The sequence below is a fragment of the Setaria viridis genome, chromosome 3, assembly GCF_005286985.2.
Source record: "Setaria viridis chromosome 3, Setaria_viridis_v4.0, whole genome shotgun sequence".
In the NCBI taxonomy this organism is placed as follows: Eukaryota; Viridiplantae; Streptophyta; class Magnoliopsida; order Poales; family Poaceae; genus Setaria; species Setaria viridis.
The window spans coordinates 43,234,994-43,304,499 of record NC_048265.2 but is presented as its reverse complement, the minus strand read 5'-3'; the positions used below and the strand labels follow the sequence as shown (position 1 = coordinate 43,304,499).

At 42.3% G+C, this 69,506-nt stretch overlaps 6 protein-coding genes and 1 pseudogene across 11 annotated transcripts in view; 5 read left to right on the top strand and 2 right to left on the bottom strand.

Annotated features, from left to right (window-relative positions):
- Positions 1-19,766: 19,766 nt before the first annotated feature.
- Positions 19,767-26,133, top strand: LOC117848942 (kinesin-like protein KIN-14Q). The gene is made up of 19 exons (XM_072292865.1): positions 19,767-20,113; positions 20,922-21,088; positions 21,188-21,331; positions 21,488-21,745; positions 21,815-21,886; positions 21,980-22,045; positions 22,199-22,294; positions 22,428-22,559; positions 22,645-22,726; positions 22,823-22,918; positions 23,001-23,177; positions 23,277-23,383; positions 23,464-23,641; positions 23,761-23,920; positions 24,001-24,254; positions 24,338-24,501; positions 24,595-24,753; positions 25,112-25,527; positions 25,618-26,133. The coding sequence occupies exons 1-19, from the start codon at positions 20,017-20,019 to the stop codon at positions 25,751-25,753; spliced, it is 2,961 nt and encodes a 986-aa protein (XP_072148966.1). The 5' UTR covers positions 19,767-20,016; the 3' UTR covers positions 25,754-26,133.
- Positions 26,134-26,252: 119 nt separating this feature from the next.
- Positions 26,253-29,920, bottom strand: LOC117848943 (calmodulin-binding protein 60 C). Its single transcript, XM_034730534.2, has 11 exons — positions 29,763-29,920; positions 29,555-29,675; positions 29,112-29,173; positions 28,449-28,933; positions 28,181-28,341; positions 27,873-28,070; positions 27,634-27,793; positions 27,457-27,554; positions 27,081-27,368; positions 26,850-26,928; positions 26,253-26,767 (listed from the first exon to the last, which is right to left on the bottom strand). The coding sequence occupies exons 1-11, from the start codon at positions 29,873-29,875 to the stop codon at positions 26,460-26,462; spliced, it is 2,073 nt and encodes a 690-aa protein (XP_034586425.1). The 5' UTR covers positions 29,876-29,920; the 3' UTR covers positions 26,253-26,459.
- Positions 29,921-31,825: 1,905 nt separating this feature from the next.
- LOC140222283 (uncharacterized) lies at positions 31,826-33,003 on the top strand. The gene is made up of 3 exons (XM_072292447.1): positions 31,826-32,001; positions 32,247-32,313; positions 32,386-33,003. Exons 1-3 carry the CDS (start codon positions 31,826-31,828, stop codon positions 33,001-33,003), a joined length of 861 nt encoding a protein of 286 aa, XP_072148548.1.
- Positions 33,004-39,145: 6,142 nt separating this feature from the next.
- On the top strand, positions 39,146-43,201 carry LOC117849319 (uncharacterized). Its single transcript, XM_072292864.1, has 12 exons — positions 39,146-39,373; positions 39,449-39,523; positions 40,586-40,726; positions 41,166-41,214; positions 41,297-41,438; positions 41,646-41,764; positions 41,889-41,980; positions 42,078-42,186; positions 42,267-42,315; positions 42,679-42,797; positions 42,890-42,960; positions 43,062-43,201. Exons 1-11 carry the CDS (start codon positions 39,239-39,241, stop codon positions 42,958-42,960), a joined length of 1,101 nt encoding a protein of 366 aa, XP_072148965.1. The 5' UTR covers positions 39,146-39,238; the 3' UTR covers positions 43,062-43,201.
- LOC140220139 (uncharacterized) lies at positions 42,972-47,707 on the top strand (annotated as a pseudogene).
- An 8,412-nt stretch (positions 47,708-56,119) lies between these two features.
- Positions 56,120-64,431, top strand: LOC117850285 (uncharacterized). Of its 6 annotated transcripts, XM_034732111.2 has the most exons (27): positions 56,482-56,594; positions 57,002-57,035; positions 57,162-57,329; positions 57,509-57,625; positions 57,716-57,850; positions 58,008-58,183; positions 58,446-58,561; positions 58,707-58,798; positions 59,060-59,150; positions 59,236-59,281; positions 59,748-59,896; positions 59,988-60,058; positions 60,148-60,312; positions 60,508-60,576; positions 60,734-60,838; positions 60,940-61,029; positions 61,933-62,008; positions 62,097-62,187; positions 62,280-62,349; positions 62,423-62,602; positions 62,703-62,825; positions 62,923-63,006; positions 63,095-63,279; positions 63,356-63,494; positions 63,570-63,629; positions 63,727-63,831; positions 63,954-64,431. In XM_034732111.2, exons 4-27 carry the CDS (start codon positions 57,608-57,610, stop codon positions 64,065-64,067), a joined length of 2,550 nt encoding a protein of 849 aa, XP_034588002.1. In that variant the 5' UTR covers positions 56,482-56,594; positions 57,002-57,035; positions 57,162-57,329; positions 57,509-57,607; the 3' UTR covers positions 64,068-64,431. The 6 variants fall into 6 exon arrangements, with proteins under 6 accessions (XP_034587998.1, XP_034587999.1, XP_034588001.1 ...); XM_034732107.2 differs by lacking the exons at positions 57,002-57,035; positions 57,162-57,329 and adding an exon at positions 56,120-56,358 and having other exon boundaries at positions 56,451-56,594; XM_034732108.2 differs by lacking the exons at positions 57,002-57,035; positions 57,162-57,329 and adding an exon at positions 56,121-56,358 and having other exon boundaries at positions 56,451-56,594; positions 59,063-59,150.
- A 3,153-nt stretch (positions 64,432-67,584) lies between these two features.
- Positions 67,585-69,506, bottom strand: part of LOC117849895 (condensin-2 complex subunit CAP-D3) — a 5,983-nt gene continuing 4,061 nt past the window's right edge. Inside the window, exons 4-8 of the mRNA XM_034731630.2 lie at positions 69,376-69,463; positions 69,190-69,304; positions 68,992-69,121; positions 68,741-68,915; positions 67,585-68,496 (exon numbers count right to left, since the gene is read on the bottom strand). Of these exons, the coding sequence (XP_034587521.1) occupies positions 67,852-68,496; positions 68,741-68,915; positions 68,992-69,121; positions 69,190-69,304; positions 69,376-69,463 (1,153 nt within the window). The 3' untranslated portion in view covers positions 67,585-67,851. The remainder of the gene's footprint in view (positions 68,497-68,740; positions 68,916-68,991; positions 69,122-69,189; positions 69,305-69,375; positions 69,464-69,506) is intronic.

Sequence of the window (69,506 nt, the reverse complement as noted above, 5' to 3'; positions counted from 1 at the left end):
CAAATACCTTTCTCTCATTAACATGTACATTATGTCGTATATCAGATGCATAACCATCAGGAAACTTCACCCCTTTTAGTACTTGACAAAATATTTTCTTCTCATCAGGACTCATTGTGTATGGTGCAGGTGGTAAATAAAGTTGGTCTTCAACTTCAACGGGTGAAGATCACTTCTAATCCCTAGAGATTGAATGTCCAATCGAGAATTCAAATTATCCTTGGATTTACTAGCTGTGCCCATGAATGTGTTAACTAAGCTTTCACTCACATTTTTCCCTATGTGCATGAAGTCAAAATTATGCCGCAGCATTAAATCTTTCCAATATGGAAGCTTGAACCAAATAGATCTCCTTTTGAAAATGACTAACGGCTGTCCTACTTTGCGTCTCTTGCTTGCTGGTTTCTTTCCAGATGGATCCTTACCAAAAACTGTATTAAGGTTCTTGGTGCAGTCCAAAATTTCCTCTCCGGTAAGTGGAGTAGGTGCTGGCCTAAACTCAGTACCACCAAATTTGTTAGCATCAAACCTAAATGGATGGTTTTCATGCAAGAATCTTCGATGACCCATATAGCAAGTCTTGCTACCATTACCAAGTTGAATTGAACATGTATTGGAGTGGCAATCAGGACATGCTACTCCACCAGCAGTGATAGAACCGGAAGCATAACCTAGACCTGGGAAATCAATATTAGTCCACAGTACTACTGCTCGCAGCTGGAAGTATTCACCCTTTGAAGCATCATAAGTTCTAACTCCATTCTCAAACATATCCAACAAACCATCAACTAGGGGCTGATAAAAAACATCCATATCACTACCAGGACTGTATCTACCAGGAATTAGCAAAGAAAGAATGAAATTGGATTGCTTCATGCACATTGAAGGTGGAAAATTATAGGGAATACAAATACCAGGCCAAACACTATAGGTAACATTCATGGATCTAAATGGGTTAAAACCATCAGTAGCGAATCCAGGACGGATATTCCGGCTATCTGTAGCAAACTCTTCATTCTTTTCATCAAAGTCTTTCCATAGTGGTGAATCTGCAGGATGCCTTAGAAGACCATCTTTTTTTCGGCCTTCATCATGCCATCTAGTTAGACTTGCTGTTTTAGAGGATAGAAATAACCTTTGGAGACATTTCTTTATTGGAAAGTAACGAAGAACCTTTCTAGGAACCTTATATGTATGTCTTCCATCTAGACTCTTCCTTATCGATTTCCACAGTGAAACCTTGCATTTTGGGCATGAATTTAAATCTGAATCCTTCTTCCAATACAGAATGCAATCATTTTCACAAGCATGAATACTATTATACCCAATTCGTATTGACTTCACCAATTTCTTAGCTTCATGAAAATTTCTAGGTAGTGCTGAACCCCCAGGGAGTGCATCATTAAGAAGATCTAGTAGCAAGTTGAAAGATCTATCGGTCCACCCTCCAAGGAGTTTGAGGTGTAGTAATCTGACAAGGAAACGCAGTTGTGTATATTTCTTGCAATTAGGATACAACTCTTTGCTATTCTCTTCTACCAATTTTTGAATGACAACCAACTCAGGACAAGGTTCCAGATCAGAACTATTGTCATCAAAATCACATCTATCATCTAAACCATCAGCTAAGTCTCTAAGCAAACCAGATATGTCATCATCCTCATTAGACTCCTCTATAACCTCAACACCTTCAAAGTTGTCATGATTCATGGAGATAGGTTCTCCATGTAAGTTCCATGTTGTGTACCCTTGTAGAAACCCATCGCATATCAAGTGCTCTCGTATATCACTTGCCTCTCTCCAAAATGAGTTAACACACTTTCTACAAGGGCATAATATCTTGTTGCCTACTGCTGAATTCCTAAATGCAAAAGCTAGGAAACTATTCACTCCTTGCAGATATTCCTTGGTGTGCCTACACGTAACTTTTTATGTCAAATCCCATGAACTGATCGACCATTTTAGTGAATGTGAAATAAGTGTGACATACCTAGCATCATTGTTGATCCATGTTTTATCCATTGAGATAAAGTGACTTTCACACTAAATGTTTTCACAGAGAATACAACTACACAACACATCAAAAGCTTAATTCAAAAGTTTAAGAAAGGCACTGACAGTAAAGCATATGAACTAGAGAAACAAATTCATACCTTTATACAAGCTCATTTACTCCAATACTTCCAGCTATTGCCTGATAGTTTCCAAATGCTTGTAATAATATAGCAACTCACTGTTTCAAGAGAATAATAACATCTGCTTTAATAGAAAGAGAGGAAAGCTACATTTTTTTCCTATGTGAAAAGACTAGAAAAGGCACTGAAAGGAACATTTAGGCATGTTTTTTTATTTTATTATACAATGTTTGCAGTTGATGAGATTTCAAGTGACGGGAAAAAGTGCAAAAAAGGAGTTCTTGCCCTTAGCAAATTTCTACTGCAGAAGCAATCCCCCCGAGTGGATAAAAGGATCCCCCACAAGTTAATACAAAAGGATAGCATCCCCTATATAGTCAGATGTGGTGTGTAGGTGGGATGGCAAGGAAGCTACGCGCAAGGCTGGAGGTTGTGGGTTCGAATCCCACACAGCGCGCACGCGCATATTTCGCGTGCAAAATCGCGTGACTTGTGGGGGGCCTCCTGGGAGCTCAGGATTTTAGGAGGGGTTCTGCTTACCTGCTGGTGGAGGGCCGGCGCAGGTCGGCGCAGGAGTCGACGGGTGGAGGGGCGGCGACGGTCGGCGGGTGGAGGGGCGGCGCAGGTCGGAGGCGCGCCGGCGGGTGGAGGGACGGCGCAGGTCGGAGGCGCGCCGGCGGGTGGAGGGGCGGCGACGGTCGGCGGGCACAGGGCCAGTCGGCGCAGGAGGAGGCACACGCGGGAGGCCGATTTGGAAGAAGCGGGTGAAGGATTTTTGCTGGGTGGCGGCGGGCGTGGGAGGAGATTTTGGAGGATTAGGGTTTGCCACTTCTGACCGGTGGGCCTGGGTAAAAATTTTGCGCGGGTTGGGCCGGAAAAACGCAGGAGCGTTAAGTTTAGGCCTACGTGGTACTTAATCCGACGGATGGGTGGATGCCATTCTTGGGCTGTACCGACCGATGACTCAATGGTACATGTAAAAAAAATATAACGACGGATCATGGCTTGTAAAAGCCTTAAGTACCGACCAATCATTCGTCGAGATGCGATACCGACCGATCTTTCATCGTTACTTTTGCACTTATACCGTCGGATGTCCGACGGTAATTTTGGGCTGTGGTATAGTGTATATTCACTTTTTTTGCATGTGACACTACGTACTCAGCATCGATTATAGTACTAGCAGGTGAGAAGTCCATCTTCCTGATTGCACTTCGAAAACTGTTGTAACTAGACGACACTACCCATCACACTGCACGCACATATTTTAATAGGCACCAAGAATATAAGAAGTAAAGCAAAAAAAACTTTTAGAGTATAAGTAGGGGATCTGGGAGGGAGTAGGACTGGCAAGAATCATCATATAAGCTGCTTCCAAATGTCTTTCCCTAGAAAGGACAAAAGTGGAGAGCGGAGCAGGTGAATTTTTGGGGGGGGGGGGGGGGGGGGGGGGGGGGGGGGAGGGGGGGATTCATACGGTTTCTCTTTGTCTCGTAGAATTGGGAGGAATCAGGAATCAAAGGAGCACAAGAACTCTCGAATAACTTATCTTGTTGAGGGAAATTAACAACATATAATCGGCGGTTAGTTGTTGCAGTGAGGGAAATCGACAATATATAATCGGCAGTTAGTTGTTGTAGTGATTCTTCCGCATTGTCAACCCCTTTCAGATCGTTGTTTGCGCAGTCTAAATCTTCTTAATCCGCAGCTCTTTTCCTTAGCTCGTTTCAAAAAGAAAAAGAAATGCACAACATATTGGCGTCTTATGTTTCCTGATAAGCTTACCAAGACCGCCGCTGGTGCGGGCTTTGCATTCAGCGTGAAGGTAGTACTGGAGATCGCGATTATTTAACTTCTGATCTTGTTCCATACTTTGCAACGGGCAGATAATGTCATCAATGTTTTACCCAACACCTGCATGTGCAAAGTATACTATGCATCAATGTCAGTAATATAATAGGACTGGCAAGAATCATATAAGATGCTTCCATAGGGTCGGATGAACCAGGAAACCGTGCCTCAGCCTCATTTTCCATGTCTTTTCAAGTGTCTTTCCCTATAAAGTACAATAGTGGAGCAGGTGAAATTGGCCATAGAGAGATTGAGATTTATATATTTTTCTCCGTAGGATTGGGAAGATGCAGGAAACGAAGGAGCACTTGCGCCATCACCCTCTCATCTTGTCTAGCGAAATAATGGACAACAGTGACATCTTGATCCCTGAGAAGCTTACCAAAAAGACCGCAGCCGCCAGCGTTGAGCTCAGAATGAAGGCTAGCAACCAGTGAAGTAGCTGCTAACACTACTAGAAATATAAACATTCGTCCTTAATGTTATGTAACATTAAGTACCGATTGTTTTTTTTGACCCGGTACTAATGTTTCAAATTTGGGGTTCCCGAAGGCACCTGGTACTAAATTTTTGGTATCAGGTGGTGTTATGATCCGGTATTGAAGGTCCCTCTACAGGTTACTTTAAAAGGAAGGCTTCCACGAGTCTTGAGATCGTGGGTTCGAATCCCACGGACCGCGCATGCGCATATTATGCGTGCAAATCGCGTGACTTGTGATTTGCGACGATGCATGTGCAGGCGCCTCCCGGATGTTCGCTGGATTTTTTTTCTTTATTTTTTAGGTGAAAAACAGTTTAGTACATCAACCGGTACTAATGAGAACCCTTTAGTACCAGTTATTTGACCTGATACTAAAAGATCCCTTAGTATCAATATAGCAATACCGGTTGCACAACCGGTACTAAAGGGGTTGGGACCGGTACTAAAGGTCGTTTTTCCCAGCAGTTGTTCACGGAGAACCTAGATTAGTTTGTTAAACAGTTATTTTGTCTACGGCTTGCAGAGGAAATTATTCTTTCTACGGCTTTGAAGAACCTCGGCGCTATTGCCGGAGAACATTCTGCAGTGCTTCCTTCTGTACAACTGTCCTCGCTGAGACATTAGATGAACCGCATGTTTGCTACCAATAGCTCTGCTATATAATATAGCAAGTTCACGGATTAACATGTCATGTGAATAGGAGTGCCAATTTACTGGTTATCATGCCAATTGGGAAAGACTGAGAAGTGTAGCTCAATATAGCTCGATCCTGAAGTCCTGATGGCCTGATGAATTGTCTTCTAAATTTGATATACCCAGGAAAATGCTATTGACGGATCGATTCTCCAAGCTCTCCTGGCTCATCCCTGATGCGTCTGCCATGCACCAAATGTTGGATCGCTTGCTCACAGCAAGATGATCGCCATAGCTTTTTTTTTTAATTAGCCCTTGGTTCCTTTAAGTTTAGCGCTGGAAGTTTTGCTTCTTCACAGTTAAGCCCCTAAATCTTGAAGTTCTGTTTCTTCGCAATTAAGTTCCTAAATCTTGTTTATCTCATATATTTAGTGTTCTATATCCGTTTTAAGTGATTCTTGTGCCTATGAATTCGTGTTAACACATAGATTAATTTTATAGCACTGTTTTGTTCAGTTGCTACTCTTTGATGTACTATCTTCTTATTTTACTCACTCGTTTGCTTGTATGTACTTATTTGCTTCTAGATCGCAGTTCTAGGCATTCACCTTCATGGAGGTGCCATAGCAAGATGATCACCATAACTGTATTGGTTGCAAATGTTTCTTGGACTGATGGGCTATGTCCAGTGTTGCTAAAACGAGCTGGCCCGCCTAAAAGCCCACATGACTATCTGCAACGAGCCTACCTATCCTGAGCACGCGCGGACCAGAATTGTTGCTGCTGCTGCCGCACGGGCGCCGAATTATTTTTATTTTTATATTTTTTTCTTTTACAATTTTGCAGAAATAAATAGCCGATCCATAAATTTGCTGAAATAGACCCCTACCGCTAAATCAAACGGTGGTATCTTAAAAGAAATAAAAAGGAGTTACCGCCAGCTGAAACGGCGGTAGCCGGGTACCGCTACTCCCTCCGACGATTCGCTAGTGGCTGATGGTGGAGCCAGCTATAGCCGGTTGAAACGGCTATAGCCGTTTCAACCCGCTATAACTTCGAGTAATTTTTATTATTATTTTATTTTCGTGTAATTTTTTCTCTGAGTTAAAAAAATATAAAGTTACATTGGGAGCACTAAATATTCGAATATGTCACTATTGGTTGCAATATGAAACTTCCTAATTTGAGAGAGATGGAGTGATTTGAGGAAATAATTGAAATTGAATTAAATCCTGGTCATTAAATACATAGTTGTTTCCAGTGAAATTACAATATATACAAACAAAATTCGTGCACAACATACGAACACCAACGACTCTAGACTGAACAATTAATTATAGATTGCAGTGGCCTGTGTGGCACGGATGCTATCCTAAACATGTTTCATTGCTAAACCTAACATGCCTTAGGTAATTGAAATAGTCGGGGATAACTGGCTTTGCAAGAACTGGGAGGGTCCAGCCTCATAGTAGCCAGCACCCCAAGAGGAAGGCAGAGACGGTGGGCGATCCTTGTTGTGGTGATAGGGGTACTTGCACCATAGATTGGTACAAATCAAGTCACCAGCGATGTTAACCGCCCAAGGATTTGCATCAACTTCGGATTGAAGATCCTCCATCCTACGCTTGAGGTTAAAGATCTTGCACTTGAGGTACTGGATGTACTCCTAGGTTGGCTCAAGAAGTGAAGGATCAACCCACTTCGCATAGCGACAATTTCCTTCTTCGAGATAAGACTGAACGTGATGTTAGTTTGTAGCATGAAAAGCTTAGCAAGAGTAAGGAAGTAATAATTTAACTCACCAAGCCATACGAGCATCGAAAGAAACGCTGACTTCCTCACCGTAGCCATCAAACAGCTGCATGACGCAAGCCACGCCATGGTGACATATTGGCCACACATCATGACGGTCGTCATAAGGCGCAGTTTGGAGGGGCGTAGTTAGCCCTATCGTATAGAGGGAAGTCGTCGAGGGGTGCCTCATACTCTGTTGGGCCAAAAGAACCTAACCAAGTGATGGTGGGAATAGGAGCATCCCCTCCTCTTCCCCTACTCCCATGACCTCTCCCTCTTCCGAATGCCATTGTTCTTTCTCCTACTTAGTGGTGTGGAAGGATACGAGAGAGGGAGATCCATATAAGGAGTGTTGAGATGGAGATGCATTGTGTTCCCATGTGTTTAGTACCCATCATGTTAAATCATCCTGAGAAAGGTTAGATATAGGCTTTGCATGTGCAGGGATAAAGGGCTCAGTGTCGAGTCCCATCTGCCTGAGAAGGTTCACGTTTAGAGTCCTTGCAGTCTATTGTGTAGGCTTTTCAGTAACAGTTCACATCAATAGTGGAGTAGCACTATTTGGGTACTGTACTGGCAGCAGAGCAGCTTAATGGCAATAGTGTGGAATCTGAGTACTTGAAGCATAGGACGAAATGTTATCACAGAACAGTACAATGGCATCTGAGGCGCCCAACATGACAAACCTAAAGAGCACCTTGCCTAGGATAAAATGCCTTAGGTAATGTAAATTGGCGGATCACAACTAATATTCTACTAGGTGAACTGGGGAAGTTTCCCCATCCTTGCTGTTTTGGAGGAACATTCTCCCTCCTACTTCTTCATCTTCTTCTGTCGTTCTTCTTCCTAGAGGAGTTGCGCCTGACAAGCTTTGAATTCTTTCTCCTGCCGTTTAACTGCTGCCTCTCAAGCACCTAACTTGTCGCGCTGCCTCTGCAGTTCATCCTCCTTGCCCTTCAAACGGATCTGTTGTTGGCGGATGCGTCGCTCTTGCTCGAGCCGAGCAAGACATACCGCGTCTCAAGCCACTTCCAGCCTACCATAGTATTGAGCTTTGGTCTCTAGCACCACTGCCCACCTCCCCTAAAGGCCTAGTGTCGATCCATTCCATAAATGTGCAAGCATGCATGTTGATTTGTGATTAGTTCTAAGCACCAGTACATAAAAAACATATTTAAAATGTATATGAACGGACTGACCTTGAAATCATCGTTAATATCGGGACACTTTAAGTACCTACACCCCTTCTTCCCCTAGGTACTCGGTCTTCCCATACTTGCAACCACGCACGAAAGCCATAGTGGCATTTGGAGCACTCATTCCATGGTGGAATCCCATTTTGCTCATCCCTCCACGACGACATTTCTTGGAGGGAGACGCAACCTCACTACAAGCGTTGCATTTGACTTCTTCTTGCAACTGACGCTAGACCCAATCTTCTGAAACACTTCAACAAATAATACCAGCGGTAAACCGCGCTCAGTACAAGCATTTATATAGACCCTCCAGTTCTGGGTTCCTTCAAGCGGCATCAACTCCTAAAATATTATGTTAGTTCGAAACCTCACTACAGCCCTAACAAACAACTCAACTTGATCTCTATCAAGATTGAAAGCCTTAAATAGCTAGTTGCATATTGATGCCTAAGTCCTCTCTCTTGCTTTTTCGTACTTATTTGCAGAACGACTGAAATTCAGATAAATCTACCCCTTCTAAACCATATCTAAACTCCCCCGGACCATAAAACACTTGGAAAAATAAACTTTCTGACATACCTGGCAATATACATGACATCAACAGATATTATTACTAAATATTATTAATTTAACTAACTCCAACAACACCTACATTTCAACAACTATATAAAGATCTAACTCGTGCATTGCCAATAATAACAATTTTAGAGTTATCTAAATATAACAACAAAATAATTTTACTTTACCCTGTCAACATATTACTAGATTTAACTAACCCTAATCACACCTACATTCTGATAAACTATATAAAGATATACACGACATGAACAGAAATTATTACTAAATGTAATAATTTCAACTAACCCCAAAAACACCTACATTTCTAAATAACTATATAAAATATAACTCGTGCATTGCGGATAATATTAATCTTAAATTTATCTAAATAAATTAATAAACTAATTTTACTATAACCGAAATAACTAAGCTAAATCCACTGTACTGACAAACTAATATTTATCTATGTCTCATGTGAACACCTACATTTCATCTAATACTTAACACTACACCATTTATATAGCATATCAACTACTACATCTACCAACTACGAGTTAAGCTAAAGTGCGACATTTCAAATAATACCTCAAGCGAAGCGAAGATCCGGCAGAGCTTCGCTTCAACCTCCACCCTACTCCCCTCCCTCTCTTCTCCCCTCCTCTCCTCTCCTCTCCTCCCTCCCTTTATTTCTCTTCTCCTCCCTCCCTTTCTTCCTCTTCTCTCCTGGTTCCTCTCCTCCCTCCCTTTCTCTCGGTTTCTTGCGTCTCAAATGGAATGACTAGCGCGTGCCCCGGCCCCGGCTGCTCCGCAAGTTTTAAAGCGTGGGCGCCTAATGCTGAATCAGGCGGCGGTAACTTCCTGCTTCCACTGTTTGAATCGGCAGCGCGCAGTTACCGCCGCTTCATCCGGCGGTAACAAGCTACTGCCGTCCCATCCGGCGGTAACTCCTTGGTTCCATGGCTACCAGCGATCCGTGTGCCGCCCGCCGTTTCAGACGGCGGTAAGCGGTTTCTGGCGCTGGCGTGGCGCACCGGCACAGCTATCGCCGTTTCATCCAGCGGTAACTTCTCTTATCGCCGGTTGAAATGGCGGTAGCCGTTTGATCCGGCGGTAGGGGTTCATTTCTGCAAATTTCTGGATCGGTTATTTATTCCTGCAAAATCGTAAAAAAATATAAAAAATAAAAAAATTCCGCGCGCCTGCGCATGTGGCCCAGATGGTTCTTTCCTATTGCCAGTCCGGTCCATGTGACGCTACTCTGCAGTCTACCCGATTATAGTAGAGAGAGGGAAGTTCATCTATAACGATTGCACTTCCCATTTTCACAGTATAAGTAGGGAAGGGGGGAGGGGAGTAGGACTGGCAAAAATCAAAGTTGCGTCGACATGATTGGCATGAATTTAGGAATCGAAGGAGCACAAATGTGCCTCCAGACTCATTTTCATGGTTTTTTCAAAGTGGAGCAGGTGAAATTGGTGAGAGACAGAGAGAGAATTGAAATTTGTACACTTCCTTCATAGGATTGGGAGGAACCAGGAATCAAAGGAGCACAAGGGTGCTCCAGGGCCCATCTTTTCGAGCGAATTGCACAACATATTGGCATCCGGTGTCCCCTAACTGCTGCGGGAGATGCGTTCAGTACGAAAGCTAGAGGCAATCATTGAAGTAGCTGCTAATCTTCTGGATATGATCCTATATTAGTTTGTTAAGCAGTTACTTGTGTCGGTGGCCACCCTTATTTGCAGAGGCAATTATTCTTCCACGCGTCTACGAAGAACCTTGGCGCCATTGTTGAACTGAAATGCATTCTGCAGATACAACTGTGCTGCTCGCTGGGACTCAAGAGTTTCGTGTCTAATGCGAATTGCGAACCGTGAGGATGAAGCTTATCTTTAGTCCACTAACCTTGGTAATGAGCATGAAACTACCCTTAAACTACTGTTAGATATATGGATAAGATTATGAGTGAGATACAATAGTTAGGGTAGGGAGACAATTGTGGTTTAACCGTGCTCATGACACTACATCATCAGGAACCAGCGAGTTCACAGTTTTAACATGCATCGGAATGCCAATTTTCTGGTTATCATGCCGATCGGGGAGACTAAGAAGTGGAGCTCCATTGCTCCTGAAGTTCTGATGGCCAGATATGGATTGTCATCGAAATTTTCATATACCTGGAAAATAAATGTGATCGATGGATCCATCTTCCAAGCTCCTTACTTAGCTCATTGGTGAGGAGTCTATCATGAAACTACTGTTCGATTGCATGCTCAAATATATTGTAACCATCCTTCATAAAAACAAGATGATCGCCATTGCTGTATTGGTAACAGTTTTCTCGCCTAAAAAGCCCACAAGACTAGTTAACCAAGCGCCCACACCGTCCTGCGCGGGCGTGGGGCCCAGATGCTTCTTTCAGGCAATATACACCATGTTTGCTTGGTCCAGTTTGCATATTTCTCCACTACACTCCAGCACATGATTTCTTCTTCTTTTACGTTTCTTATATTGGCTCTTGTTCCTTCTTTTACTTCCTCGTTTTAGTTTGGTATATTCCTCCCTTGATTTATTGTTTATTGGATTCTATTCAAATTTATATAAAAAAGTAAAGTATGAAATAATTTTCTAATATAGAGCATTCAAATCGATATATATTGAACGTTGAATGCGAACACCCATCATTCGTTTGAGCATTCCAAGCATGTTGTTCGTGACTGTAGGACGTCCGCATCAGAGGATCCCAGTATATGCAACGGCCAGATAACGATCATTGATGTTTACCCGAAACCTGCATGTGCAGAGTACACGAGGCATCAGCTCAGTAAGACAGTAATATAGAACCGTGTAGCTGCAGATTTATCCATTTTTCGCATGTGATGCTACTCTGCACCCCTAGTGTAGAGAGGGAGGGATATTGGTACGAGTCAGGAGCTGGGTTCCGAAAGAGCACAAACGTGCCTCCAGACTCATTTTGCAGTTTTTTTTCCAAATGTCTTTCTCTAGAAAGGACAAAACTGGAATAGGTGAAATTGGCGAGAGATATTGAGATTTATACAGTCCCTTTCATAGGATTGGGAAGAATCAGGAATCAAAGGAGCTCAAGCGCGCCTCCCGGACCTCATCTTGTTGAACTGAAGAGAACTATGCAGTCCTTTGCTTCCTGCTGGTGGTTCTGAAGATTTTGGTGTCTGATATGATGAACTGCTAACCGCGAGGATGAAGCTTATCTTTGGTTGGTCCACTAGCTTTGGTAATGAACATGAACCTAGTGATAGATAGATGGAATTATGACTAAGATATATGAATATTTTGGGAGAGAATTATGGTTTAACCGTACTCATGACACTACATCATTAGTAAACAACAATTTCATATAGTTTTAGTAACATGCATTTCTATTTGTTCTTCAACAATTGTAGTAGATTCCAACCTGATGCTTACAATCGATGTTCAACGTTGAATGCAGACACCCGTACGTCATTCGTTTGAGCATTCCAAGCATGCTATTCTTGATTGTAGGACGTACGCATAAGAGAATCCCATGCTGTGCAACGGGCAAATAATGATCATCAATGTTTCACCCAACACCTACATGTGCAAAGTATACTGCACATCAAGATCTGTAATATATTAGGTTCTAGGTTGCACTCCAGATATCATTTTTTTTCATGTGAAACTACGTACTCTGCACCAATTATACAGTGAGAGAGAGACAGGCAAGAACCACATTGTTGTAAAGTGGAAAAAAGATTGGAAGAATGAATCTGAATTTTCTTCATTACATATTTATACATGGTGAAAGGACTTGCCCAAAGAGTCAGATGTCCCTTTAGTGAGTTGGCCCCCTTCAGGAGATAGCCTTTGGAGGGTTGGCCCTTTCAAGGGTCACAATTATCTACCTAATTGATCACTAATTAACACATATAAGATGGTTCCATATGGAATCAGGAATCGAAGAAGCACAAATGTGCCTCCAGCCTCATCTTGCATGTCATTTCAAATGATTTTCCCTAGAAAGGACGAAAATGGAGCCAGTCGAGTTGGTGAGAGAGAGAGGCAGGACTTATCTTAGCTTCAGCTTCACCTATTTTGCACAAAATGAGGTATTGTAGCATGAAGCTGTTTTGTAAGTCGAGGTTAAAATGAATTACAAGTCGGGTGAAACTATTATTTTTAGTTTCACCGGTTTTGGGTTCACCGGTGAAATTCTTTTAGGAGAAACCCTCCCAAACGGGCTGCAGTTTCTTTCATAGGATTGGGAGGAATCACGAATCCCAGGAGCACTCGCGAGCTTCCACCTTCATCTGTCTAGTGAAATGGACAACACGGGGGCATCGTGGTCTATGAGAAGCTTAAAAAAAAGGCCCCTATCGCTTGTGTTGCCCTCATAGCATGAAAGCTACTGGCCCCAAATCTTCTTGTTCGTGCAGATTCAATATTAGTTTGTTAAACAGTAATTTATTCTGTGGCTATTATTCTTCTACGGCTGTGAAGAGAACCTCGGCACCATTGTTCAACTGAGGAGCTCCAATTGGACTGCTCACCGGGACTGAATTGGTAACAAACACTCGATACCTCTCTCTATTTTTTTTCTTGAATTAAAATGCTTGGCAAACGGAGTTGAATTTGCAATCCTTTCATCTTCATGCTGCAATACTACACCCATCATCCGTTTGAGCATTCCAATGCAAGCACGACATCCTTGACTGCAGTAAGCATCAGAGAAACCCATGCTGTGCAACGGGCAGATGATGATCGTCGATGTTTTACCCGAAATCTGCATGTGCGAAGTACACTGCGCATCAGGTCAGTAATATGGTAACGTGTCGTTGCAGATGTATTCATTTTTGCATGTGCACTACTCTTCACCCGATTGTAGTACAGAGCGAGAAGTTCAGCTACAACTGATTGCACTTGAAAAACTGATGTTAAAAGACACTTCCATCACACCAATATATAAGAAGTACCAAACAACTAGAAGGACTGTGGAAAGAACCATCATATAAGTTGCTTCCACAGGATTGGCATGAATCAGGAATCGAAGGAGAAAAATGTGCATCTAGCCTCATTTGGCAGATTTTTTCAAAGTGGAGCAGAGCAGATGAATTGGCGAGAGAGAGGTTGAATTTTATACAGTTCCTTTCATAGGATTGGGAGGAACCAGGAATCAAAGTAGCACAAGTGCGCTCCCGGACACATCTTGTATCTCCTGATAATCTTACCAAGAAGCCTTACCAAGATGGCTTCTGCCCCAGTTGTTGCGTTCAGCATGCAGATATTGAGATTTATACAGTTCCTTTCATAGGATTTTTTTTTTGTGGGGAGTCCCTTTCATAGGATTGGAAAGAATCAGGAATCAAAGGAGCACAAGTGACTCCAGGAACTCATCTTGTTGAACTAGATAGAATTATGCAGTCCTCGCTTTGGTACAAATGTGCTGGTTCTGAATATTTTTGGTGTGCGAGGATGAAGCTTATCTGTGGTCCACTAGCTTTGGTAATGAACATGAAACTATTGCTAGATAATCAGAATTATGAGTAAGATATATGTATATTTAGGGAGAGGATTGTGGTTTAATCATACTCATGACACTAGATCATTAGGAAAGAGCAATTTCATAGTTTTAACATGCATTTCTATTTGTTCTTCATAATGCAGTACTCCCTCCATCCCAAATTATAATCTTGGAGAGTCAAAGCATCTCAAGTTTGACCAAAATTATAGAGAAAATTATAAAGATTTATGATATCAAATAGGTATACTATGAAAATATAATTGATGAAGAATCTAATGATACTTTGATGACATCATAAATGTTATTATATTATCATATAAATTTGGTCAAATTTGAGATACTTTGACTCTCCAAGATTCTTGGAATAACTTATAATTTGGGATGGATGAGTAGATTACAGCCTGATCGCTTACAATCGATGTTGAACGTTGAATACAGACACCCGCCATTCGTATGAGCATTCCAAGCATGCAATACTTGATTGTAGGACGTACGCATCATAGAATTCCATGCTGTTGCAACGGGCAGATAATGATCATCAATGTTTTACCCAACATCTGCATGTGCAAAGTAGACTGCGCATCAAGGTCAGTGATATATAGTAGGTTCTAGTTTGCACTGCAGATATATTCATTTTTTTCAGGTGGAACTATGTACTCTGTTCGTTCAAAAAAAAGGAACTACGTACTCTGCACTAATTATACAGTTGGAGAGAGAGAGAGGACCGGCAAGAACCATATAAGATGGTTCCATAGGGAATCAGGAATCGAAGGAGCACAAATGTGCCTCCAGCCTCATTTTGCATGTCCTTTCAAATGTCTTTCCCCAGAAAGGATAAAAGTGGAGCCGGTCCAGTTGGTGAGGGAGAGATTGAGACTTAACACAGTTTCTTTCATAGGATTGGGAGGAATCAGGAATCCCAGGAGCACTCGCGAGCCTCCAGCATCATCTTGTCGAGTGAAATGGACAACACGGGGGCATCGTGGTCCCTGAGAAGCTTACAAAAAAGGCCCCAATGACTTCTGTTTCTCTCACAGGATCAAAGCTACTGGCAACCATCGAAGTAGCTGCTAATCATCTTGTTAAATAGTTATTTATGCCATTATTCTTCTACGGCTGTGGAAGAACCTCGATCGGCACCATTGTTCTGTTCAACTGAGGAGCTACAATTGAACGGCTCGCTGCTGGGACTGAAGATTTGGTGCCTGATGCGAATGCTAACCGCGAGGATGAACTTTATATTTGGTCCTCTAGCTAGCCTGGATAATGAACATGAAGCTACCCTGAAAGGGCTGCTGCATTAACAGGATCGTTAGTAAGATATATGATTTTTCGGGGAGATAGTGAATCTTGCTCGTAACACTACAACAACACGAATCAGCTGCCAGCTGAGTGCCTGTGTTATTTAGCAATTAAATTCACATTTTTTTAAGTTTTAAACATGCATAGGAACGTCAACTTTCTGGTTATCATGCCAATCGGGGAGACTACGAGGCTCCCATAGCACCTTAAGTCCTGCTGGCCAGATGAATTCGCTGGTGCGTCGCCCCTGCAACAAATGTTCGATTGCTTGCTCAAATCCACTGTAACCATCCGTCACAAAACAAGATGATCGCCAATATCTGTGTGTATTGGCAATAGTTTTCAGATATCTCTTCATCCTATCGGCTGTGTCCAGTGAAGAATTGCGTACACGACGTTACTACAACGTGCTGGCCCGTCTAAAAGCCCACAAGACTAGCTAATCAAACCCAATTCTCGGCCCATTATACCTGTGCGCTTGGTAGTCCAGTTAGCATATTCGGCCATTCCAGTTTCTTGCTTCAGCCTTTATTTGTTATAATATTTAAATCTGTTTATTTTAAAATACAGAGCTGAAACGATTTCTTTAATGTAAAATATTTTCAGTTTTTAAAATATTGACGGACCAATAGAACATCACAATTGAGCTAACAGAATACTACAAATGAACGGATAGAACATCACAATTGAGCTAACAGAATATTACAAATGAACGGATAGAACATCACATACGAAGCAAAGAGAGAGCAGGTCATGATGTGGGCCACGCCATGGAAGCACAAGCATGCGAAGCAAAGAGGGCTGCTGTTCCGAACAAATTTGCCTTAAAGTATATTCAACATATTTTTGTAGCCAAATTAAGGTGGCAAGAACTCTATATTCCAAACAAGTTGTGAGCACATAGGCTACCAAAGCACCACTCATGGTCAAAATCTTTTTCCCATTTTTATTACGCAGCACTGCAGCAGGTTGGCCAAAACACCCACCTAAATGTTATTTTCTTTAGATAATATTTTGATTTTTTTTCCCAGTTTATCTAGATGCCGGTGATGTAACAACTATACGTATACTTACGTTTCGTGTCTCATTGGCATAGATGCTCAGTAGAGTTCCTCCTTTCTCAGTCACTGTGCGAGAAAGTGGTTCCGTCGTTGCACGTAAAATGAGAGATTTTAAAGGGATCGAAAAAAATGAGAGTCATCCGTCTCCAGAAATCGAACGGTGGGAACAAGCTAGGGAAGCACCGTGAAATGCTTGAAGAGCCAAGAAGTACCAATTTGGTGGGACCAAGTACAAAAATAGTAAGAAATTACTATGATACCCTTTTAAATATGTATAAATCAATTTAATTCTTTTTTTAAAGCAAAATAAGAAAGGAAAGTACCTGCAAGTACTAGTAGTACCTTGAAACCATTGTAACAAAGCTCATGTAAAATAGGTAATTGTTTAGGTTAAATTTAAGGAAGAAGTGATTCTATGCGAAAAGTAAATAACAATAAACTAGTTTTTCTAGTTCTCAGTCACTTAGTTAATTTCATAGAACCACTCATGGAATCAGTCTAGTAAGAATCACTTTTGTGCAAAATATTTTTTGGCGGAGCTCCTTATGAAATCAACCTGCAACTTTGCCAAACAGACTTCCTTCATCTAAAAGAATGGGAAACTTGTGGGTAAGGCCTGGTTTGGTTGGTTTGCTTATTTTTAAGCACCCGTCACATCGAATGTTTAGATACTAATTAGGAGTATTAAACGTAGACCATTTACAAAATCCATTATATAAGTGGAGGCTAAACGGCGAGACGAATCTATTAAGCCTAATTAGTCCATGATTTGACAATGTGTTGCTACAGTAAACATTTGCTAATGATGGATTAATTAGGCTTAATAGGTTCCTCTCGCTGTTTAGCCTCCACTTATGTAATGGATTTTGTAAATAGCCTACGTTTAATACTCCTAATTAGTATCTAAATATTGATGTGACACTTGCTTAAAAATAAGCAAAGGGAACCAAACGCTCCCTAAATAAAAGTCATCTGGGCATACATACACTTGGAGCTATTGGCCAAGAATGCAACCTAAGCACGGGAAATCAAGGGTTCAGGGTCGTCGTGCAATTACAATGTTTTAAAAAAAATTCCTTTTCTTTTTTGTGAGAAACCACTCAAGATAACTGTATAGTATAGTATGTTTAGACCCGAATACAAATACTGACCACCTCTCACTTTTTGTTCTTGAATATTTGGTCACAGAATGAAGGGCAAATGACCTTTTTATTTGCGAGAAAGGACAAAATGTGTTGGATCGGCTGATTCCATTGACTTGTCGGTTTCACCGCAAGGGGAAGATGCCATCCTTGTCCCTCTTTTTTATTTCTTTTATGCTACCCATGTCCCCCATCTTTTGCTGTCGGAAAGAGAACTAAAATCTGCAAACGTGGCAGAAGTTCATAATCACTTGGTAATTATACCAATTGTCAGGGGCTTATGTCGAAAGTAGGAGCCGAAGTCAACTTTAAACTTCCCGACCGTTGGGATGGTCCTCGACTCGTGATGCGCCTGAGCCCCTCCGCTCTTTTTAAACGGGTCCAGGTCCTCGCCCGACTGGACCCGACAAGGAATTCTCTTCCAAAAGCTTCAAATTCATCCGTGAGAAACATATTTCAAAAAAAACAAACACTCCAGCAACCCCACTACGGTGTACCCAAAAAGATAGAATTGTTAATCCATATGATAGAGCATACAATTAATGAATGGCTTACATGATTCTGGTTTCTTAATTCCCGTAGGCCAAACAAACTACACATTGATTACTTCCTGAGATTTCTTCCTTTGTGCTTCAACCATGAAACAAAAAACGCATACTTCTCCTTGCATTTGAATTGATTTTGAGAATCTACAAAATCTTGGTCATAAATGAAGTTTTTTTGTTAATTTATTCATAAACCCAAATAATATAGTGCCATAAAAAATATTCTGCCACGAGGTTTAGGGCCGGGGCATGGAGACAAATGCAAACCACATATGAAGCATATTAATAATCATAGTCATTTAGATAGATGTGCATGATGATGATGATTCTTTTATGAAACATAAAGCTGGCCGGAGATTTGCCAGATTTATATTAATATAGAAGAAAGTGCATGATGATGATGAAAGTGCACCTTAAACGGAGGAAAAAAAATATTGTGGTTAATAGTTTTCTATGGTGTTGTTAGCCACCTTTTTGATGTTGATGCAGTGCCTTCCTCACCTTCGCCGGCCTAATCAGGTCACACCTACCTCTACATGCATAATATATGCATGTGTAGCTTTGCTTTTTCAATCGTGCTGGTGATAGATTGTTGTTGCGATACGTCGATATTGTAGTTAATAGAAAATTGACATCTTTCTTGATTTTGCAAATGGCTATACTATTGCTTAACCTTTTAGGGGAAATTAATGTAGATTTTTCTTTATAAAGTCACGACTTGAACATGGCGGTCCACTGAATTTAAACGAAGTAGGCAAAAATCAAGGCATGGTAAGGTCTCAAGCAGGGCGTCCTCACTGTAAAAATCAAAATGCCATAACCCCTCATTATTGCACATGCATCAATTATTAGAAGAAGAAAAAACATCATATCTCTTCACCTATCTATAAGATAGATCTCACAGAAGTTCCATGCTCTTGCAAGAAAGAAGCCCCGTGATCCAATAATGTACTAAAAATCCAATCGCAATTATATCCCTGCTAGCTTTATTAATCCATATCTATATAACAATGACTCAAATTAAATATGCGAAAACCAGTTAAAAAGCGTAACCCTAACTCCGCACGTGCGCAGCCTGAGATCGTATTTGTCGCGATGTTGTCGTATTTGCAGCTGTACCTAAAGGGAGCATGCTAAAACAGAAAAACCAAGAAGTGCGCAGTATCACAACACGGCGAAAAAGATAATGTCGGACAGCTCTAGAAGGTGAAGGTTGGGCGCTATCAAATTATATGTCGTTTTAGCTTTTTAATTTATAAATATTATTATACATCTAAAAAAGTTAAAAATAACCTACAATTTGGAACGGATGGAATAATAAATAATATGACGCGATTAAGAACATTAGCAATGCTATGGTTCTTGGGAAGGACTCCTCGGAATCATTCGGATCCAAGAAATGTGCAACCCAAAACATGAAAAGAAAAGAGAAAACAATAAAAGAAAGAGGAGTAGACAATGATACAGCATTTATGCAGATCACCCCCTGAAGAACTCCATATTCCAACTTCACCCCCTTCCCAACGTCCACATCGCCCCAACCGCTCTCTTCCCCCCACGCGATCGAGCGCCATCGCCATTCGAAACCAGCACCGCCCGATCCCGAGAGAAAAACCCACCACCCCCTCCCTGCTCGCCGCCCCACATCCCCGGCAGACCACCACTCCACTCTCTCTCCTCTTCCCCGACCGGATCTCCCCGGTGTCTCCTCCTTCCTGAGGCCGCGCGCGGCGACGGTCGGGCGGTCTGAAAGTCTGAATCGGTGCTGGTCCGGTGGGGTTCTTGGATTGGACACCTGGGATGGCGGCGGTGGCGTCAGTTGTGGAGGAGGTGCTGCAGCGGGGGATCGGGAGCGTGGGGGACGACGACGTGGCCGCGCGCAGGGCGGAGGAGGCCGGTGAGTTCGGTTCTTGGGCTCAAGCTGCGCGGATCGCGGCTGGATCAGGGGACGGAGGGGATTGTTTAGTGTTTGGTTTTTAGGTGTTCTTGGGCTTTAACCGGGTGCTTTCGGATGAACAATTGAGGGATTCGGCACGGAGAGTCCCGACTTGGTGTAAAGGTGATCTGGGTTGATACTGAAGTTTGATTCAGGAAAGGGGTGTCCTAGTGAGCGATCAAATTCAGCTGAGTACGAGTTCGACTTTTCAATTTCTCCTACCTGGATGCAGTGATTCAACGCTTTATCCGGTAGTTATTTTGTTTGTTTCAGTTTGAGCTTCAGTTGAGCTAAAAGCTGTGCAGAGTTCATGTGCGTCATCCTTGATCTGTGCATCTTACTAGATAAAGGTTTTGTGTTCTTTTTTCTCTCTGCTATTATTGGTTTGAATTAAGAGGTACTAGCTGTCCTGTTCCCTGTAGATTTATGGGCAATGCAGTGCTGCGCAAATTGTGTCGCTGTCCGAGTTATACTGCTGCGATTGTTTTCACCAGTTCGGTGAAATAATGCCGTTACTATTGGTGGCACACGATTCATATGGAAACCATGCTAGCATGTTTTTGTGGTAATGTAACACCGAGCATACCAAATCGGCCTAAAATGGAATGGAATTGACCGTTCCTTTAAGTTGGATTTCTATTCCAGGAAGGATGTTAAGTTCGGCTTTATTATCGCGCTGAAATTGTTTCCGTTTCAAGGGCATTGGTGCGTGTGATTATTATGATATCTCAGGGATAGGTGAACTTATTTCCCTTGTCGTTTAATGCAGCAATAAGAAGGCATGATGCAGCCAGTTGGTTGCGAAAAACGGTTGGGGTCGTTTGTGCGAAGGACCTGCCAGATGAGCCCTCAGAGGAGGAATTCCAGATTGGACTGAGAAACGGCATTGTTCTATGCAACGCACTGAATAAGGTCCAGCCAGGCGCCATACCTAAGGTACACTTCTTACCTTCAGTTTCCTAGTTTGTTTTGCTAGCTGTCGCACATGATAAGTATTTGAGGCCAATTCTTTTGTCAATGTCATAATAATTCTAGGTTGTCGGAGTCCCATCAGAATCTACTGTCCCTACAGATGGCTCAGCTTTATGTGCATACCAGTACTTCGAAAATCTGCGAAATTTTGTTGTTGCTGTACAAAATCTTGGCCTCCCAACATTTGAGGTTTCTGATTTGGAGAAGGTAATCATGTCCTGCTGATTTTAGAGAGCTGCATTTCATAATTCTTTTCATGTAACTCAAGATTTATAATGCACAAAAAACAAATGATTACTGTGCAAAGTTTGTTTTACTTTTTCCTGGAGAAAACTTAATTTGTTTCTGGCAATTGGAATATAGGGTGGAAAAAGCGTACGGGTTGTGGACTGTATTCTTGCTCTGAAGTCATTAAATGAAAGTAAGAGAACAGGAAGACAAGCTTCCTGTAAATATGGTGGCATTTTGAAGCCTATGACTCCTGGAAATTATTTCATAATGAAGAATTCTGATGCCTTCATGAATAAGAATATGAGAAACCACTCAGCAGAAGCAATCCAGAATGGTTTTTCAGGGGAGCAAAATGCATCAACCAATTGTTTTCCAGAATCCAGTGAGTTGGTAAGTATATTGTAATGTAGTAGAGTTTCTTATTTTACACACAGTGATGACTCTTATTTATTTTTGTAGAGTACTTCAAACTCCCTTAGCACGCTTGTCCGCTCAGTTCTTTTAGATAAGAAACCAGAAGAAATTCCACTGGTGAGCCTAGTTTGCTTGAATAGATAGCTGATCACTTCTTCAGTATGGTTGATGGACATAAAGAGTGAAATTTAAGGCTTTGCTAATTTGCAGATTGTTGAGTCATTGCTAGGCAAAGTTATTCAGGAATATGTGCATCGGTTTGCAAACCAGAACTTGGTACGTCTTGTTCGACTACTGACATGAATATGCTCTTTTATTATGATTCAAAAAATCTATATTGTTCAAATTTCTTGGGTTGCAAAAAATAGAAAGACTAGCTACTAACCATAATGACTACTAATGTACTAATTTGGGGAGGAAAAATGGCAGTTGGAATGCACAGGCAATCTGAAAGGAACTGTGCCACTTTCTGGACCAGACATGCTATTGGAATCAGACCATACTTCCAACAGTGGTCAAGTGAAGGTATATTGTTCTTTCCCTCAACCTGCAGAAACCGCATAGACATAGCCAACTAAGTGTTGGAGTTAAATTAGTTCTTCCATGTAAGAAGAGGTTTTGATAACTAATATTTGGCCTGCGTGACAAATAAATGAAGATGGATGAAGAGAAGCAACATATCTTGAATACGAAGGAGGAGATCGGCTTTGTAGTAAATGGTAGTAAAGCAGCTCAACAGCTCGAACCAGAGGAAGAAGTAAATTTTGATCTACAGCACAAACAGATCCGGGTATTTCTTTTGTTCTGCAGTCTTAATTTGATCTTGACTAACTGGCATGCCATCAACCTTCTTTGACAATTTATGCTCCGTACAGGAGTTGAGAGGTACTGTTTCTTCTATCAAGTCTGGTATGGAACAATTGAAATCACAGTACTCTGAGGAGTTTACTAAGCTTGGTAACTTATAATTGATCTTTTTTGCATTGATCTAAATTATCCAATCAAAAAATAGAACCATTTTTCAATAGGGTCTCCATCTGCATGTTGTAACAGGAAAACATTTGTACACTCTATCCAATGCTGCTTCTGGATACCACAAAGTTCTTGAGGAAAACCGCAAACTATACAACCAGATACAGGATCTTAAAGGTACAATTTTGTGCACAAAGGAGCAAGATGTACAAGATCAAAGTCTACATTACATATAAATGTTGGTTTCTTTTGTCTCCAGGAAATATTAGAGTTTATTGTCGTGTGAGGCCTTTCCTACCTGGGCAAATAAGTTCCTCAAGCAGTGTTGCTGGAATTGAAGAAAGAACCATCACAATAAGCACGGCTGCAAAATATGCAAAAGATGGAAGCAAATCTTTCACTTTCAACAAGGTCTTTGGCCCAGCAGCCACTCAAGGTTCTAAGTAGCTCATATAATGCATTTCATCTCAAAAAAGAAAAAAACACTTGAATTGACTTTAACATTGAACTTTATGCTTCTTTTTTGCTAATGCAGATGAGGTCTTTTCGGATATGCAACCATTGATACGTTCAGTTCTTGATGGTTTCAATGTCTGCATATTTGCATATGGCCAAACAGGATCAGGGAAGACATATACAATGGTATAAGCTGTGCTAACAATTAAAGTATACTTGGAGTAATCTTTTCGCCAAAAGTCTGATCATTTATGGATGTTGTGCAGAGTGGACCTAAAGTTCTAACGGAGGAAAGCCTAGGTGTTAACTATAGAGCACTAAATGACTTATTTAGTCTTCAAGAACAGAGAAATGGGACAATCAATTATGATATCTCTGTACAGATGATTGAGATATACAATGAGCAAGTCAGAGATCTCCTTCAGGATAGTGGAAATAGAAGATATCCTTTTCTATTGGGTTGTTTATTTTTTCTTTATACCAGTACAAAATCTGAATACTAATATTCACACCCATTAGTTTATTTGAGGAGCATTTTGAACATCCTTAACACTAAGCTACATTAGAAATTAGAAACACTTCACAGAAAGGGCTTGCAGTTCCGGATGCGAGCATAGTTCCTGTAACATGTACGGCTGATGTTGTTGACTTGATGAATCAAGGCCAAAAGAATCGTGCAGTGGGTTCAACAGCCATAAATGACCGAAGTAGCCGCTCCCACAGGTTTGATTTGACATAATTTCTTCACCCATAGAAGTTCTTCGCTTCATATTTTTACTTATGACTGGGGAATCCACATGCAGTTGCTTGACTGTTCATGTTCAAGGAAGAGATTTGACATCTGGGGCAATCTTAAGAGGTTGCATGCATCTGGTGGATCTAGCAGGCAGTGAAAGGGTTGATAAGTCTGAGGTTGTCGGAGATAGATTGAAGGAGGCTCAGTACATAAACAAATCACTTTCAGCACTGGGAGATGTGATTGCATCCCTTTCCCAAAAGAACTCACATGTTCCTTACCGAAACAGCAAGCTCACCCAGCTTTTGCAAGATTCACTAGGTAGTTTACAAAACTCAGTATCCTTAATTACCACTTTGTTAGTACCGGAATCTATCTAATGAATATTTTGTTGTAATGTTCAGGAGGACAAGCAAAAACGCTTATGTTTGTTCACATAAGCCCTGAATCAGATGCTGTTGGTGAGACAATAAGCACCTTGAAATTTGCTGAACGAGTTGCCTCTGTTGAGCTAGGTGCAGCAAAAGCGAATAAAGAAAGCAGCGAGGTTAGAGAGCTCAAAGAACAGGTGTCTACTTACTCCTTATTGCTTATTTCTATAAAAGTCTATTGATCAGCTGAAATTGAGTTTTATAAGTGATGTTATTTTTGGTCATCTCAGATTGCTTGCCTCAAGGCTGCATTGGCTAAGAAGGAAGGAGAACCCGAAAACATTCTAAGCACACAGTCAAGCCCAAGCATATACAGAATTAGAAAACGCAATGCAACACCTGTATTTCCTAAAGATAGGCAGCCAATGGAAGAAGTTGGGAACCTAGAGGTGATTTTCTTTCAGTCCATTTTACTTCGTTTTCTTGTAAATTGCTATTTTTTCCATTTAAGATTTTGCATGTGCTAGTTCTGGTTCCAAATTTCATTAGGGAGAAGAGCTGTCGGATATTTTGAATTATTTCAAGTATCTGCAGGCCTATAATTTGACAGTGGAAACTTAGTTCTAATTTCTAACATAGAACTATCTATTACAAAAAGTTACTATTAGGTTTAAAATACTGTGTCAAATGATCTGAACAAAAAGAGGTCTCAAATATTGGAAAAGATACTACCAGCTGCTTTTAATCTTTTTGACATGCCAAACTGTATTATATATTTGATCAATATAATCTTTCTGCTTGTAAAAGGTCCGGAACATTTTCACTCCAACGCAAACGAGGTCAAAATTGCAGTTCTCTGGCATCCTCACTGAGAACAACTCATCTAACTCGGTTGAGAATTTCACTGATCTTCAGAAGGAAATAGGATTAGGGGATTGGGTTGACAAGATGGCTATTGGTGACGACCACTTTGAGAACTCTAATTCCATTCTACAGCTGGAGCCTGACACGGCACAGCTTCCAACTTCTTTCTATCAAAGATACAGTCCAGTGCAGCAAAGTTGTAGAGCTGAATCAGTACTATCAGAGGGCCTACACGGCTTTGATTCTGCTACTAGCTGTTCCAACCAAGAGATGGCAATGTCAACCATGGGCCTAAAAGCTTCTGGTATTGCCAATAGAGGTGTCTCAACTATAAAGAAACCTGAAGTTACATCAATGAGGTGAGTGTGAGTTCAGTTGTTATTTCTACTTTTACATGTAACTGTTATGTGCAAATGATTAACTTGTTCCATTACATTTGAATTATTTAGGAATACAAATCCTGCAAGCAAGTCACCACTACAACAGAAAAAGTTGCAAACACCAACCAGGAATAGGAACCAGCTATCTTTGAGCAGCATTGGTGGAAGAAGAACTCCAAATAGCAAAGTTAACATTGCAAAGTAACCAATTAATGTGAAGATTGATTCAGTGCCAAGGTGAAATAGCAGGAAGCCTGAAAGGAGTGTGTTTTTCAAACCCTCCAGAAGGATCACTGATGTAAATTGTTTCATGTTTTGATAGGTAAAATTTTTTATACATTAAAGTTGGAAAGAGGCACCTAAGATGACAGAAAGATGGTAAATGTGGGAAATTACAAATTTTAGACTTGTTTACATCTTCCACAGTTAGAAATTACTGTTGTATCATGTGTCCATTAGCCATGACAGCATCAAGTGAATAGTTGCTTGTAATAGACATGTGCCAACTTTACAGTTTTATGCTGTGACATGTATGTTACCCTATTTCACATTAAATTGTCAATTAAAGATAGCATTTGTGCTGCATCTAATAGAGTCACCGTTCAGATAAATAATAGTCACCCTTTTTAAACAAAATCTGCTTTGCATGGATTGAAGGAACCATGTGCTTTTTACATTGGCCTGAATTCATAGACAACAGAAACTTGAAATGTGCAACTACACTTACTGACAGAAGTAAAGTACAATCTCCTTTATGTACAGAGTACAGGTACCTAGTGGTTTGACAATCAGTTCTACTATCAGTTTAACATACTTCTCTAGAGCATCCACTTCAACATCATCATAGAATGCAACATCCACATGGATCTTTGATCCGAAGTTAGCTCTTTTACAACCTCTGTTCAAATTTCTCATATTGTTTTTACAAGCCTTGGCCTTGGAGCGGGGCAATGCGGACCCCTTCTTAAGGCCCTGGAGACCCTCCCCATGGATGCTAGCTTGAATGCCACCTTGATCTTGAACCACTTGCGTGGAGAAAGTGGCATCGCTGCCCCATCACTGTTAGGAATCTGAGAGATAAAGCTCTGTAAGAGATCCTCAGATGAGCTCGAATCGAAGCTGTTTGTTCTTGATGTCTGAAATCCAGTAAAAACTTGTTGTCGCTGCATTATTGTTTCATCGTTGCATCGTTGGTCCCAATGGTTGCTGAAACTGTCACCTGCAGTTGCCATCCAAAGTAAGTGAGCGGCTGAGCAACAAGATGTGCAAATAGCTGTAGCAGAAGGTTTAAGAGTACTTACAGTTGCTTGGGAGGTGGAGTTCAGATTGCATCAAAGACATGACCACATCTGTAGATGACAAATTATGGACAGGAAGCAACTGCAGGAATAAAAAGAATTAGATTTGGCTCAGTTGGATATACACAGTATTGAAAGTGAATTATTCCACATTAGGTTTAGCTCCGTTTTGTAGTAGTTTCTAGTTCTGAAGAAAAATAGGGCAACATTTTTATGCCTAAAAGGATTTCTTACATTGTATGATTCTTCAGAGAAATGAGATCCCTCGCTCTGTCTGCTCTGATTAAATCTCGCAGCAACCTGACTGGCCAGAATGTCGTTAGGAACAACAGTAGGACTAGCATCTAGACCAAAACATGTTACTTCATTGCTTGGTATCTGTAGCTGAGTAATCCTTGGTGCAGGTAATATGGTTCCTTGGCTTGAACTGTATTGTACATCTCTGTTTGTTATTGGTTCATGTATCATCTGCACATCATTAGAAGGTTGACCTTGAACAAATCGAGAGATATCAACAGGAACCTGCTTGCAAATTGATAATAGTATATCAGAGACTTGGATTAACATATATATGCTCTTTATCGTTGTGCACATTTAAAGAACTACTTACATTACTCGATTGTAGGGATGAGCTGAATTTCTCTTTTGAATAAGTTGACCTGAATCCTTGACTAGTTGAAGCATCTCCCAAATATGAATTGTGTTGACCTGCCAAAAAAAAAGTTATCAATGACAAAAGATGCCAAGTTATGGTACAGCTACAAATGAAATTCACAGAAGATGTTACCACAATTCAGTATCTGCTGATTTGGAAGAACAGGACTCAACAGGGAAGTGCCCTGAGCAGGAAATCTGTGGGGTACAGGATAATTGTTCACCATCTTGTAGTTAGACTGAATGCCATCTATATTCTGATAGGCCGCTTGCTTCAGGGAGTCCACCAAATTCTGTTTATGAGAAACACCAAATTTATTTAGAACATTAATGAGAAATACTCCTATTTCAAAGCAAGTGAGGAGACAGCACCTTCTCTATTTGGTCAAGCTGATCAATGGACTTGTAATAATCACCAAATTTCACCCCAACAAGCTGATAGATCTCATCAAAGAAGAGACCTGCATCGTTGTCCTTAACTTCGTAAAGATAAAGACTATCGCCATATTGGCACGTCATGGCATGCTCTATGATGGATTTCCATGTTGATTGTGGCATCTTGTTGAAAATCTAGATGTAGAAAAGCCAAAGACCTTGTATTAGTCCACCATCATGAACTTACATGTCTAGAGGAATATCAAGTGCTATTTGTTAGCTGAAGAGATTGATAGAGCCTGTACCTTTATAAGCTTCTGTTCATCCTTCATATAAGCCTGTAAGAACTTTTTCACCGAATCGATTCCATTATCTAACAAGGCCTGGTGGTAAGCACCAATTTTACCAATCTTTTTCAAACGCCATACTTCATCTTTCAGCAACGGAGGGTAGTGCTTTTCAAATCCTACAAAGAAAGGTCAAATGAACATGATCAATGTCTACTCTGAGCTCCAAACTAAGATTATAGTTTCTGAAAAATATTGAATCTGAATGTTTGGCAAAACAGCATACCTTCTACCCTGCGTTCCTTCACGCGAAAAGGCTTAGTGACTCCTTCAAGAACCCTCTCTCCAGAAGGACTCACAAGCCTCAACCCCAGTCTGAACATCTTGGTGCTGGTGAAGCTAGAGTTGTCAGTGAAAATTGCATGTTCAAGCAGAGCCTCCCCACCATTGAGCTTCAGTGTCAGATTGCCCGTGAGAAGTTGCGCGCTCTTCTCTCGACCGGATACTATATGCTTGTTGAACTCTTCTGGGCTCCAGCATTCCTCACTTTTAGCGTTGAAATGGCCATGGAGGGCAACCACCTCAACCCTAACAGAAGAAAGAGGACCAAACCTAACGATGCTCGTCCGGTTGTTCTCATGCCTTTCAACTATGGCCACCTTAATTGCAGTTTCGTCGTCTGGTTCTAATTTCGTCATTGTGTAAACTGGTTTCAGACCATTCAATAATGCAAGCTGATACCTCGGGCGCTGATTCCAGTCTACTAGTAATCTACAAATGAACCAAAAAAAAAAGTTGGCTTGAGTGCGGTAGTGAAATATGTATTTTGATATGTATCTACAAAGAAGTGAAAATATATTGATGCGCTTCAGTATATTTCTGATCATCAGATATAATTCAGTTTTTTGTTTAATGGATTACTCATACAAGAGGAAACCAAATATCTCACCTTGGAGGTGATGCAGGGGCACTGAACTGTCTGAACATTGCTTTCTCTACCTCCTCTGAAACCTGAAATATGCAAAGGTCAGACAGGGGAAGGGTTCTAGTGTTTATAGGACAGAAATCAGGAATGCTACTCGGATAATATTCACACGCACGATCTTTTATAAGCGTAAACCATTTTGTATCCTGCTATTTTAATACATCGAATATCATAGGTAAATAGTGAAAAAAACTGATCTTTTTTTAGCTGAAACAGTAGCATCAAAGCTGTTCTTTCAACAAATTTCAAAGGAGATTTTGCAGTCTCTACTTAAAATTCACTAAAAAGTTCTCAAAAATCAACCAAACGAACAGCAAATTAAACACCCAGAGATCTGGAATGAGTACCAAGGACCAATCATCCAGATCTGAAGAAAAGTAAGAGCATTAGTCTGACCAAGTCCTCACCACTCTCCGCAACATTGACCCGAATACCGGAAGCAACATGCCCATGAACTCCGGCTCCATGATCCTTCTGAACCCAAACAACCCCTCCGTCGTCGTCTTCATCCTCGTTCCCCTCACCTGCCTGCAACCCAAAGAAACCAGAACATCTCAATCAGCACAGGACCAAGCAAACAACAGAGTCAATCAAGAACACCAAAACCAGACTCACAGCATAACCGACTGCCACCGCCTGCGAGGCCGGGACAGCTCGCCGCCGGCGCCGCTGTCGCCGTCGTCGTTGGAGCTCCATGGGAGGCGCCTGCTGGAGGAAGGGGGAGCCATTGGGTGAAGACGACGATGAACAAAGCAACGGGAGAGCCCGAGGGAGGGGAGATCATATAGATGCCGGGGGAGGAAGGGGGCGGGAAGATGGCGGGAAAGCGGCAGGAACAAGCTGGGAAAGTTCCAGCCTTTCACTGTTACCGCCGGGCTGCCGGCTGCCAGTGGTGCGTTTGAAATTTTCTGAGCTGAGTCTGAGAAGACTTGGGAAGCGTCAACGGTTTGTCTGTTCCTCTGTTCTTGGTTCCCGGCAGTAGCTTGGTCCTTTGGGCTGAGCTGTCAAACAGGGTGTGGTTTGGACTTTGGAGGACAGCAATCAAAGTGCAGTTTTGAATTTCTGAAAGAGAATTTCAGATAATGCATTTTTCTTCAGAAAACATTTATGTGCCTGTTCTTTGGATCTGAAAATCTCAGCTTAGAGTGTATAATGCCTGTAATACAAAAGTTACATCAACTAATCTAATGCCATGTATTAGACACACATCGCATAAGTTCACTTAACATTTACATTTAGGGCGAGTTTGGCAGCTCACTTCCCCGCAGGGTTCCTGGCCTTTTCCCCGCGGAGGAAGCCCACGTAAAAACTTTCCATGCGTGATCTTTCCGACCCATTTGGAAGCCTGCTGCGGGGAGTTCTCCGGCACGAGTGAGCCCAACTATCCTGCTGCGGGGAGTTCTTCGGCCCGAGCGAGCCCAACTATTCGCACAGAAACGCACCCAACCTACCGAGGCCTAGCATTTTTCCCCATCATGCCCCCGACTCGACTCCACCGTCGCTCGACAGATCGCCACCACCGCAGTCGCCACGCGTGGCTATGCTGCTTTCTCCTCCGCTATCGCGCGCCCCTTGCTGCGGTCTCCTCCACCGCCTCCGCATCAGGTAAGTCCTCCTCCGCCAGCCTTTTCCTGCCAGTTCCCCTTACCTGTTGCGCATTCAATCCGCATCCAATTCCATGCAGCGCAGCGAAGATCGTGAGTAGTTACTGCTTAGGGGGTCCTATGGATGCTTCCGCTCGGGGGTGTGCGCGATTCTCGGCTCGTGCTCGCCGGGCGCTGATTGGGGTTTAGGGTTTTGCGCCCGCCAAGATGAACTGCATTTCTATTCCGGGAGCGGTGGCTTCTCAGAATCTCGGAGCCCATGGGCTGCTGTGGCTCTCGTGGGATTATGTGGAACTAGGGCGTCGGAGGTCGCAGCTTGTGAAATTTGGGTTCAATTTTGCGAAATGTGGGGAAGAAAGGTAGCTTCTGAAATTGCTGTGCAAAATAAGTTGCGCTTCAGCTAAATTTTTGCAGCACATATTAGATCTCAGCAAATGATGTTTTCACCTAGTTGTGAAGTGTTTTGTGCATCTTTATAAATTTCAATCCCCGCAATGTTCTTCTGCATTAGGATTAGTACCAGTAACATTTAACTATTAAGTTCAGAGTATTGCAGGTTAATTCCGCTGAATATTTTTGTTAGGTCTAGCCTAGTCTCTCCACAAAACAGTTTTGTCTCAGAAGTTTAGGACAACAGAAAAAGCGATTTGAATTCTAGCATCAAATTTATCAAATGCTGGAAAACAAAAAACATGCTCTTCCAAGTATGTTGGCACTTCGCAATAATATATCATATGAGGACCTGTTTTCTACGAGGACCTGCAATGATGTGTTTGTTTTCCTATCATTGGACATGTTCTTTTCTAAAAAAATATGATCAAAATAATACCTTCGCTTTCAATTTGTATCTCTCAAATTTCTATGGATGGATAGAACTATATGATTGTGGATGGTAATGTGATTGGTGCATATTTTAATTAGAATAGAAATAGGAAAGAACACAAGCAAAAGACTGCCTTGAACCTGATATCTGTTGTGTGCACTCATTTCCTATTTTTTATTATTAAGTATATGATAAATGCTTAGATCATTGTGCTAATTAAGAATATGATTTATATATACATGCACTAGATAATGGGATCTTGGGAGGAGCAAGTTAGACAGTTCTTGTTGGAGGAGAAAGAGGATGATGAGCTATTTTTTATACTTGTTCCTGCCATAATTCTAAACGTACGAGAAGAGAAAATGCCTGTGCATACATCTTCTCTTCCTAGTGCTAAAAACGTTAAGGAAATCCGAGTTGGTGTAAAGTTGAGTTCCGAATGGAGCTTGAAATATTTAAAGCCACAATGGACTTTCTTAGAAGAGAGAATTTGTTCTGTGACACATGAGGTGTTGCTGTTGACAAGCAGCTTGGGATGTTCATGTTTATACTTTCACACAATGCTAGCAACCAAAGGCTACGGAAAGCTTTTCAACACAGTGGTGAGATGATCCATCGGAAAATAATAGAAGTTTTCAAAATAATTTCTGCCTTGACTCATCGATTTGTGAGATTTCCAAGTTTATTCCAAACTCATATCAGAATCACGACAGATCCTTGTTTTATGCCCTTATTTCAGGTCTACATAATCCTTTCCCCAATCTTTTCTTTCTTTGCATGCCAAGTCCTTAATTTCTTTCCTTCTGTGCAGAATTGCATTGGTGCAATCGATGGCACTCATATACCAATCACCATCGCAGAAGACAAGGCCCCTCCCTACAGAAATAGGAAAGGAACCCTATCACATAATGTTATGTTAGCCTGCAACTTCGACCTTAACTTCACACTCATTTCATGTGGATGGGAAGGGTCAGCATCAGATGCAGGAGTCCTTAGATCTGCTGTTAGCAAAGGATTTATTGTGCCAGAGGGGAAGTTCTATCTTGTAGATGGTAGGTACGCAAATACATCATCCTTTATTGCCCCATATCGAGGAGTTCGGTACCATCTCAGTGAGTTTAGAAAGCATCGTTTGTCTCAAAGTGGTTATGCAAACTACAAAGAACTGTTCAACCATCGCCATGCGTTGCTTCGCAACCATATAGAGAGGGCCATTGGTGTTCTAAAGAAGAGGTTCCCAATTCTGAAAGTAGGCACTTTCCATCCCATAGAAAATCAAATCAAGATTGCAGCTGCAGCAGTTGCATTTCACAATATAATTAGAAGGCAAAATGGTCAAGAGGGGTGGCTGGATAACCAATCAGAGTATATCCCAACAAATCAATATGTTGACGTGCCGGAGGGGGACAACAACTATCCTTTTCTTTAGCACTGCTCTCTAATGCTCAATGTAAGTTTGGGCTTTCCAATTGGTAAGCATGCTACACATGTATGTACTTGCGATGCTGTAGACATGCCATTGATTCCATTTAATATCTGTGATGACGCTACTGAGCTAGACATCTCAAGGGATGCATGTTTGGGTCATGCTCGAGCCATGGCACCTGTATTGCTCGGAGAGCAGCGCATTCCGGCGATAGTACTTTCTAACCCTGTCACTACGGATGCCACCGAGTCACCTCACATTAGCTACCACGGCATTCTGATGCATGACCCGGACAATGTTACACGCAAGGTGATGTTCTTCTTACGGGACATCGACTGGTACTTTGTCGGCTTTCAACGTTGCATGGTGGTTGTGTTGCCTGACGACAGTCTTCAGGAGAACTGGGGGTGGAGATTCTTCTTCAATGATCTCGTCAACAAGAAGGAGGTTCCAACATTCTTGCATCCCGTGAAGATGGTCATTGGATTGTCTCACTCCGACAAAGGGTAAGGATGCAGTTTCGTTCATCCATATATATTGATTTGATTTGGCCCCATGCATGCTTTTTGATGTTTTGTTATATTATCTGCTGAATTAGTAATATGCATTGTGCAGAGACTTTCCAGGTCTCGAGCTATGGCTATTTTCTTCAACATGGTGGTCAGATTTGAAGATCAAGTATACATCCACAACAACAGGACAACCAGAGAGGTGGAAGGATTGACTCTAGCCTTGGAAGATGACTTGAAGATAGCCGTCAATAGGATCATCACTGTGTTCTGCGAGGCCATGAGATTGAGATCCATCTACCTCCTCGCCCACACCGACCTTGGTGGACATGAGTACGCAACCCCCCTCACCGTTCGCCTGTGGAACCTCCTGCGCTCATGGGGGAAGTTGTCAGATTACATGCTGAGGATGAGGAGGTGGGGGAGCATGGACCTCAACAATGAGCTGGATCCACTCAATGCCGACTTGTCATCCCATGGGTTCCCAACAATGACCCTCAGTGTCTTTATTGGACCAAATGGGTTGCTCACGTTGTGCAAGATTGAGGTAGTACGAATCATCAACCCAAAGAACCTGAGCAATCGTTTAGCTGAGCGAGGAGCGAGGACCAACTTCCCTGAACCTAACTTTGTCGTGCCAGCCGCTCCAGGAGCAGGAGGAGGAGGAGGAAGGGGAGGAAGGGAAGAGGAGGATGAATGAATGTGCATCTTATCACTATTGATCTGTTAACTAATTATCCTTTTCTATTACATTCAATAGAATCACCCAAGAGTAGCAAAGTTTCGCAAAAAGCCCTTTCCCCTCTTTACCAATTGAAATCACTATATGAAGGTGAAGTTCCCTCACTTGCATATCTTAATTTGTTATTTTCAGCATCAAACAATTTATTGGTTCTTTGAAACTTATCTAATCTGAGTTCCAACTGTATCTATGAATAGGAAGTGTTTCTACAGGAAACCTAAACTTTACGTCATCTGCACCTGCACCTTCTGCTCCTACTCCTGATCTCCCTCCTCTAGCTCCTACTCTCCCTCCTCCAGCTCCTGTTGAAAGGAGTAATTCTGAATAAAAGCTTCATGATGATCTCAGTCTCTATGGTACAAATCCCTTTGCCTCTAGTTTTGATGTCCAAGAGATCTCGAGTGCACGTAATGGTTATAATGAAGCTCAATCTGCCTCATCCAATCAAGATTCAAGGCAAGGAGAAGGTGAAAAAAAGCATAAGTAAAGTCACATTGGATCTGCTCTTGAGGGATATGTGGAGTACAAAAAGAGCCAAACCAGCAAAACTTTGGAAGCTCTTGAAGAAAAGAAAAGGCGTGAGGAAAAATTTTCAGTTGAGAAATGTGTTGATCAAGTGGATGCTATGGTTGAATTAACCGATGAGAAGAAGTCATATACTTTGGATCTTTTTGAATTTGAGACACTCAGGAAGACATTCATTACAACCAATAATCCTAATGTTCGATTACAGGGGCTAAAGCAAAAAATCAGGTATGTCTCTTTGAATATGCTCAGTGTATGTTCATGAAAAACTTACTTGTCTGATCATGTCTAACCATGTAAAATTTTGCTTTGTGTGAACCTTCTGCTGCTAACATGGCTCAATTATTTCAATTTTTTTGGTTAATTGCAGAGTCCTTATGGGAAGCACCACATGATCCGAGAGTCAGTTGCCAAGATCCTAAACGTACTTGTCTCTGTGCTTTTGTACCACTGCGTAGCTGGTGATCTTCAGTATTGTCTATGTGCTTTTTCTGGGAAAAACAATATTGCTGTATAAGTTGCCCATTGATGTGGCATAGACTAAATAAATAAGCATTAAACATTTTCTAATACCACTGATGTTGAGAATCCTAGTTCTGGTGTTAAGAAGTCATGTCTTTTTGTATGGTCTCTAGTGTTAATAATGATTGTTACTGTACCCCCAATGAGAAATAAAGGGTGTAGTGTTTTTGGCTTTGGAATGGATGCCTCTGCTTGACCAGGAAGCAAGCCAATGTAGTCTCTCCGTGGGGAAGATGTCATCATAATGGCTTCTAAGTCCAAACTGAATAATGAATAACAGTTCAGTCAAAGGTAAGTTTAGAATAAGAAAATTTTATGTTTCAAATTCTAAGGGGTGCTATAGATTGATACAATATGAGTTGATGCAATTTTCTGCATATTGCTTTAACTAGGTCATTTATTATTTTTTCTTAACAGGATCTACCAAGTGCCACCACCAGATCAACAAGCCATGATCGAAGTCACAATGGTTATCTATGGGTTCTTTGTTCTTGTTTCATCTTTCATGTGTTGTCACTATTCCATGAACTTGATCTAATGGCAGACTTCAAGGATCACACATGTTGAGAGGATTAGGAAAACAGGCTTATGAACAATAGGTAAAGTCATAGTATGTTCTAGTTTAGTTGTACTCATTTCCTACTTTATTTTTTATTATCTATATCTGAATGTGTGGATGGAGATGACTAGACCATATGAATGCCATAGATTAGCTTCATTTTATAAGATGATAGTTGAATATAACTTCTGCACGAGTTGGACTCTTAGGCTGTATTTTCTGATTGAAATTCTTGTGAGTGTATGAATTTGAGGACTATATTTGGAATATTGGTGCAGATTTTATAGCCTTTAATCTCATATTGTTGATGCAAATTATGCAATGATTTCTCGTGCAACTGATTTGTCTTATCTTTCTTACGTCACTTTCGTTTTTATTATTCTTTTGATTTCTGTCCTGTTTGTTTTTGAATTTTTTTTACTCCCAAAACCTTCTGTTCATTATTTTATCAATTTGCACATGCTTTTCCTTTCCTGGTATTTTGCCTTCCAAACAGCAGGGGGAAAATTATCGCATACGGGGATATCTCCCCTGGAGGGGGAGGGGGATTCGATTGTCCAGAAAAATACCTGTGGAGGATTTTGCCCCACGGTTAATATACCTATGCTGCCAAATTAGCCCTTGGAGCCGGAAAGTTCAGCTTGGTGTCGTTGTCATTCACTAGAACATAGTATTGGATTATCAAACCAAGTTGTTTTTTATAGTGTCATTAGTAGCTTAACTCACTCGAAATCACATAAACAGTTAGGGCCTGTTTGGATCCAAGGACTAAATTTTAGTCTTGCACTTTTAGCTCAAAATTTAGCTCTTGGGATCCAAACAGGAGGGCTAAAAGTGACAAATAGCTAAACTTTAGGAGCTAAAATTTGACAGCTTTGAGCTTGCTAAGCGAGTTGATGGAGAGAGAGGGGAGAGGAGAGAGAGAGAGGAGGAGGGAAAGGAGGAGGAGGGAGTCATAAGGGCAAATCAGTCATTATTTGATGAGGGACTAAAATTTAGCCCATGAATCCAAACACGCCAGCAAAACTAAATTTTAGAGGCTAAATTTTATGAGCTAAGAGCTAAAGTTTAGCTCATGAACTAGTGATCCAAACACCACCTTACAATAGAATGCGTATCACTTCTCAAATCTGATGCACAGGGAAAGAGACATGAAGCTTCTGCTTTTGGCCTTGTGCAGTGAGTGGTCCTGATGCACGGCCATGACTTAATGAACTTGACCCTGAACAATCTTGGGCCATGTTTAGTTACCTCCAAATTCCCAACTTTGACACTATGCAAAAAGAAGATTCTCCATCACATCAAACTTGCGGTACATGCATGGAGTACTAAATGTAGATGAAATCAAAAACTAATTGCACATTTTTGTTGTACTTTGCGAGACGAATTTTTTGAGTCTAATTAGTCAATGTTTGGACAATAATTCACAAATACAAACGAAATGTTACAGTTGCGTATTTATGGCAAAATCCCAACTTTAGCACTTCCAAATTGGGAACTAAATAAGGCCTGGATTGGTTCGTGTTTGTCCCCGAGGACGTCAGTGTTTGTGCCGTAATCTTTGATTGGCTCGTGCCTCCTTTTCACTTTTCAGTAGTCTGCAAAGGATTTGTCGACATTGATGAATAGGGTTGCTCGCTGCCAAGTGCCAACCACGTAGGGGCTGACAATGGAACGACGCCTCAGGACAGTGCCACTGCCAACTGCAGTTGGGGACGAGCCAACAATCATTTTTCTCATAAAAATCATGTCATACTAATTTCGATCATAACAGTTCAGTGATCTTAGGCCATACTATTCCAGCAATAATTTTTGCTTAGAAAAATCATGTCTTCCTCATTATCATCTCGACGTAATGAACTTGAAATCAATGAAAGTTTCTTTATCGAAAAAGAGACAAGGACACCGGTTCTCCTTTTTTTTTTCCTCGGAAGAATCGAAACTGTTCCAACTATAAACTGCCGGGAAGGTACACTGGTTGTTTTGATATGCTATACACCTGCTGCGTGGGCCCACTATATATGAGCTGAACTTTCCTGCATGATTCGCCCCAACCCAAAGCGAGCTGATTGGCAAGGGGGCTTTCGAGCTGACGTCAAGTGGGATTGGTCAGCCTTGCAAGGTGCACGTACGGCTAGTCTTAGGAGTTGAGCTCAAGCTCAAAAACGAGATGAGTTCAAGCTCAAGCTGGGGTCGGAGTTCTCTTGTTGGAATCTGCCCAAAACTACAAACTGCCACCAAGGTAGAGTAGGTTCAGTTGAGATCGCACATGCTGCATTATACTTCTACGAGAGATTCCGAGTTTCTCTAAATCAAATTATTCTAAGTTCGGCAATACAAAAAGGATGATAACATTTACGATGTCGAATTAGCGCCATTATATTTGTTGCATTCATTATATAATGCTTTCTTCTTTTTTTTTTTCTAAATGTTTGACATAGTTGACTTTTGGTCTGGCATTTGACTGCCCGTTTTGAACGCAAATATGTTGAAACATAAGTCATACTTAAAGTGCCTCTAATAGTGAAAACAATTCGCAACAAAAGAAATGATACTTACACATTTTTTTTTCGAGTAAGATGAATGCCAAACATCTAGGCACTGAAGTGATGAGTATATGTAAAAATAGGAATTTTTCATACGTAGTCTAAGAGTTCTTCTAAATATTATACAGAGTAGTTCTACTATTTTAAAGTTATGAAGCTATGGTTTGAAAATTTTTAGAATTGAGGTACAAGGTATTGAATTTGAATGTTGACACCGTTTTCAAAGTTTTTTTTCTGAATTTTGTGTAAACATTTGGTCACGGAGGAAGAAGCTATTTATACCATGAAATACAACCACTAGGCATTATTGTATTTATAAACCTCAAACACACCATAGAAAAGAGAGAAACATAGAATCACAAAAGTTCAGATTCGAAATCCTTCTATGTTAATCATAAAAAATATGAAAAATTCGTGTGCATTTCACTAGACGGAAATTGATCATTTAGTGCATATTACTCGACATATTTTTCATTTCCATATATACTATTAAATAAACTAGAAAAATTTGAGCCTCAGCTTTTACGCCAAGACATGAATGGTAGATATGCTGAGTTTAATTTTTCTCAAACCTCGAAAGTACAAATTTTAGATAATTTTTCACCAATTTAAACTTTTATGCCATTTTCATCCAATAAAACCTCCCCCTCGACACGAACAAAACCAACTACTGCAGGTGGGCCCCACCCTGAGCCCAATAAAAGCTCCTCCTCCATTTTCCGTGTTCCCCTGCCAAAAACAAAAAAACAAATCCACGTCGGCTTCGACTTCGACTTCGACTTCGACTTCCGTTCCATTTCCTTCTCCGGAAAGCGTAACGAGCCGCCCGCCCGCCATGGTGGAGACCCGCCGGAGCGCCGCCGCTGCGGCGAACCCGGGCGGACGAGGGAAGCTCGGCCGTGGCAGGAGCAAGCGCCCGGTGGCGCCATCCTCCGCTCCGCCGCGGCCGGCGCGGACCAAGCGAAGCAAGGTGAACTCCCCACACTCCCACCTCTGCGGGCGGGGGCCGCGTCTCGATGGGGGCTGACGTCGATTGGATTCGCAGGCGGACGCGAATGTGACGGCGGAGCAGCCGCTGCAGGGGCGGCCGTGGGCGAAGATGCTGTCGCAAATCCCGCAGGTGATCGTCGGGACTTCTTCCTGGTTCTTCTTCAGCTTCTTGGTGGTTCTTCAGGCGGTTCCTTGATGGTTCTTGCCGCGGGGTTTTTGCGTGTTCTTGGGGTTTCGCAATTTGCAACTCTTGTACCATGTTACATCTTGCTTGTGGTCAACTGCAACTCTGCAAGTGTTCCTGAATCCTGATGTCTCTGAAGAAGTCTGTGACGTTCTGTGCAGTTTCTTGAATGTTCTTGGCGTTCGATTGTTAGGGATTTCTTGGTGTTTTGGGGAGTTACCGAGTTAGTCTGTACAATGTGGTACTATTTGTATTGGCTTATTTCTACACTCTGTTCTGGAATTTCTGCAGTAACATTTAGCTCTTTTGCAAGCTGCAACAGTAGATGTGGCTTTTGTGAGCTTGTCTCTTTCAGTTGACGATATACGTTGACATGTTTCTATTGTTTAAAGAGATGCAACTCTATGCTGAAAATACTAGAAGAGTAGAAGTAGAGAACTCCTTTGTTCTTGATGCTCGCGGGTTAGTATTCAAGTGTTGATTGATAGTTTCTCTCTGTACATAACTCAAGGATTTGTATCATGCTGAAAGTTGTATATCTGAAAGCACCTTTTCGGTGTCAAGACCGCAAGCAATTGTCTCTTTTCCTTGAAAAATGGACAAAATATCTTCATGTGACTTCTCTGCATTTCAAGTGTGAATGAACCTGCAAGTTCGTCATCATGGTTCAGAAATCTTAAGCTACTCTTTTTCTGTTTAATCAGCCAAAATATGCTCCTTAAAAGTTCCTCCCCCGGTTGGTAACTTGTGCGCTTGTTCCTTATTGTCATCTGCTTATAATGTTCAAATTGCCTTGAACTGGTATTGAATATCAACCATCTGTGGTGAAATTTATGTTGGCAGAGGTGATCACTGTCACATAAATTTGGATGACCAAACTGTTAGCAGAAATCTATGCCTGTTGCGGCATCTTGAGGTTTTTTTAATGCTTCTGCAGTGTTAGAATGCAGTTACGTTGTTATGTTTCTTTGGCTTCTTTCATAAACAGCGTGTTGCTTCTTATTCCAGCAAGGAGGTCCATGTGAGTTAGAGGTCACAGGTGAAAGTGGTCTGGTTGTATTAAATGGAACACGCGTCATCCAAGGTGCCAAAGTTCCCCTCAGAAGAGGGGATGAGGTTGTTTTTGGTCAAAGTGGCGAGCATGCCTATGTATCCTTATTATCAGATTTTGCACCATACATGTACATTTCCTCTAGCTATCCTTTCTCCATATATTTGGTTGCTAATAGGTACTTAATGAGGGATCTGAGGTTGTTGGGCTCAAACCGGGTAAATTAGAAATGAAATAAAAGCGCGATCATCGTGGTGAAAAAAGGGATACTGCAAATACGGGCAGGAAACCCCCATTTTCAGTCCAGGTCAATCCTGTCCCATCAACGGATTTTCCCATAAATACGAAAATGGGTGGGACAAAGGCTGTACACGGTACGGGATTTGTCCCATCCGTTTCCATCCCTACTTACAGCAATGGTAGAATGAGCCAGATTTGTTAGTTTGACTTGCTATCCTGTACTTACAACATTTGTGGAATGTGCCAGATTTGTAAGTTTGACTTGCTCTCCTTAAGTGATCCATAACATGCTGGCAGATTTTTCAGCATCCTCTGAGGGATGCTGAAGTTACTAGAGCAGGATCTGGTAAGTTAGCTAAGGTAAGACCAGTTCTGATATTGTAGGACCAATCTTATATGAGGTCTGACACGACTGGTGAATTTTGAAGCCCTTGAAAATCAGAGTGATCCTAATCCATCAGCCACTTCATCTCTGAGCGCATGGCAAGCCTTTAAGGATGGGTTGAAACAAGGAATTGTTAGCCCCGAGGATATTGATGTTACCCTTGATAATTTCCCATATTATCTCAGGTTATATGCTAGTTCTGGCTTAATGTTTTGTGGATTCACTTTAACAGCTATCCTTTATCTGCCAGTCTTTCCCTTCATGCTGCACGTTCGGATATTTTTCCTATTCAGATTGTTGATCAGATCTTGATATTTTTCCCAAAATACTAGGAACTAGCAATTTGTACTTTATCACCTTCTTTCTAATTAATCTTTGTTCATTTGTTGCAGTGAGAGTACAAAGGAGATGCTCTTGTTATCTGCATTCATACACATGGAAAGGGAGTTCAATAAATGTTTACAAAAAATTTCTTCTCTAAATCAGCGAATTCTTTTATCTGGTCCATCAGGTATTTCTTTTCATTTGTTTTTTTTGTTATATTACTGATGAGAATCTAATGCCCTGGAGTTGTGTTGTCTTCCTGACAATTTCTTGGTGTTTGCTTTTCTTGTTTTGCACAATCATGCTTCTAGGGTCTGAAATGAATCAGGAAACATTGACAAAGGAGCTTGCAAAGCATTTTGATGCTAGACTTCTCATTCTTGATTCTCTTATGCTGTGTGGTGTAAGTTCAACATAAATTCCCTTATATATTCAAATAAAACTTTTACCTATGTCAACAGAAGTATGTACGTTATGGATTAAAAGATAATTCTATGCAGACGTCTTCAAAGTTCCAAGAGGTCCTAATGGATATCAGGAGCAATGATGCACTAAGTTCTAGTCCAGGAGCTGATGTGGGAACATCCAACAAAAACACTTGCAGAGAAGGTATTTGTGCTCCCTTTCTTTTATTTGACAAAAATTTACTAACACTACAATTGAAACTTTATATCTTTTGCCTTATGCAGGAGATAGGTTAGAGTATATTGGCGATGGTTCCGTAAAGTCAATACCCAGGTATTTTTATTGAGAAATATGTGTTCTTGTTTCATTTGAACCTAGTATTTGCTGTGTCATTGACCTCTGTCGATTTTTTGTTACTCGTGCTTTATTATGTGTTATAAAGTGGAGTTAATTTTATAATGTACAATTAATGTTGGAAACACTTATATTCTTGAGCTTTGATAAAGTCAAAACCAGGATACATTTGAACCACCTTCTAATATTAGCGAAAGAAACACATAATCGAGAAACAACATTTGTAGACTCATCATAAATAGAATTTAAGCTGAATAAATATCTTTTTAAGAGTGGTTTCATTTGGATACATTTGAGACACATTTGCTTCGAATCCTGATAAACCATTTGATTGTTTTACAGTGCTTATTATTATCGAGGCAAAGTGGTGCTTGCTTTTGAAAAAAATGGGTCATCTAAAGTTGGAGTTAGATTTGACAATGCTATCGAATATGGCAATGATCTTGGAGGCTTTTGTAGTGGTTAGTCCGAACTTCTTAAGCAATGTCTATGTTGGTGACCTATTGATGCTCTTTTGATCTTATGTGTGATTTATTGTTTGACATTTCTTCAGCTGTTGAACTTCAGCCAGAGTCTTCTGGTGGTGAAGAAGTTGATAGCCTTGCTTTAGGCAAGTTAATTTAGGTAATGGGCTAATGGCTGTTAGATGTGATCACATCACTAAAACATATTTTCTTGCTGCCTGCAATAATAGGGTTTTTGGTTTTAATTTCATTGCCTTTCAGGTCATTTCAGAAGAAAGCAAAAACAGTAATTTGATTGTATTACTAAAGGATGTAGAAAAGTCATTTACCAAATGTACAGAATATCATGCATCACTGAGAAGTGAACTTCCAGCTGGTGTTCTGATAATTGGGTCTCACACTCAGGGAGGGAGCTGTAAGGATCAGGTATACTTGTGCACCTTTTAGAAAATAAAATGAAATTTCTAATATGTGTTTTTTTTTTACAATGGGTAACAAAGAATGCTTGAGAGGTAGAGTTGGAGAATACAGTTTGAACTCTAAGAGGTTATTTGGACTTGGATGACTTGAATTTACCGGTTGGCGTGAAGTCATATTCACACGGTTCCCCCCTTTGTGTCAAAGGTGTTGATAGAGTATTCTTAACTGTTTTGTAGTCATACCCTGGATTTATTTATGTTATGTGGCTTCCTAGTGGCAACAGGGCACTACCTAACATTTTCACTCTTTTGCATTGTCAGGGATGTTGTAGTCTTATATGTCAGTAGTACTATTAATATCAATTTATATTTGATCCATCTTTTAAAAGTTTGTTTTCAAAATACAGCCAGCCATTGGAAGTGCTACAGAGAAAACAAATCATCTACATGATCTTTTCCCTAATAAAATTCCCATTGAACTTCCCCAGGTATTGTCATCCTTAAGCACTTCTGTTACACACTGCTTGTAGATAATACTTTGTCTAACCTGGAGACTTATATATACTTTGTTTGGCAGAATGAAGCACAACTATCGGATTTGAAGAAACAACTGGAACACGATACTGAAACCCTTAAAGCTCAAGCCAATACTAGCAATATTCGTAAGGTAAGCTGCAATTAGAGCATTCCCTTAAACATATCAACTGGAGCATTTATTGGAATGCCAATTATGTGGCTTATAACCATCACACTTCAGTTGTTCTGAAATACAATTCTGTGATGCTTTATTCAAGTAATATAGCGCTTTTATTAATGTAATATGTACTTGAGATTTATTTCCTTGTAAGCAATGTTCTATAATGCCATCATGGAAAATGACCTCAAACTTTGAAGCAATACATGCTATAATGTTAGTCTCTGATACCCTCTATTGTCATGTCTTCTGCTGTTTGTTCCATCCCTGGTCAGAAATGTGGACCTTGTGAGCAAGTGTTTTCCAAGGACATGATTCTATTTTCCATTGCAGTTTCTAATCAGCAGAGAAATTGAATGCAATGATCTTGAGGAATTATCCATCAATGACCAATTACTGACTACTGAAAGTAAGCTGTTGCTTCCATTGTTGCTCATGGACCAATTTTTTATTCTTCCCCCTTTTAATAACAAATTTATTTAACGTTTATATTATTCCAATTTATTTCAGATGTGGATAAGATTGTCGGATATGCAATTAGCCATCACCTTCAACAAATTAAACCCCAAAAGGGTGGCAAAATGGTACTTCCAATTGAAAGGTAAAAATGCAATGCTACTGTTGCATCGGATCTTGATATAAGCTCTAAGTTAGCATTGTTGTTAAATGTTACAGCCTCAAGCATGGATTTAGTGTTGTACAGAGCACGCACAGAGGAAATAAGAGCTCAAAACATACACTAAAGGTGACCCCTCGATCCATCTCTCTAGCTAGTTAAAACTTAAAAGTCCTTGGTACACAAATTCATGCAAGTTGCCTTTGCCAGGATGTGGACACAGAGAATGTGTTTGAGGAAATCGTTCTTTCAGATGTAATATCACCTAATGGCACTGGAGTAAGCTTTGAGGACATTGGAGCCCTGGACAACGTGAAAGAGACACTGAAGGAATTGGTGATGCTCCCTCTACAAAGACCTGAATTGTTCACTGAAGGGCAGCTAAGAAAGGTGATTGCCTAATTTCAAAAAGGAAAATTGAGCCCAACATATTTGCCTGCTATACATCATTTACATTTGGAAAGTATTACCAACACGTTTCTTCTGGCAGCCTGTGAAGGGAATACTGCTCTTTGGACCTCCTGGAACAGGTAAAACAATTATTGCAAAAGCGGTAGCTACTGAGGCAGGTGCAAACTTTATCAACGTGTCAGTATCAAGCATTATGTCAAAGGTACTTGTTGACCAAAAGAAACAGTTTTATTTTAAAATCCATGCTACTTTTGTCTGTTTTATTGTTATATCTGACGCAATTTTCATTTTGTTTTCAGTGGCTTGGAGAAGCAGAGAAATATGTGAAGGCCATTTTCTCTTTGGCTAGTAAAATATCTCCTGCAGTAATATTTGTTGATGAGGTGTGCGTGCAAATGGGTGTTCACTGTTTTATTCCGTTTGAGACTTTGAGCGTGTTGTGCATTTACTGTTACATTTGTGACTTTTTCTTTAACAGGTTGACAGTTTGCTAGCAAAGAGAGAAAGTGCAGTCGAGCACGAAGCAATGCGCAAGATGAAAAATGAATTTATGGTAAATTGGGATGGTTTGCGTACTAAAGAGCAAGAACGTGTAATCGCTCTTGGAGCTACAAATAGGCCATATGATCTTGATGATGCTGTTATCCGAAGGTTTCCTTGCAGGTAAGCTTCTATGATCCCCTGAACTAGACAGGTTTGTGTCCCTTAACTCTTAGTGTTGATTATTATTTGCAGATTAATGGTGAGCCTTCCTGAGGCATCAAACAGAGAGAAGATTTTGAGAGTAATACTATCGAAGGAAATTTTGGCACCAGATGTGGACCTCAAATTAGTTGCCAATATGGCTGATGGATATTCAGGGAGTGACTTGAAGGTATGCTGATGTTGGTATGCCTCGGTACTCTTCAGCAGTGAGAAGGAATTGGATATTTACCATTTTGGTTTCCACCTTACAGAATCTTTGTATTACTGCGGCTTTTTGCCCTGTTCGTGAAATCATGGAGAAGGAAAAAAAGGTGTTAAGAATGTTGACCTATAGTTAAGCCATTTGATGCGCCTTTCCCTTCACCCTTTCTAGTGGTTCTCAAGTCCCTTTATTTTCTTATACAGGAGAAGAGTTTGGCGATTGCTGAAGGTAGGCCAGCCATTGTATGGAAGCAAGGACATTCGCCCAATTAAAATGGATGACTTCAAATTTGCGCTTGGCCAGGTTGGGGCATCATTGATTATTTGAGACACGCTCCATTAGGATTTAAGAACAGCACTTTCCCCTCAACTTCCTATTGAGTGCAGAATAACCAGCTGAACAATTTACTGCAGGTGTGTGTTAGCTTTTCAACTGCTTCAAGAACCATGTAGTTGAACAATGAATGGATCCTACAAAAACAACAGCATCTGTACAGTTGCTATACTACACCATGGGCATGTTCTCGCAAGTCAGTGTGCCCCAATCAGTTACAGTTTAGGAGTTTTTCCTCTGCTCCAACATTCAGGAGCAACTGCCTCAGACACTCCCTTAGCTAGATTGTCTACTAAAGAATGATTGTGATGATTTGACATGACACTCCCCTGTTCATTGCCCTTTACCCTATTCCTTTCTTTTTTGTTCTCCTGCTAATTGTACAAATTGGTAAAGGCCTTGTGGATGTAAAGAACCGATTCGATTGATTGTTGCACATATACAGATTGTCTCCGTTACATCCCAAACTGTACATTCTTTGCTGTAATTTTTTAGATGTAGGTTGCATTTTTTTTTCTGTATGGGAGCATGGCTTTATATTTATTCGTAACCCTGGTATGGATGACTCAAGGACTGCCATACTCCGCTGAAAAAGTGCTCAAAGAAAAATTAACTATCATGTCGTATGTTGTATAATTTATTGCTTTAAAATCATGTTGAATGAAAAAGTTAATTAAATAATTGCAAAAATTTTGAACTAGAAATGAACTATCAAATCATATGCACTGTAAAAAATGTGCTAGGCCAGCTGCAAAGCAATTTTAAAATTACAGTTTGCTTTGAATATGTACTGAAAAGGAGAAATGAAGAACAGAATAAAAAGAAATATAAAAAATAAAATAAAGAAGATAATGGAAGAAAAATAGAAGAAAACGAAACAATACACTTTTGCATTTAGATGTGTAAAAAATAAAAACATTAAGAAAAGGAATAAAGAAAATATTAGGAAGTATATGTGTATATTAGGATGTATTTATCCTTTCCTTGTACACTTGATGTATTTCTTGTACTCCAAGCTATATTGACCATATATACAGAGGCCACCCCCTCATTAGGGTGTGTGATGTTTTCTCATCTACTTCTCTACATGGTATCACGAGATTAGATCGTAGGCCTCCTCTCCATGCGCCTTCCCCCTGCTCTGCGCAACCCTAGGTGGCGCCCCCCTGCTACGCCGCCGTCACCCACCCTCTGTTGCACCTCCCCGACCGGCTCCCCCCTCCCCCGGTCGTGCGCCATATCCTCCACCGACTCCTCTATGTCCGGCAACACCACCGCTCCTGCTTCTAATCCTGTGCCACCTCCTGGACCACCCCCTTCTACCAACGGTGGTGCATCTATCCGCCACCTGGCACCGGCAGCTCCTCTGGCGATGCGCCCCAAGCTCCTCCTGCCGGCGACGCGCCCGGCAACGGCGGCAATGGCTTCATCGTGTACCCGGCGTTGCCGCCCGCCGACGCCACCATCTCCGTCAAGTCTCACGTCCCCGTGATGCTGACGATGAAGTCCAACGCCGACTCCAGATGAGCGTCCTTCTTCAAATCCATGTGCGGCAAGTTCGGCCTCAAGTCGCACATCGATGGCACGGTGGCGCCCCATCCCTAGGACCCCGACTGGGATCAAGCGGATTGTTGCGTCCGCTCCTGGTTCTTTGGCTCCGTCGATGACTCCATCCTCGACCTCGCCATGATCGACGATGATCAGACCGCCTGGGATCTTTGGCTCACCATCGAGGGCCTCTTTCGCGCCAACAAGCAGTCCTGGGCGATCTTCCTCAGCCACGACTTCCACTCCATGACACAGGACGACTCCTCCATCGCCGAGTACTATAGCCGCATAAAGACCCTCGCTGGCACCCTCCGCGATGTCGGCCATCCCGTTCACGACTCCTAGCTTGTCCTAAACCTCCTCCGCAGCCTCAACTTGCACTTCTCCAACACCGCCGACGACATCGCAAACTCTACCACCGGCTTCCCATCCTTTGCCCAGGCGCGGGACATGCTCACCCTGAAGGAACTTCACCTCACCAATGAGGAGAAGATCTCCAAATCTACCGCCCTCCTTGCTGGGACCTCGTCGTCATCTTCGTCCTCCAGTTGTACGGGCAGGTGTCGCTCACTGTCTGGTTCTGTCCAGACTGGCAACAACGGTAGTAGTGGCTGAGGCGGCGGCGGCGGCGGCGGCGGCAAGAAGAAGTGGCAAAAGAAGGGTGGCGGCGGCTTCAAGGCGCCCTGTGGCGGCGGCAGCTCTCACGACGGTAGGCCCTCACGGCCCACCGGCCCATGGTTCTGCTTCAGTCCAGGGGTCGGCTCCTACAGCGCCACGAGCTTCCAGCAGGCTGGCGGTCAGCATTCGTCGGGCGGTGGGGGCTGGCGCGCCTGTGCCCTAGGTCTCCTCGGCCCCCCTCCGCAGGCCCACACCACCTACGCCCCTGTTCAGGCGCCCACTCAGGCGTCAACCTAGGACCAGGCGGGTCTTGTTGTTTCCCTGAACCAGATGGCACTGCAGAACGGTGGTTGGGTAGTTGACTCAGGTGCATCCGGCCACATGTTGTCCTCGGATGGTATTCTTCTTTCCCGACTCCCTCCCACTCACTCCTCCATTACTGTCGATAACGGTCACACCCTTCCTGTCACGTGCCGTGGCAACTCCACCCTTACCACCCCCACCTCTCACTTTTGTCTTAGCAATGTCCTTGTTGTTCCTTCTCTGATTCGTAATCTGATTTCAGTTCATCAGTTTACTAAGGACAATAACTGCACCATAGAGTTTGACGCTTTTGGTTTTTCTGTCAAGGATTTTCTGACAAGACGCGTGATTCTTCGCTGCAATAGCGTCAGCGATCTTTACACCATGCCTCCAACAGCCAGCTTTGCAGCGCCCCACGCCGGCCTCGCCATCTCCTCCAGTTTCTAGCATCTCCGTCTTGATCATCCTGGTCCTACCGTCATCGCCACACTTAGACAAACTCCATCCATTGCTTGTATTAAAGATAGTCATACTCTATGTCATTCATGTCACATAGGGAAACATGTGCGGTTACCTTTTTCACATTCTAGCTCTCGCAGTTCTGCACCTTTTGAGTTAGTTCACTGTGATGTTTGGACTTCTCCCATAGCTAGCATCTCTGGTTATTGCTACTACCTAGTCATGTTTGACGACTTCTCGCATTTTTGTTGGACGTTTCCTCTAGTTCACAAGTCTGAAGTCACCTCACACATCACTGATTTTTGCGCCTATGCTCACACGCAGTTTAGTCTTTCTGTTCGAAGCGTCCAAGCTGACAACGGGACCAAGTTTGTCAATAAGACTCTCACATCTTTTTTGACTTCTCGGGGTATCCACTTGCGCCTCTCGTGTCTCTACACTTCTCCCCAAAATGGGAAAGTCGAGCGTGTTGACACAAAAATCGGATGGTGACCTTCACGTACTAACACATGAAAGGCCTGGGAGATTTGCTTCACTCTGGTGCAGGTCCTGGAGATCGGCGCGCGTGGTGTGCGCGGGTGTGCCAGTCAGTTTGACCATTCAACTGAAAAGGATAAGATGATTCTCTCGAGGCAACCGGCCGATCAGGCCGATATGATCCTAGCACTAGTAGTAATAATGGTGTAGCAAAATAAAGCATGATGAATAAATATATCAGCTATGAAGCTGATTCCAGTATCTTCATGAACGTGGGTAGTTCATCGGCTATCCAGCCGATTCAACATAATTTAGAAATAACCATTGGCTAGAAAGCCGATAGGAAACCGAGCGTCGTTGAGCTCTTGCTCCACCATAGCCAGAGCCACAAGCCAATAAGATTTAAACTAATATCGGTACCAATATTTCTAGATGAACCCACAACGATGCGCCTAGCAGTTGCAGCCTAGAAACACTCAGCAGGACGTCAATTTAAACTCCACTAGCCGATGAATCCAATCACAATGGAACTTAATTTAAATAGCACTCGAGGGATAGCCAAGATTAAGATGCAACAGGCTATTAAGTGATATCTCGTCTATGATGATACAATCTAGAGCTAATTAAAGCAAACCAGACGGAGAGATGATAGATCAAATAGATATCAACCGATGCAAGCTTAATCAAGGCAGGATAACTGGTGAATACCGTAGATCGAGACAGAAGCAATGTGCCGTAAGTCAAAGATCCGAGATACTCGATAATTGGTAGATGAAACTAGACGAAACCACAGCGATGCGCCCGGTAGTTAAAGTCTAGGACACTTGGTGATAGAACTTGTAGCTTGCTAGAGATCGATGTCGCTTGCTAGAAAGAACTCGTCGGAAAAATCTACATTACTCCTACTCCTAGGGCAATGGCGTGAAGCCGAAAGGTAGATGCGTAAAGGTAAATGTGTTTGTTGATTGATCGTTGGATGCTAAGTACGTATTTATACCCTAGGCTAAAGACTCCTAATTAATCCGTACAAAAACTTGCCTAACAATAAATATTTAAACTAAAGGAAATATTTAAAATACATGGACTCTAATGTCCCATATGTAGAGTCCTTGCCAACGAAGCTTCCTTGTCCATCCGTGAAGAGGCCAATACGTGATTAACTTGGTCTTCTCCTTCTCATGCAGGAACCTGATCTTATTTTAATCATCTTCACGTACATGTGCTGGCCTGTATGCTCTTTTCTTCATTCTAATCAACATTTGCATGTACGTGCTGACTTCTATACATGCACTTTATTTATTCTGATTACCTCTTCCTGTCCAGCCGATCCCACTAAGCCGATGTCCTTCTTACTACATGTTATTTGGATTTACTGGTTAAAATCCAGTGTCAATGCAGGTCCTCCAGTTTCCAGTTTCGAAATACGAAAGGTTTCATATTTCGAAACTAATTATAGAGGTCTGATACTTGTCTTTGAAGCTAATGACGTCTGATTGCAATATTTAAAGCCACAACCCTATCGATTTGATGTCTTGATCCCACTCTGAGCTGATGAATTCGTTGACAGTAGAAATAACAGATCAGTCTGTGGATAGCAAAACTTGATGCAGTAACCAGCAAGCTTTTGTTGTCAACACGTAAGCCCCCTAATTTTGGAGTATGAATGTTTCATGCTTCGAAATTAATAGCTGATATAATAATGATGATAAGACCTCGATATTTCTGTGTGGAAGAATTCATTTTCCCCACTTGCCGAAACCAACTCATCGGCCGGAAGAGCTTTCTGTCATATCAGCACCCCTAAAGATTCCTGCTGCTAGGTCCCATATTAGCCAGATTTCCAGGAGCCTCTCGTCATCTTAATTTAATTGGGCCTCGTGCAACTTAAATTCCCTTCTATCGGCTCCCTCCCTTTTGCTCATTCAGATGCATCACCGGTAGCCGATTGTGGCCCATACACTTGCATGCATGATTACTGTAACTGTTCCATCGGCCAATCTTGTGTTAGTAAAAATGGCTATCGATGATGCTCAAACTCCAATCGAAGAGGGGTGTGTGTATATATATATGTATGTGTATATATATATATGTATGTATGTATGTATATATGTATGTATGTATATAAGGTAACTTTAAACTTTAGTCTTCATCGGCTTTTCTTTTTTTTTATCAGTAAAAGAAGAACAAGCAACCGATGAAGAAATTAGCTCCAGTGAGCCGATGGACCAGACCATGTCTGCATAGGAGACATTTGGCTACTTAAATAGCTTGCAGGACCAATCAAATCTCAGTCATCAAGAATTCAGCACTTGACCATTCGTTGCATACTTCTGATTAAAGAATAGCCGATTAAAGTATGTCCATCGGCTAGCTTCCATCGGCTATTGCATTTACAGTAGCCTCCGCTGTAGGTCACAAGGCCATCCATAAAGAACACACAACTGATGAAAATCCATCGGCTTCTTCTTCTATTAACTCCATCAGCTATCCTTTAAACGATCAGCCGATATGTCCTGAAGTGAGCTTTTGTCCACACGCCTTCTTCATAATTAGCTGGGCACTGAGTCCATCTGAATAACTCGTAGCCGATAGACATATCTCATTAGCTTTCAGTGCCAATGTCATACTTCGATGCTGCATCTTTTGAATGCCTTCAGATTTTATTTTCTGATCCCACTGAACGTGCTAAAAGTGTGTTGATGCAAAAATCGGACGGTGACCTTCACGTACTAACACACGAGAGGTCTGGAAGATTTGCTTCACTCCGGTGTACGTCCTGTAGATCGGCATGCGTGGTGTGCGCGGGCGTGCTAGTCAGTTTGACCATTCAACTGATAAGGAGAAGATGATCCTCTCGAAGTTAGAGGCAACCGGCCGATCAGGCCGATATGATCCTGGCACCAGCAGTAATAATGGTGTAGCAAAATAAAGCATGATGAATAAATATATCGGCTGTAAAGCCGATTCCAGTTCGTCAGCTGATTCCAGTATTTTGACGAACGTGAGTGGTTCATCGGCTATCCAGTCGATTCAACATAATTTAGCAATAACCATCGGCTAGAAAGCCGATAGGAAACCAAGCGTCGTCGAGCTCTTGCTCCACCATAGCCAGAGCCACAAGCCAATGAGATTCAAACTAATGCCGCTACCAATATTTCTAGGTGAAACCACAGCAATGCGCTCGGTAGTTGCAGCCTAGAAATATTGGTAGTTGCAGCCTAGAAACCACAACACCCTTAATAATGTGACTCGCACATTGCTCATTCACGCCTCCATGGCCGTCCCATACTGGGCCGAGGCGCTCGTCATCGCCAACTATCTTCTGAACCGGTGCCCCTATTCTACCATTCAGAATGACATCCCCTACCGCCTCCTCTACTCCCAGCCTCTTGAGTACTCTCATTTGCGTGTCTTCGGTTGTCTTTGTTACCCCAACCTTTCAGCCACGGCACGCCACAAGCTTCCTCCTCGCTCCGCAGCCTGTGTCTTCCTCGGTTATCCCTCCTCTCACAAGGGGTACCACTATCTTGACTTGTCCACCCATCGAGTCATCATCTCTCGCCATGTTGTCTTCAACGAGTCCGTATTTCCCTTCTTCTCCCATCCTACTCACCCATCATAGCTTGACTTCCTTTTGTCGAGCCTCTCCGATGTTCCTACTTCCATCTCGGTCGCTCCGTCGTCAGACGTTGAGCAGCCGCGGCCCTCACCAGTTGTTTTGTAGGAACCCACCAATGACAACCCCATCCTGTTCCACGGGCCGATCGTGTACACCCGCTCCGTCTGCGGGCGGGTCGCCGCTCTCCACCACGCTCCCGACTGCTTCGACCACGACTGCAGCGCCTTCAACCGCGACCGCGGCACGTGCGGTCGCGTCCCCGACTGCTCCGACTACGACCATGCCACACGCGGGTGCAGCCTCGACCGCGACCGCAGCGCTCCTGACTGCTCCGACCGCTCCGACCGCGACCACGTCACACGTGGGTGTGGCCTCGATCGCACCGTCCACCTTGGCGCGTGCTCCGATTGGTCGGGCGAGCCCCCCGACCGCACTGACGAACCCACGACCGCACCGGTGAGCGCTCCGATCGGTCGGGCGAGCGCCCCGACCGCATCGGCGAGCGCTCCAAACGGTCGGGCATGTGCCCTAACCGCACTGACGAGCGATCCGATCAGTCGGGCGAGCGCCCACGGTCCTCCCCCACGCCCGTGGCACCCACTCCGTCCTTGTCGCCACCTGCCCCTCCGGGCCATGTCACTCGATCTGTGACTGGGGCACTCCAGCAGCGCCATTACCACAACATGACAACCTCAACTTCTTCTCCGCCCTCTCCGATTCTCACAAACTATCACAGTGCTCTGGTTGACGCCAACTGACGTGCCGCCATGGTCGATGAGTTCCAGGCCCTCATCGACAACGACACATGGTACCTCATCTCGTGGTCGCCCGGTGCCAATATTGTTGTCGGGAAAGTGTATATTCCGGCATAAGTTCCATGCCGATGGGTTCCTTGCCCGGCACAAGGCGCGCTGGGTGGTTCGTGGCTTCTCCACACAAGGCGCGCTAGGTGGTTTGTGGCTTCTCCTAGCGTCACGGCATCGACTACGACGAGACCTTCAGTCCAGTCGTCAAACCGGCGATGATTCAGACCGTCCTTAGCATCGCCACTTCTTGCGCCTGGTCGATCCACCAGCTGGACGTGAAGAATACGTTTCTTCATGGACACCTCACGGAGGCTGTTTACTACTAGTAGCCTCCCGGCTTCGTCAACCCCGCCGCCCCCAATCACGTCTGTCTCCTGCAAAAGTCCCTGTATGGACTGAAGCAGGCCTTGAGGGCGTGGTACCAGCGATTGGCCTCCTTTCTTCGCCAGCTCGGCTTCGTCACCTCCACCTCCAACACCTCCCTCTTTGTATACAAAGAGGGGCCGAGAATCACTTACCTACTGCTCTACGTCGATGACATCATCCTCACCGCCTTGTACTCGATTCTTCTTCGGCACATCATGGGGTGTCTTCACTCTAAGTTCACCATGATGGATCTTGGCGATCTACACCTTTTCCTCAGCATCTCCGTCACGCGTTCCTCCTATGGCTTGTTCCTGTCACTAATAGTACGCTCTGGATCTATTTCAGCGTGCTGGCATGGTTGAGTTTCACTCTACAACTACTCCCGTTGACACTCATGCCAAGCTTTCGACACACGACGACGCCAAGCTCCAGGATGGCTCTGAGTGTCGAAGTCTTGTTAGGGCTCTTCAATACCTCACTCTGACTCGACCTAACCTAGCGTATGCGGTTTAGCAGGTGTGCCTCTTCATGCATGACCCGCGCGAGCCCCATATTGCCCTGATCAAGCGCATCCTGCGCTATGTGAAGGGCACGCTCTCCTCCGGGCTTCACATCGGCACCGGCTCTGTTCAGTCTCTGACTACCTACTCCGACGCCGACTGGGCTGGCTACCCAGACTCTAGACGCTCCACCTCCAGCTTCTGCGTCTACCTCGGCGACAATCTGGTATCTTGGTCAAGTGCCAGACCACGGTGTCTCGTTCAGTGCTAAGGTGGAGTATCGGGCTGTGGCTCATGCTGTGGCAGAATGTTACTGGCTGCGTCAACTTCTTCAGGAGCTTCATGTCCCGCTTGCTTCGACCACTGTTGTCTACTGTGACAATGTGAGTGCTGTCTACATGATAGCCAACCCGGTGCATCATCGGCACATGAAGCACATCGAGATTGATATTCACTTTGTTCGTGAGAAGGTGGCCTTAGGTGAGGTCCGAGTCCTCCATGTGTCGTCCTCTCACCAGTTCGCGGATATAATGACGAAGGGCTTGCCAACTTCTTTATTTACTGAGTTTAGATCCAGTCTGTGCGTTCGTGATTCTCCAGCTTCGACTGCGGGCGGGTATTAGAAAGTATATGTGTATATTAGGATGTATTTATCATTTCCTTGTACACTTGATGTATTTCTTATACTCTAAGTCATATTGGACATATATATACAGGTCACCCCCTCATTAGGGTGTGTGATGTTTTCTCATCTACTTCTCTATAGAAAAGTTATGAAAGGAGGTAGACGCCCCCCCTCCCCCCAAGAAAAGCAATGGAAGTGGAACCACATAGAGAGAGAAGTGGTTGGAGGGATAAAATGGTTAATCAAGAAATTATCCACTAATCAACTAATATAGGTGGTGGACTGGTGGTCTGACCACCAAATAGCAACACATATTACAATTTGGAACGGAAGATTAACACGTGGAAGGTAAATTTCAAGTTCGAGCAAGATTAACACGTGGAAAGAAAGGTACTCCTACTTCCTAAAAGACGATAGCATGATACACGTGCACATCACCATAAAAAAAGTCACAATCAGATAATCCTTCCCCACATGACCAGACCACATCCACTTTAAAACAGCGAAAGCCTCGACTCATGACACTGACAGGTGGGCCAACAAAAACCTACCAAAACCGAATTCTGACAGGTGGGTCCACCACGTGCCCAATATAAACCTCCTCTCCCCTTCCAGCCCCACCACTTTCCATTTCCCTCTCGCATAAAAAAACCCAAAAAATCATTTCGTTTTCCGACCCGCCCGTCATGGTGGAGACGAGGAGCCAGGCCTCCGCCGCCGCGGCGAGCCCGGGCGCGGGCGGTGGTGGAAGCGACGGAGGAGGAAGCGGCGGAGGGAAGGGCGTCCGAGGCAGAGGCAAAGGCAAGCGCCCGGCGTCGTCGGCCTCCCCGGTGGCCTCGCCGACCAAGCGCGGAAAGGTGAGCTCCAGCGCCTCGCATCCCTCCTCCCCGCAGCGAGAATAGAATCCTCGTCTCGGTTGGGGCTAATGTGGGTTGGGTGGGTAACGCAGGATGAGGCGCCCGAGCCGAAGGAGGCGCCGGCCGCGCCCGCGGCGGCGGGGAAGAGCTCGGGGCCCGAGGAGGCGAATGTGACGGGGGAGCTGGTGCCGCAGCCGCGGCGGCCGTGGGCGAGGTTGCTGGCGCAGTACCCAAAGGTGAGTGCGTGTGCGTGGGTGTTTGACTTGTTGGTGGTTTTGCTTGGGGGTTCAGAGCTTGCCTGCATTGGTTCAGTCGCCAAACGCGGCGGTGTTTGCGCAATCTCTTGATGGTTCTTTGGGGTTTGCAGTTCTCGTGCCATGCTAGATGTTGCTTCCGGTCAACTGCAGGTGCCCTTGGTGTTTGTCGAGGACCGTGTCGTTCTGTGCAGTTCCATGAATGTTCATGCAGTTCAGCTGTTAGGAATTCCGTGATTTTAGTTTTTTTAAAAAAAGAATTCCGTGATTTCTTTTTGTGGTCCAATCGTATATTTTGTTACAATCTGTTCTGGAATTTCTGCGGTAACTTTTAGTTTCTTCCGCATCAGTATCTTTGGTTGATGATTTGCTTTCACCTGTCTTTGTAGTTGAAGGAGATGCAACTCTCTGCTGAAAATATTGGTAGTGCAAATGCAGATTACTCTTTGTTCTTGATTTTTGCAGTTTAGGTCGCAACTGTTAGTTGATAGTTCTCTGTGCATCACTTAACGATTTTTATGCTGTATGTGCGACCATAATGATTCTTAGATCAGGGCTGAATGGAATTCTTAAATCATCATTTATGATTCATATGAGGCTCCCAGTAGAAAGTCAATTCTCGGTGTGAAGACCGGCAAGCAACTCTCTGTTTTTCTTGAAAAAAAATAGACAAATTATCTTCATGGGCTTCTCAGCATTTCAAGTGTGAATGCACCTGTAAGTTCTTAATCATGGTTCAGAAATCTTGAGCTACTTTTTCGTGGTTAATCAGCTAAAATCTGCTTTAAGTTTCTCACCCTTTTGGTACCTTTGTGCCTGTTCCTTATCGTCATCCAGTCTTAAACGCTCAAATTTTTCTGAACTGATATTGGATATGAACCATCTATGATTTACAGACTCCTCATTTTCCTATATATGGCGATGAAATTTCTGTTGGCAGAGGTGACGACTGTCACATATGTTTGGATGATCAAGCTATTAGTGGAACTCTATGCATGTTGCGACGTCTTCAGGTCTTTTAATGCTTCTGCAGTGCTATAACACAGTTACGGTGTTTTATTTCTTGGCTTCTTGCATAAGCAATGTGTTGTTTCTTGTTCCAGCAAGGAGGTCCATGTGAGTTAGAGGCCACAGGCCAAAATGGCTTGGTTGTACTAAATGAAAAAAGGATCAGCCCAGGTGACAAAGTTTCTCTCATAGGAGGGGATGAGGTTATTTTTGGGGCCAAGCATGCCTATGTATCCTTATTATCAGATTCTGCACCATGCATTTCTGTTTCATTTGTCTGTCCTTTCTACCTATATTGGTTGCTGATAGGTACTTCAGGAATGGTAGAATGTGCCAGATTTGTTAGTTTGACTTGCTATCGGGGAGTGATCCATAACCTGCTGGCAGATTTTTCAGCATCCTCTGAGGGATACTGAAGTTACTAAAGCAGTGCTGAATTCTGCTGACAATTCAGCTGATACTGAGCCCAGCAGATGGATAACCTTGAAGGATGGGATGAAACGTGGAATTCTTAACTCAAATGATATTGATGTAACCCTTGATAATTTCCCATATTATCTCAGGTCATATGCTAGTTCTGGATTAATTTTTTGTGGATTCACTTTTGCAGCTATCCGTTATCTGTCACTCTTTCTTTTCATGCTATACTCCTACATCTGAACATTTTTCCTGTTCAGTTTGTTGATGAGATATCAATATTTTTGGTAAAATACTAGGACCAAGCAATCTGTATAGCTTTGGTGCTAAATAGTTCAACTTGTGTTTTCTTTCTCCATTTTGTTACAGTAAACTTCTTCCTTATTAATCTGTGCTCATTTCTTGCAGTGAGATTACAAAGAAGATACTCTTGTCATCTGCATCCATACACTTCGGGAAGTTCGGGATACCCTTATCAAAAATTGCATCTCTAAATCAGCGAATTCTGTTATCTGGTCCATCAGGTAGTTTTTGTCATTTGTTTGTTTTATTATTCTATTGTGACAAATTAATGTCCTTGAGTTGTGTTAACTGTTATGCCTGCCAGGCAATTTCTTGGTGTTTTCTTTTCTGTACATCTCTAATTATTTTGCACAAATATGATTCTAGGGTCAGAAATTTACCAGGAAACACTGATAAAGGCTCTTGCAAAGCATTATAAAGCAAGACTTCTCATAGCTGATTCTCTTACGCTGGGTGGTGTAAGTTCAATATGCGTTCCCTTAATTGCACTGTCAAAGTTTTTATGATACCTTTCAACTTGTCAATACTCCCTCCGTTCCAAATTGTAGGTCGTTTTGGCATTTCTAGATTCATAGTTTTCACTATGTATCTAGACATAGGGTATATCTAGATGAATAGCAAAAGTTATGAACCTTGATATGCCAAAACGACCTACAATTTGGGACGGAGGGAGTACATCAGCAGAAATATATAAATTATTGATTGAAAGATAATTCTAGCAGTCGTCTTCCAAGGATGCCAGGATGGATGATGCACCTTGTAGTTCAAGAGATATTGAGGGGCCATCCAACCTAAACACTTTCAGAGAAGGTTTCAGTGCCCTTTTCTTTCATTTATTTTCTATTTACATTTTACTCACACTTAACTGTAACCTGACATCTTTGTTCTTATGCAGGGGATAGGGTAGAGTATACTGGTAGTGCCTTTAAGCTGACACAAAGGTATTTCTATCAAGAGCTATGCTTTCTTGTTTCATTCTAACCTAGCAGTGATGTATCGTAGAGTTCTATTAATTCTTTATGATTTGCGTTTTATTATATGTGTTCTGAAGTGTGGTTAATTTGTACCATGCAGATAACAAACACTGGAAGATCTTGTCTTCTTGACCATTGACAGACTCAAAATCTGAACACCTTTGAATCTTTTTTTTCTAATATAAGTGAACTGAACACAGAATGGAGTAGTAGCATTTGGGAACTCATCATAAATGGAGTTTCTGCTGACTAAATATCTTTCTGAGATCATACTATTTCAGAAATTATGTTGCATGAACTTAAATAGACATAATAGTGGACTTGATATGTTACACATTGAACATTGATAGACTTTGTTGTGGTGGTCAGGTGATTATATTGTTACTGACACACTTTTCTTTTGCATTCTGATAATTGTTTGGTTGATTCACAGGGGCCCTGCTTATGGTTCTCGAGGCAAAGTGGTGCTTGCTTTTGAAAACAATCAGTTATCTAAACTTGGAGTTAGATTCAACAATCCTATCACTTATGGTAATAATCTTGGAGGTTTGTGTGAGGGAAATCACGGCTTCTATTGTCATGGTTAGATTGAACTTCTTAAGCATGTGTATTAAAGTGACCTATGGATGCTCTTCTGGTCTTATATGCGATTTATGGTTTTACATTTCTGCAGCTGATGAACTTCGTCCAGATTCTTTTGCTGGTGAAGAAGTTGATAGTGTTGCTTTAGGAAAGTTAATTGAGGTAATGGTTTTTATAGATGATCAGCATCTCTATAATTTGTTATCTTGCTGCCTGCAACAATATGGTTCTTGGTTTACACTGCCTTTCAGGTCATTTCAGAAGAAAGCAAAAGCGGTAATTTGATTGTGTTACTCAAGGATGTCCAGAAGTTATTTACCGAATGTAGAGAATCGCATGCATCACTGAGAAGCGAACTTCCACCTGGTGTTCTGATAATTGGGTCTCACACTCAGACAGATAGCCGCAATGATCAGGTATAGTTGTGCACCTATTAGGAAACAAAATGAAATTTGTATCATGAGTTGTTAAGGCAGAGGATAATGAAGCATGAAGAGTTGGACAAAATGCTTACTTAGGTTGTAATCTGAAATGTTATTTGGGCTTGGATGATTTTTGAATTCACAAGTTGGTGTGAAATTGCTAACTTAGTGCTCTGGTCTGCTTTCTAGTTACATCCTGGAAGATTGCATGTTCCCAGGCTATCTAGTGGCAACCAGACATTACTTAACACTACCCAGGTAACATTATCACCCGTTTGTATTATTTTCTGTTGGCATATAAAGTTTCTTGACATTATTAAGACTTTTAGCCCTATTATAGTCTTTTGCGTTGGTTGTGCTATCAATATCACTTAATGTTTTATCTATGTTTTGAACTTATGTTCCAAAAATGCAGGAATTCTTGGGAACTGGATTGCATGAAACAAACAGAAGTGCTACAAAGTCAATGGAGCATCTAAATGATCTTTTCCCTAATAAAATTATCATTGAACTTCCCCAGGTATTGTCATATCCCTATTCCCTATGCACTTAAGTTATCCATTGTGCTTGTAGATGGTATTTTGTCTAACCTGGAGATTTTTGTATATGCTTTTTTGGCAGAATGAAGCACAGCTATCAAATTTGAAGAAACAACTAGAACGCGACACTGAAACCCTTAAAGCTAAAGCCAATGTTCTTAATATTCATAAGGTAAGATGCAACTAAGGCATTTCTTTGTACATATTGACAGGAACATTTTGCGGTACACAGGGAATGTCATTAAGTTGCTATGATTTGCTAGAAATAGAAAGGTTTCCCTTGTGTTTATTTATGAAATTAATTTTCTTTCAAATCATAGTTAATTACCTCCAATTCTAGGTCATGGTTTTTCATTACCTTTTAAATTGTAATTTATAATTAATGGCCTTCCAAATCAAGCGCATGGTTTCTTCTAAATATAATGAATGGTTTGCCATCAACTATCAGAAGAATCGTGAACTGATTGATTATATCTGGATGGATGAGACTAAAATGAACCTGCCACACGAAAAACCCCTAGGTGCCTTTATAGTTTAGATTAGATTAGATGTAGACTATGTGTATCATGACCATCACACTTAAGTGGTTCTGGAATAGAATTTGTCATACTTCATACTTTATCCGACTAATATATACCTTTTGCACCGAGTGAAAGAAGCTTGGAAGCAACCTATGGCTGAATGGCTAGAGCACTCATTGTAATCTTCTTGATTTTTTTTGTCTCTTTCTTTGTTTCCTAACTCGAACCTTTTGTACTGTACTCTTGCCTTTTTATAATTAATATATAATCAGCAGGGGTCTCCCCTTCTGTTTCCTCAAAAAAAAAATATATATACCTTTTGTTGCTATCATATGTTATTGAAATTTATTTTGTTGTAAGCCATGTTTGTAATACCATGATGGAAATGGCCTCGAAATTTTAAGTAGCACTTGCTAGAATATATACTAGTCCCTGATAAGCTGATACCTTTTGGTCACATCTTCAGCTGTTCTTTCCATCCCTGCTCAGTAGTGTGGAGCTTGTGAGCAAATGTTTGCCAGTGATATGACTCTTACAATGTTTTGTCATTGTAGTTTCTGACCAGCAGGGGAATCGAATGCAATGATCTTCAAGAATTGTCTATCAAAGCTCAAATACTAACTAATGAAAGTAAGCTGTTTCTTTCGGTGTTGCTATTGGACCAATTTCTTTTATATGTAGCTATTGAGAAAATTTATGTTGTTCCAATCCATTTTAGGTGTGGATAAGATTGTCGGCCATGCTATTAGTCATCACATTCAGCACAATAAACCCCCAAGTGATGGCAAAATGATACTTCCAATCAAAAGGTAAAATACAATGCTAAAGTTGTATCGCGCCCGGATATAAACATCAACCAGTCCTTTCTGTGGAATGCTTACTTAGTGTCATGGATATACAGCCTCAAGCATGGATTCAGTATGTTACAGAACACTCACAGAGGAAGTAAGAGTTCAAAGAATATATTAAAGGTGACCTCTCCATCCCTCTACCTAGCTGGTTAAAGTTCCCTGATACTCAAATGCAAGTTGTTTTTTTTTTCAGGATGTAGTCACAGAGAATAAATTTGAGCAAACAGTCCTTTCAAATGTTATCTCACCTAATGAGACTGGAGTTACCTTTGAGGACATTGGAGCGCTGGACAATGTGAAGGAGACACTGAGGGAACTGGTGATGCTCCCTCTACAGAGGCCTGAATTGTTCAGCAAAGGGCAGCTAAGAAAGGTGCTTGCCTAATTTCAAAAGGGAAAAGTCAGCCTGACATATTTTCCTGCTAGCTACGAGTTACATTTGGAAGTGCTACCAACACATTTCTTTCTGGCAGCCTGTGAAGGGAATACTGCTCTTTGGACCTCCTGGAACAGGTAAAACAATGCTTGCAAAAGCGGTAGCTACTGAGGCAGGTGCAAACTTTATCAATGTATCAATATCAAGCATTATGTCAAAGGTACTGTTGACAAAAAGAAACAGTTTTATTTTAAAAAAATATATTCTACTTTTGTTTGTTTTGTTTTTTCAGACACAATTTTTCATTTTGTTTTCAGTGCCTTGGAGAAGCAGAGAAATATGTGAAGGCCATTTTCTCTTTGGCTAGTAAAATATCTCCTGCAGTAATATTTGTTGATGAGGTGTGCGACTAAATGGGTTGCTCATTGTTTTATACTGTTTGCTTGTGTTGAGCACTTATTGTAACATTTGTGACTTTGTCTGTAACAGGTTGACAGTTTGCTAGCAAAGAGAGGAAGCCAAGTAGAGCATGAAGCAATGCGCAAGATTAAAAATGAATTTATGGTAAATTGGGATGGTTTGCGCACTAAACAGCAAGAACGTGTACTTGTTCTTGGAGCCACAAATAGGCCACATGATCTTGATGAGGCTGTTATTCGAAGGTTTCCTCGCAGGTAAGCTTGTATGATTCCCTGAAGTAGATAGTTTTGTATCGACTGCTTAACTCTTGGCACTGATTCTTACTGGCAGAATAATGGTGAGCCTTCCTGATGCATTGAATAGAGAAAAGATTTTGAAAGTCATATTATCCAAAGAAACGTTGGCACCAGATGTGGATCTTCGGTCAGTTGCCAATATGACTGAAGGATATTCAGGGAGTGACTTGAAGGTATGTTGGTGTGCCTTGTACTCTTCAGCAATGTGAAGGAATTGGAAACTTTAATCGTGTTTCCCTTCCCTGCAGAATCTCTGTATAACTGCAGCGCATGGCCCTATTCGTGAAATTTTTGAGAAGGAAAAGAAGGTGAGCACAGAATCTCCATCTATGGTTAAGCCTTTTTGATGCATCTCTCCCCTTCCATCCCTCCTAATGGCGCCAAAATCCCATTTGTTTTATACAGGAGAAGAGTTTGGCGATAGCTGAAGGTAAGCCTGAGCCTCCGTTGTATGGAGGAGAGGACGTTCGCCCACTTGGAATGGTTCACTTGAAATTTGCGCTTGACCAGGTGAAGGAATAATGCGTGCTTATTTCTGCCATTCTAATGAACGCTTCTGTTACCCCTTAAGATTCCTTTTCCCTTAACTGCATGTTGAGCACATGATAACCAGTTGAACTTTTTTACTGTAGGTGGGTGCTAGCTTGTCGCCTGATTCAGTAACCATGAACCAGATCGTGCAGTGGAACAACGAGTTTGGAGATGGGGGATCGAGAAAGAAGGAAACACTGACCTACATAATATAGTGGAACATAGAGAAACAACAGCAAGTGTACAGTTGCTATATTTCCCAAACTGGGAATGTATGTCCTCACAAGTCGCCATGCTCGGATCAGTCGGGGTTTTTCTCTGCTAAAAATTCCAGCAGCAGCTGCCTCTGACGCTCCCCTGTAATTAGCTTGATTGCCTCTGAAGTACTCTTATCTGAGAGTCATGATTGATATGATGCTGTTACAACAGAGATCAGTACTCATTGTACTATACTTCCCTTTTCCTTCCTTTTACACCCTTTTTACTGGTATTCTGTGAATTGGCATAGTCCTTGTACATGTAAAAAAAAACAGAGATAAAGATCATAGATAATTGGTGTCGATTTGATTGATTGCTGCAGTGATCGCCTTCACATAGGTAATGCGCATGTCCATTACAATCAATCTTAAAATTCATAGTTGTTGTCAATTTTGCTGTAAATTGTTAGCCGTGACTTGCCTATATTATAGTTCAGCAATGGATTTGGAAGCTGAAGGTGAAACGGTGATAGACAGCTCAACTGTGACAAAGGTGGATGTAACATTGTAGTGGGAGACACCACGTTCTTTGGTTTTGCTTCATGTGTCAAACCAAGTGCATATGCATGTGCCGGGCACGCTGCTGGGCGCTTCACCGCATTGCAGATCGGGAGCTAGGTAAGCTTAGTAACTTTTAAAGCCCATTAGATCCAATTAAAAATTCAAATCAACATCTCAACAAATAAGGTTCAACGTTCCAATAAATTAGATTTAACATTTTCTAAAAGTTGAACCAACGTCTGAAAATACTAGATTCAACATTTTCTAAAATAGGGATCAACATTTTATAAAGAAAAACTACATTCAGCATTTTCCACCTCCTATTTCAACATTTGGACGGACTGAGTTCAACATTTTTCCGAACAGGAACCAACAATTTTAAAAAAAATAAAATATCTTCTTCTCCAACTACGGTAGAGATGCGTGTGGAGATGGCGGCGTGCCCGGCGGCACGCACACGGGCGGGGTGGATACTATATGTCGCATATGCTGCAATTTCACCACCTGTCGCCTTCTACAGCTCTGTGCGTGAGTTTAAATGGGCCAGTATACGTCGGCCCAAAAAGCATATGATTGGCACGTGATGGAGCCCGCTTGTACTATTCGTGCGATGTGTACGAAAGCGACAGCGGGCCAGTTCAACACCAACATAGCGCATGCCAGGGGCGGATCCAGGGCCCGGGCTGCCCGGGCTGCAGCCCGGGGCGAGACCATGGAGTCCCTTTAACCTATGTGCTGTTTAGCCTAACAAAATGAAGCTTAGGAGACAAAATTAGACTATTTTAGGTGTGATTCAACAGCTCAGCCCGGGGCGCAGCCCTGTTCTGGATCCGCCCCTGACGCATGCACATTAGTACTCCCTCCGTTTCAAATTATAGGTCATTCCAACTTTCTTGGAGAGTCAAACCATTTTATGTTTGACCAAAATTATAGATAGCATTACAAAGATTTATGGCACTAAATAGATATATTATTAAAATATATTTAATGAAGAATCTAACAGTACCTTGTTTGGTATCATAAATATTATTACTTTATTGTATAAATTTGATCAAACTTGAGATATTTTAACTTTCCAAAAAAATTGAAATGACTTATAATTTGCAAGGGGGAGTACTATTCTGTCACTGTCGCATCACCTGTTGCTTTGTGCATGCACGCACTAAGTCACATGAACATGCATTTTCCTTTGTTATCTTTCTTTACGTCTTCTTTTATTTTATTTTCCAATATATTTCTTTCCTTCTTTTTTATCTTTTGTTTTTCATTTTTCTTTTATTCATTTTATTTTTTCCTTTTCCTCCCTTTCCTTTTCCCTTCTATTTTCTATTTTTCTTTGCCCTCCTCTCTTGTTTCCTTTTCTTCTCCTTTCTCCTTGTTTTTAACTTATTTTTTCTTTTTCTATTATTTACTTTACTTTTTTCTTGTTTTCTTTGTATACTAACATGTTCGCCATGAAAATATAATTTGTATGCCTAGAAGAATAATTTATTTTTAATATCGACGTGGTTGTCTGCAACCGTCTCCCTATGCTCCGAGTGAGCTCAAACTTCAGTATATATGCAATTTGATCTAGGTGTATAAATATTTATTATGTGAATTCCTGCAATTTGTTCGAGGCATATAGATCTCATGAGTTCATGTAAATTGATCGATATGCACAACTATTTTTGTTCCATGAAAAAATAATTTGTTCTATTTATATAAGTATTTGTTTGTTGTAAGTAAAATTAATATTTTCAGTTAAAAAAATATTTTTTCAAAAATTCATCTAAACATAGTCGAGTGTGGTTTTGTTTTGAAGATCTTATCATCAGAAAGACAGTGGTGTAATTGAAATTTAATTTTGACGGTGAGTTTAAGATTTATGATTTTAAACTTCCGATTTTCATGCATATGGATCATATCATCATTTTTTTTATCTTTTTTGCATGCATGCATGCATCATTCTATTTTTTTTTTAGGGCAACTAGTACTGACCAACCTAGTTTTTAGTTTTTTATTGGACACCACGCGGTAAGGATCCAAATAATTACGATGCCATACGCGCAGAAATAGTCCAAGCTATCAGGCTGAAAAGCGGCCGACCCACCAACCCGAGGAGCACGCGCGTCATATATATCGCCGATAGAAGGCGACAGCAGCAGGTTTGTCGTCTTCGGTGACGCATACTCGCACCCCGCGGCCGGCGGCGCGACGAGGCGCGGCGGACGCCCGGAGGCCGCGGCCGGCGACGCGACGAGGCGCGGCGGCCGCGCGGGAGGGCGACGCGACAAGGCCCAACCGCCGCACAGGAGGCAAGCGGCGGCGGCGTGACGGCGCCACGGCCGCTCGAGGTGCAACGGGACGGCGGCGGTGGCAGCGGGCGGCGCACAGGGAGCGTCGGGTCTAAGGTTAGGAAGGCCATCCGATGGATGAGGGCTGCTGCCGCACACATCCCACTAAAAAAAATCTATCGGAAGGGAATCCAACAAATAGGCAGCCCGAGTAGGCCCAGGAAGCGGAAGTTTGTGGGTTCGGCCCAACAGGCCAACAAACTGGCCCAATTACTGAAACACCAATTCTAATTTTCATGCACATCTGAATTCCTACCGGAGAACGCTCCCTCCACCCCCCCCCCCCCCCCCACCCCACCCCCCCCACCCCTAAAAAAACACTTCACCCGTGCCGGCTCTAAAACATCATCCGTACCGGCGCGGGTGGGACATGGTACCGATTTGTGCTGCAGTAGTGAAACTCTCATTCCTGGGGAAACAAAGGATTGCCTCTCCTAATCCACCGTAAAGGATGGACTTAGCACGAAAATCACATGCTCACGTACACGCATACATCATTGTTTATAACGCGGGTGCTGTGGTTCTCTGGTGGATGATGGTCGCGTTTTTCTGCTGCAAACAGGACCAACTATCAAGGGCTCTCTCCTCTCTGGTTTTCCCTCTGGTATGGATGACATGTCAAGATGGGCCACCAAATATGACAAGTGAATTACCCATTCAAGAGATGGTAAAATGATCAGAATAGAGTGACGCTAGGATAGCAAATTTACAAACGAGAAGAAATTGCAATTGTTTCAGTCTCTTGCTAACATGATTGCATTCCAAACATATGTACACTGCCAATCGGCGAAAAACCTCAATGAGAGAATGAGGCTGGTAAACACCCTCCTAATCTGTTAGGCAGGTTAGAATCATGCTAAAACGACCATCAGACCAACCTAAACGAACTGCCATGAGTGAACAGGCTAGTTCTCATCGTCCGACTCAAACGGCTGAAGCCGCCTGACCGACTCCAGAACACCGGGGAAGCGAGAGCCAGGACCGGCGGTGCCCAAGATCGACTTCACCTTGGGCACGCTCATCGAGTGCAGCGGCGTGTTCCGGTTCACCTCCTTCAGCACCGACCTGACAGCAGCTCTCGCAGATGCATGGACCGCCGCCGCAGCAGCGGCGGGCGTCTGCCTGGCTGGGGACCTGGCGGTGCCGCTGGGGCCTGCCTCGGAATCGGCGGCGGCCTTGCCCTTCCCTTTCCCAGCTTCGTACTTCTGCATGTCGTAGAGGAGCTCCTTCTGGAGCTGCTTGTCAGCCACCAGGATCTCCTCGATCTCGTTCTTGTAGTCCTTGAGCAGGGCGCGCAGGCACTCCATCAGGCACCCCGTCAGCGGGCTGTTCTTGCTCTCTAGCAGCCGCTTCAGCTCGATGAAGATGGGGACTGCGATCTGGATCAGGTTCTTCTTCGCAACCTGGGTCACCGCCCTCCCTTTCGCCGCAAGGAGCGCGCTGGCTGTTCCTCCTCCGCCTTCCCCACCTTCGTCGTCCATCTCGGTATTCTCTGCACAGATGTTGGGGTGGATGCGCATCTCCTTGCAAGCCAGTATTTGCAGAGCATCCTGTTGAGAAAAACTAAATCATCACAACAGTGGAAAAGCATCAACAAATATAAAGCTATCCAGTCCTCGCAATTATTTATTTAACACACTAAGTTTGAACTATAAGAATGAGTCTAAAACTCAGGATGCATGTGCACATTGGAGGTCTGTCAAGTGGCAAGTAACCATGCTAGAAGTTGGATATCCAAGATACTTTCTTGGTTCAAATTGACAGGAAATTTGTGGGAAGCTATCGATTCCCTACCTGAAGTACAGCCCTTCCACCAGCATCATCAACACTGAGCAAGCCATCACAAACAGCTGCCAAGATCTCAGCACATAATTTGGCTGATGTGGCTAAAAGGTGCTCTGGTGCCATTTGTTTAAGCAAAGAGGCATAAATGTGCATTCGTTTTGACCTTGACCTTTCGTCAGTGCCACTGCAACAAATGAGCATGACAAAATTCAGCTCGGGATGAAACATCATTCATGCCAGGAGAGTTTAACTTGGTTTACCGAATTGCGAAAAGGGCAGGTCGTCTATCTGAACTTCCCTGAGACTCGCTATATGCACCGTGTCCAGTGCAATCATTTAGGACATATATAGCTTCAATAAAACTATTATACGCAAGGAGTGGTGCTTTAGCTGCAAAGTTTACGTAGATGTTAGGCAGTGACTTCAAACGAGAAAAGGTTAGTACAAATAGTAAATACCTTTTAAGATGTTCCCAAAAAGGTAGTCAGCCAAATGCCTTATCTTCTCTGACTCATCAACTAAACATGGAAGAAACCGAAGGAAGAGAATCCCTCTCCACTTTACGTAGTCCCTCTGGATAAAACAATAGTCTCAATAACAATGACGCAATATTTAGATCAAAACATTGAAGGAGTGATTAGCACCTGCAGCAATTTGGAGAGTAGAATAAAAGTTTGTCTTCGTACTACTTCACAGGGGTCACGCAGTGATTTTGTTATTTTTGACATATAACTGCAGAAACATCATAAAAGGAAGCTCGGTTAAAGTTCACATG

Excerpts from the sequence above, each read along its gene's own strand:
- LOC117848942 (XM_072292865.1), top strand. The coding sequence starts at position 20,017 with ATGGCGGCGGTGGCGTCAGTTGTGGAGGAGGTGCTGCAGCGGGGGATC. Across the intron at positions 21,089-21,187 it reads AGCCAGGCGCCATACCTAAG|GTTGTCGGAGTCCCATCAGA; the intron begins GTACACTTCTTA and ends TAATAATTCTAG. Across the intron at positions 23,384-23,463 it reads CAGGGAAGACATATACAATG|AGTGGACCTAAAGTTCTAAC; the intron begins GTATAAGCTGTG and ends GATGTTGTGCAG.
- LOC117848943 (XM_034730534.2), bottom strand. The coding sequence starts at position 29,875 with ATGGCTCCCCCTTCCTCCAGCAGGCGCCTCCCATGGAGCTCCAACGAC. Across the intron at positions 28,342-28,448 it reads GAAGGAACGCAGGGTAGAAG|GATTTGAAAAGCACTACCCT; the intron begins GTATGCTGTTTT and ends CTTTCTTTGTAG. Across the intron at positions 26,929-27,080 it reads TCTCTGAAGAATCATACAAT|TTGCTTCCTGTCCATAATTT; the intron begins GTAAGAAATCCT and ends TTATTCCTGCAG.
- LOC117849319 (XM_072292864.1), top strand. The coding sequence starts at position 39,239 with ATGGTGGAGACCCGCCGGAGCGCCGCCGCTGCGGCGAACCCGGGCGGA. Across the intron at positions 42,316-42,678 it reads TCCGTAAAGTCAATACCCAG|TGCTTATTATTATCGAGGCA; the intron begins GTATTTTTATTG and ends ATTGTTTTACAG. Across the intron at positions 42,798-42,889 it reads TCTTGGAGGCTTTTGTAGTG|CTGTTGAACTTCAGCCAGAG; the intron begins GTTAGTCCGAAC and ends ACATTTCTTCAG.
- LOC140222283 (XM_072292447.1), top strand. The coding sequence starts at position 31,826 with ATGGGATCTTGGGAGGAGCAAGTTAGACAGTTCTTGTTGGAGGAGAAA. Across the intron at positions 32,002-32,246 it reads GAAATCCGAGTTGGTGTAAA|ATTTCCAAGTTTATTCCAAA; the intron begins GTTGAGTTCCGA and ends TCGATTTGTGAG. Across the intron at positions 32,314-32,385 it reads GTTTTATGCCCTTATTTCAG|AATTGCATTGGTGCAATCGA; the intron begins GTCTACATAATC and ends CCTTCTGTGCAG.
- LOC117850285 (XM_034732107.2), top strand. The coding sequence starts at position 56,188 with ATGGTGGAGACGAGGAGCCAGGCCTCCGCCGCCGCGGCGAGCCCGGGC. Across the intron at positions 57,626-57,715 it reads GCATGTTGCGACGTCTTCAG|CAAGGAGGTCCATGTGAGTT; the intron begins GTCTTTTAATGC and ends TTCTTGTTCCAG. Across the intron at positions 59,151-59,235 it reads CCTAAACACTTTCAGAGAAG|GGGATAGGGTAGAGTATACT; the intron begins GTTTCAGTGCCC and ends GTTCTTATGCAG.